Source organism: Onychomys torridus, chromosome 2, assembly GCF_903995425.1.
Source record: "Onychomys torridus chromosome 2, mOncTor1.1, whole genome shotgun sequence".
Taxonomy (NCBI): Eukaryota; Metazoa; Chordata; class Mammalia; order Rodentia; family Cricetidae; genus Onychomys; species Onychomys torridus.
The window spans coordinates 50,449,850-50,521,938 of record NC_050444.1 but is presented as its reverse complement, the minus strand read 5'-3'; positions in this window follow the sequence as shown (position 1 = coordinate 50,521,938).

Below are 72,089 nucleotides of genomic sequence, written 5' to 3'. Positions count from 1 at the left end.
ACAGCCACCTCACCTCACCAGTTCCTCAGCTGATCCTGTTTCCTCAGACTGGAAGCGTCTCAGTCCTCATCCAGAATGAATCTCAGCTGAACTACTGCTCAAAAGCCTAAAAGCTTAACCAGCTGAAAGCTTCTAGTTTCTGGTCTTCATGCCTTATATATCGTTCTGCTTTCTGCCATCACTCCCTGGGATTAAAGGCATGTGTCACCATGCCTGGCTGTTTCCAATGTGAACTTGAACTCACAGAAATCCAGAGAGATTTCTGTCTCTGGAATGCTAGGATTAAAGGTGTGAGTGCCACAATTTTCTAGCCTCTGTATCTAGTGGCTGTTCTGTTCTTTGACCCCAGATAAGTTTATTAGGGTCATGTACAATATTTTGGGGAACACAATACCACCACATTTCCTCTTTTTTGTCTACAATTTTAAAAAGTTTATAACTAATATAAGAAAAACTATCCAATAAGTATATATAACATATACAGTCAAGAATTACATTAAAAATGTCTAGTCCATTAATGGTTTACAGATTCAGACAAAAACTCTGTTCAGTCTAGTAACATTTTATAAACTCAGCAAAAAAAAAAAAAATTCATTACCTATCCTATTTAAAACAGTATTTTTCTTTTTCATAATAGATTCAGTAATCTATCTTTTGTCATTCTTATATTTTCCTCTTTTTCTTTTTAGAGTAGATTCAGTGATCTACCCATTTATCCTATTATTTCTTTATCTTTTTTCTCAGAGTAGAGTCAATGATCTACCTCATATCTATATTCTCTTCATTCTTTTTCCTTTTTTTTAAACAAAACTTATGAATCTAATCTCCATGTTCAGTTTTTTTCCTGACCATTAACAATTAACAACTTGTCACCTATCATTGTAAACAATGACAATATCCAAAAGTCATTAAAGACCAAAAACCTCCCAACCCACCTCTTGGGAATGTGGGCATCATTTTCTTAAAATTACTTGCTGCTTTCTAAGGGTGAAGACATCTTTAGGGGATCCTGAAAAGAAAATTTTTGGGTTAATTGTCAAGTCCTTTATCATTTGTCCAGTTGCTGCATAATGAGAAAGTGCAGGGCTTGTCACAAGTCCATGTTCAAGTAGTCTGTCAGGCTGGATCATCTCAGCTAGCCATCTCAAAATTGTCCTGAGTAGTTTTTAGTCCAGAATCAATCTTTCTGCGGTGTTAATCACCGTAATGGCTTTATCATAGTCCATGTGGAATCATCCTTGTGGGATCCGGACATCTTTTTGAAGATTTCAAGGTCACTGTTAGGCATAATCATGATTCCCTGCAGATTTGATTTTTTTTCTTTTTTGTGGTTTGGAGCAATCACAGTCTGATAAATGTCTGTCTCTCAGAACCATGAATGTTCTTCCCTCGAAGAGAAAATCTTCACAGCAATTTCTCCCTACCATTTGTCTTGCCAAACTTTTCCAAACTGACCTTTGCCAATGCTTTCTTGTAACACAATGGTCCAGGCAATTTTTCTCTGAACAAGCAGTAGTAATCCCTTTGTCCCAGGTAACAGCATCACCACAGTCACTAACATGAAGTAAAGGAGCCAGCAACTCGGAGCAGCAGCTGCTGCCTCCATGGTCCTACTGCAGACTTATGTGGCTAGGCCCTGGCCAAAGCTTCTCCTTAGGAAGCCTCCTAGGCTGGCCTCAAACTTGGGATCCTCCTGCCACTGCCTCCATCAGCAAATCCAACCAGTGTGCTACCACAACCGGCTGAGTGTAGCTCGGGTCTGAGCTGGGGCTTGCAAGGCCACAGGCAATTATCTTTTTCTCAAATTCATACCATGAATGTTGGGTGCCAGATGTAGACAAACAGTGTATTAAATAAGAAACACAGAGCCAAATGTGGAGTTAAAAGCTCAACAGTTCAGAGTAGTAGCTAAGAGCTGATGATAAAAACCTTTTCCTACCCTTCACTGCCACTGCCATCCTTCCCCTCCGTAAGAGACCTACTTCCTGAATATGTCTTTTTTTTTTTTTTCTTTCTGTTCTGCCTTCTCATTGGTTGTAAACCCAACCACATGGCCTCCTTGTCACTGTCTGTCTATACAGACCTCCAGGTCTTCTATGGTTGGTATTGAGATTAAAAGCGTGTATCTCCATGGTGGCTATATCCTTGAACACACGGAGATCTGTCTGTCATATGATCTGGATTAGAGGTGTTCACCACCACCACCACCATCACCACCAAGCTTCTGCTATGGCTTGCTATTAGTTCTGACCCCAAGGCATCTTTATTAACATACAAATAAAATAACATTTCAGTACAAACAAAATATCACCATATTTCCCCTTTTCTATTTTAATAAAAGGAAAAACGGAAAAAAGGTATAACTACTATAAGAAAAACTATATACAAAAGTACAATAATTATATATTAAATATACAAGCAATAAATACCTAAACAATGTCTAGTCCATTTGCATTTGACAAATTCAGAGAAAATAATTCCATTATCTATCCTATTTTGGTAAGTCCAAAATGTACCTGATTCACTTTCTATCGTAACAGAACTATCTTATAACGTCTCTCAAGTTTATATACTTACACTCTTTAGTAAGTTTCTTTTCTGAAATTCTTAACAAGGAAAACTATAAATATAACTATCTAATCTTCAACTAAAACTAACTAATCTTCAACTCCCTCAGAGACCCAAGAAGGGAATAACATTACCTAACAAAATAAAAACAGGAAGCACACGCAAGCAGCTTCCAAAAAATAAATGTGAGTTGACAGAAACAGCCAGCTGCCTGGACACTCACCCGAGGTTTCTCTGCAGTGTTGGGGCATCAACAGTTCAACCTCACATTTGGTGAGAGTTGTCCATCTACCAGAAACACCTGAATTCCACTAGTGTCATGTCATGATTCAGTATTTTAAATTCTGGAAATTGATGATGGTTTTTTTGTTTGTTTGTTTTGTTTTGTTTTTTAATTCAGCTGCCAATTCTTCTTGGCTGTGTGTGTGTGGCTTGATCTTGGCATGCTGTTCTTCTCCACATCCCTCTATTAAATGCCAGTCTACTATTGAGAGGTGTGAGCTTAGTTACTTTTCAAGAATAACTGTTTCAGCTGCTGTCCCACTGCACATCAGAAGTCATCAGCACACTGCCTGTTCAGCTGCCTTCAAAAAAAGGGCACGGTACCTTTTCCAGATTGCAAAGGCCACTTAGGGATGGTGCCATATTGTCCTGGCCTCAGAAGATGCCTTTTGTTAAAGCCACAATCACACTTGTCTTGACAAGAATTGGTAGTCCTTTGTTTTGTATCCTGTTTGTCCATTTCGTCCTGTTTGTCAGCAGTCCATTCAAGGATACTTTGTTGTCCAGTGGCTAACTTTTGCCACAGTGAAAATTAACTCCATATGCAGTTTCTTCAATGCCCATATTTTCTCTGAAGTAGATTGGTACTGCCAGGAAACCGACATGTCTCATAGTCATAACAAAAAAGAAACATTTTCTAAGTTATTAAAACATTTTAAATGCCATATTCTATAGATCTCTGAAGGGTTTGAAGATGACCTGTATATCTAAAATATATCTGCTCAATCTTGAAAACATACCTAATATGACTACAAGTTCAATTGTAGTGTCGAACTGCTAACTTTCATTTCTTTGTATCCTAATAGTTGGTAATAATAACATTCAAGGATCAGGAAATTGCATTACATTGTTAAATGAATGGTATAAGTACAATATCTTGAACAAGATCAGAAATATACGTATAGCATTTTCTAACAATCTTAATCTCAATATATATAATTTGTATACAATATAAAAAATCCATTCCAATGTAAGTATTTAAAAATAGTAAATGTCTTTTTTAAAACAAGAACCTTAAATCTAATCTCTTTTGCTTAGCCCTTTTCCTAACCCTTGTAACCAACCCTCCTAAATGATGAAAATTATTCCAGACCCAAAACCCATTAAAAGACCACCTGCTCCACACCACCTCTTTGGGAATGTGGGCATTGTATATCACCACACATGTCCTCAAACCTGTCTGTTACAGATGTGGTAATAGTGACCCTATGAAGAGAATTTCTAAGAGAAATTACTTTCTCTAAGAAATTACTCTTTTAAGTTTTCACATATGAGTGTCACAATGCAAATGACACACTTCAGTATTGGCATCACATTTCCTCTATCAGGTCACTGGATGATGCATGTGGAAGTTGATTCCATCCTGGTACTTCTGAAAAACATTATAATGACATAAAGATATTTCTTTGACATGACTTCATTTTATTTGTATATGAACCTAGTACTGGGCTTTCAGGATAATATAACCATTCTGTTTTCTCTCAAATGGCTACAGTACTGCTTTATTGAGTGTTGGTACCAACAGTCCCACAAACATTGAATGATTACCTTTCTTCACTCCACCCTCTGTATTCTGACATCCAGCTCTGGCTCTTCTTTCCTAGTGATATTATTGGGAGTCAGCTGAAACCCTGCGCAGGGATTTCCACAGTCATGGCAGGACTTTCTCCACATAGACATGGCAGAAAACCAAGTTTTTGACACTGTGCCAATGAAGATATGATTTCCTAACTATAGCAGAATTCTCAATCAGAAGAACTGTTGGAATATTTCCCTCTGCCATGGAATCCAGTGGATGGTTTGAGTTTTCCCAAAATTACTCAGTTTACCTGGTTGGAAGCTGTACCCACCAACCAATTTCCACTTCACGTTTGTATTTTTTGGATGCTTCCACCAAGAATGTGGTGCAGTTCAGTTATTAGAGCAGCAATATTTGATATGTGTTCTGACAGTTACAAATATGTTTGTCAAACATTTCTGGCTGACAAGTCTCTCCAAATCCACCTCCTTTGTGTGAAGCTTTTATATCTACTGTCTATTTGCCATATCAAAGGAAGCACAGTGTATTTTCTACTTGATTATAACTTTTTTCTTTGCTACATTTCCAGTGATAGATTAAGCAGCTAGTAGTCATTTTTTTTTTCTTGGCTTAGTTTAAATTTTGGTAGCCAATGAGGGATGAAACAGAAAAACATGACATGGAAAATGGAGGCAGTGAGGGAAGCAAGGAAGCTTGCCAGCTCACCTACAGTGTTCATACTGCAGGAGACACCAGTGTTTCCATTAGTTGGGGGTTCTAAACAGCTGTAAATTTCATGGTATGAGTTCTAGTGTTGAAAGAACACTTCATATTGTACTCAACACTTGCATAGAAGAAATTGCAGAGGGCACTATGACATGCAGATAAAACTAGCTGGGTTAATGAAGTCAAGCAAGTTTTCTTGAATAAACTGTTATCTGAGTTTGAAGAGAAATAATAATATAAATAATAAAGGGGAAGATACACAGAGCCTGACATACTGTGGTAATGTAGAGCAAACGGTAAACTTGACTGGTGGTAGGTGGTTTGGGATAAATCATATAACCATTTCAATGTTGATCACATGATGTTCATGTCCTGTTATCTAGTTTTCTAACTTCCTTTTTTTGCTGAAATTTTATCTCCTACAGAAGATGTCTCTTTCTACTATTTGAAAACATTTTTCTGTTGCCTCTTTGATAGTTCTCTGTCTTTAAGTTTTTTGTATGCTTTTTTTCTTATATAATGTCTTATAACCTGTCAGAAAAGAAAAAAAAATGTGTGCAATTAATTATTGTTGGTCCTGATATTTTCTTTGCACTTTGCAATACCAGGTCTAAACACTGAGTGCTTCATTTATCATGACTATGTGGTTCAGGAATTTGAACTAGGTCCCCAGGGATAACTTATCTCTCTCCTGTGTAGTGTTGGCTAAGCTCACTCATTTCAGGCAGTCACTAGGCTAGACGGTCAACACAGCCCCCTTTATTTATCAGGGCCCATAAGACAGGCTGCTGGCTGGGGTCTATCTACTTTCTTGGCCTTTTGCTGTATGGACAACCCAAGTTACTTCATCAAGAGCTTCAGGAAAGCAAGTGAATCAACGCTGCAAGAGCTTTGTCTCTGGCCCATCGTGAAATCATTTCCATCACATTATTTGGTCAGACTAGTTCCAAAGGCCAATCGAGAATGAGAAAAAAATTAATCCACTTTTTAACATGAAGAGCAGCATGTACAAAGAGAAAACAGGAATTTTGCAGCCACCCCCAATGATTCTCTCCAGAATCACAATTTCTCAGTGACATCTTTTAGTTACTTCCCTTTGAGAACATGTCTCATGTAGTACTTTTAATCATATCTATATTGAGATAATATCAAGTAACAAAATTATTTCTCTAATCCTGGGTTTTCCCAGTGACTTTTCTGCTAGTATTATTATTTTTGCATGTAAATTTTTTGTCACAGAATCACAATTATTTAGAAACAATGCACCACATCAAGCTCATCTTCCTATGTCTCCTCCCTCACAATTATTCTTTTTAGAAATGCTCTTACCTCAAAGTTGTAGTATTACCAAGGACTAGAATGAAATTTGGTTTTGTTTTTATAATCCCATTTTGCAGTCAAATGGAAAGAGAACAACATTTGAAAACTGCTTGTAGTGCATTCTGGCTGTAGTGTGGAGTAAATAACTTAAACTTTCTGATATTGCTTAGTCTTCATTTAAAAATAATGTAATGGGCATTCTAGGGAACTTGCATAATTTTGTTATGAAAACACTTCTCAGAAGACCTAAAGACAGTAAACTCCCCCTTGATGCTGTCTTCTAACTTCATAAGTTTTCTGTGCTGTGTGTTTGTGGATATTGTGTATTGTTTATAACATTGGAAAAGTTACATTTATGTATTTGCATGTGTGTGCACGCGTGTGTGCATGGGCCCACACATGCCTCTGTGGAAGTCAGAGGGCAACATGTGGGAACAAGCTCTCTCCTTCCACCATGTAGTTTCCAGGATCCAGTTCAGCTCATGATGCTTGGTAATAACCACTGTTACCCACAGAGAAAGCTCACCAGTTGCCTTTTGGTAGCATTTTATGTAAATGCTGCATTTCAGTAACCATAAAATAACCATGAGGAAGTCTGTCAATTTACATTTTTTTTATTGAATAAACTCCTTTTTCCACTATCCTCATATATACCTTGCTTTTTTTCTTAATTTTTTTCAGTGCTGAATATAAAATCCAATGTTTATGCATGCTTTGCAAACACTATATTTCTGAACTATTCCTAACCCATTCCTAATGGGAATCTTAGAGTTAACAGTATTAACCCATTTGATGTAGTTGTCAACATTAATAGCAAGATTCCTTCCCTTAAGTTTGATCAATCACTTTACTACTTTTGTTGCTGTTGTGGTTGTTAAGGATCATGTTACAATTTACTTAAGAGATATTGTGTATTTATTTATTGACTGCTATTTTGTAAACAATGAAAAATGGAATGTTAAATATTGCACTGATGTTCATAAATAGAGGAATACTGTTAGTCAAGCTATACATACAGTTTTTCATAGTTTTAAACTATGAAATACACTTTTCTCTTCTAATCTATGAAGTCAAACTCAGTTTAAATTCTCTAGTCACTTGACTACAGACTTTTAATATAAAAATATTTGTAACCATCTAGTTATTAATAGATCTTTTTCTGGTATTTTAATTGTCAGCATATTGTATTTTCTAAAATCTGATGAGAGAATATTGCTTCTATCTCTCAGAGACAGAACCAGAATTTTGTGAGCAATATGCAAACTCTCTTTCAAGTACCTTTGAAGGGAAAGGTCACTTAGAGCAAGGGTCATTAATTAAATAACTCATAGTCCTTAAACTCTACAAATGTCAAAGCACAAATTGTAGCACTAGATATTTCCTATACTTCTCATTTTAGTTTCTCAAAAATACTGAGATGAATTCCTTTAATGGAAACCAGAATTTATCTTTGGATCATTACTGAATTATTTTCTGTGTAATCACATTCATCTGTTCATTTAATTTTCTTAAGTCCAACATAATATGAAAATGATAGCTAGCAGATCTATAGGCTAAACTTTTCCCCAATTCCCTGAAATATAAACGCAATCCTGTAAGTAGAAACTTTGAAATGTTATCTCTACTAAGAATTTGAAAGAGTCTGAGATTTTACACTTCTGTGTAAAATTAGCCTTCACCTTTCCAAGGATTTATGTACATTCCAATAACAAATGATATATTCAGTCAGAAACAAAATATTATAGCGTCAATTAAGGCCCACTGAGAAAAGCTTTTTCTGGTCAAAAGTATAGAACATCTGGCTTGGGTAGGAACCTGTTCAAGTTGGGCTGGGTCAATTGCCTGGCGATTGGAATGCAGGCTCAATTTAAGTCATGCTAAAGAGATTATGTTTAATGAGATACTGTACTTTCCCTCGCAGAACCCCCCTCCTCTAGTGCAATAATTTACAGGTCTCAGCCAAGAAGCTAGCTTGTGTGTCTGCCTGCTTTTCAGAATTATTTGGAAAAGTGTAACCTTTCTTTCCTTTGTTCTTTCTATTTCTTTTATGAGCATGCTTTCCCTAACACTGTTGAGTTTCTGACATTTTGGTCTTCTTTACTCTTTCTCTAAGGCCTCCCTTTCCACAATGTGACTATTTGTCCACCTTATGCATGACTTCCAGGCCAGCTTCAATGAAACAGCATTAAATCCTTCTCTCTTTCCTCCTCCTCCTGCTGTATACAGCTTGCCTGCCCTTGTGCGGGTGTCTTTGAGTCTATCAATAAATTATTTTATTAATGAAACTTAGAAAACTAAGAAAGGAACCCTAGTTCCTTTGCCTCAAAGGGGCTTTAAGTCAAAGAATAGGTGATATAGTCAGCAGTCTAATGTCCTATGTGACAGCAATAAATGGTAAAAGTGTGTCATGCTTTTTTCAGAGAAGATAACCAAGCTTGAAAGATTGGACTACCTGTAGTGAATAGCAAACTTTTGCACAAAGGGTAATATTGTATTAAGTAATAACCACTTATTTTAATTTGTAGGGAGAAATTGTTTTACCTTAAATTCTAATTCTACAATCTCACATTATAAATACATACAGAATAATGGCTCTGCTTTTTCTTATTTTTAAAATACTCCAAAGCATCCAAGACTGGGGAATTATCATCTAAATACAGTGGTCCTTTAATTCAACATGGTCTTGAGTTTTTTGGGAAATTTTCTAGAGTATCCCAGTCTGTCAGCCACATGAATTAATATGACTGATAAAAGTTGGAACTAAATCTATTCATTTTTCTCATGCAACATATAACAACAATGACTACCAACAGAAACACAAACATCATCATGAGACTGTCAGTAATATTAACATTAATTCTGCTTCCCAGGGTTCCAGATCCAACCAGCTATACAAATCTCATAAACTATCTTGATCTCCACCAGAACTATGTAAGTTTATATTCTTCCTTGCCTCAAATTTTCCAGAATAGTCAGACAGGTGCATGTGGCCATTTTGGCCCTCATTGAAGAAAGGGGCATTTAGAACTCAACTCAAATATTTTTTCTTCTTAAAGTAGCCATTGCTTGTGAAGTAGGGAATAAAAAGGAATCAGAGCATAACACATTAACTAGCACATTTGAGCATACTCCAATCTGAGTGTTTTTCATTACTTTCAATTAAAACATCCTGTATTAGTGGCAAAATCATCCTTACTGACACTACCTTCTTTGGCTTTGGGTATTACTTGATAGAAGAATGGTAGTCATATTGTATTTGGCTGTGGCACTGGGATTTACTATCCCTGGAAGATCTAGATTTGATAACCTGTGATTATAGTGATTGATGCACTTATCTTAATTTAAGGTAGCACTACTACCAAAAATCATCTATTAAATTCCTACTTAGTTGAGCATAAGGCCTTACAAAATTTTTGTTAAGAATTCATCTGGGTTTTTTCAGTGGTGGTCCACACTATTAATTGATTGTTTCACTAGCATTGCAAAGTTCAACCAGGGCACATAGAGTTCAGACTATAGTGTCTCAGAGGTAGTCCCTAAGGACTACAGATCTCCTCAAAGAGTCAAGGTCTCCTCATAGTAGACAAAACCACAGTGATGGATACTTACTAGGATGTAGGGTTGCAATCTGACAGCAGGATGGGCAAGCATTATGTACCTTACTGCCCCCCTAATTCTGATGCTTTACCTCATCTCTGGACACAGTGTCCAGGAATTTTCCTTTCCTTTGTCTAAGTGCATCTCTGACCAAAAGGTGGTAGAACTTGTTACTAAATCATCAGCCATTTTTTAAAGCAGTAATTGGAATCAGCAGATCTGGAGGTAATCACCATTGCAGGTAGTCCTGTTCCTTCTTTATCAGAAAATTAGCTTCAAAGAGAGTATAATTTGGCCTGTAGGATTTTACTTCCCAAGGCATGGCCAGAAACTTTTCCACTCCATTTATAAGGGAAAAAAATGGAGAACTTTTGTTACCCATTGATCATGAACCAACTCCCTCTACTTCTGTTACTTTGAACTCAAATCTCAGTCCTTCCTAATATTTTCTCCTGCAGAAAAAACCATGCTGCTTTCAGAATCCCATTTGCAGCACCCAAACACTCTAGAAAATGAAATAAGTTTGACTTATACCATAATACCAAGTAACGATACTTCCCTTTCATAAGTGTGCAGAGATGAATAAACAAACAAATAAAGCTTTGGACAGGTAACAAAATACTACTATTGGCAGCAATAGTCATCATCAGACTATCCATGTTAATGCCCATTCTATACAGGCTAATGCTCATTGGATGGTATAAAAAATTTCAGATGATATCTACACATCCAGTTAGTTACATTTTCAGAATAGAAGCATGGACTAGGAAAAAATAAGCCTTTCTTATGGGAAGAAATGACAACTAATGTTCACACATGGAGAGATGTCTTTATATTATATTGGACAGTAAAAGAGAAATCAAACAAACACATGAAACCAAAACAATATTAACAAAATATACCTGCTGACTCCAAATGGAAACAACATCTCTATTTGCTAAGGATACTGGCTAAGCTAGCATCCTTTATCTAATCCAGAGGTGAAGCAGGCAGTAGTTCCTCAGCTCAAAGAGGTGAAGAAATGTGAGCCAACCACAGAGAAATGCCTTTTAGCAGTTCTATCCAAAGTGCCCTCTCATCTAAGTCATTCTCTTTCTCTCCCTCTCCCTCTCCCTCTCCCTCTCCCTCTCCCTCTCTCTCAGAAGAAATGCTAAGGTGTTTTGAAGTGCCTTGCAGGTTTTTTTTTTAGTTTTGTTTTATTTTTATATATACAGTATGAATGCATGTACATGCATGTTTACATGTATGGGCGGCAATGTGTGTCTCATGCAAGTGCATGTGGAAGAGAGAGGCTGATGTCCTGCAAGTAGGTCACCAGGTTAGAGAAAGTCCGTTCCAGGTAACTCAGTTTGTCTGAGCCTCTTTCTAGAACCAAGGCTTTTCTCTCTTTCTTCTAGACAATTTGGGTAGTCTCTGTTTCTTTCAAGTGGTTTGCTGAATCTCTGCTTCTTCCAGGCTGCTGGACTCATCTGAGAGTCTTACAGAATCAAACACTGGTCCTCATGCCTCCATGGTGGCTCACCATTAAATCATCACCAACTTCCCAGTTTTAAGATCGTTCTCTGAGAATAATTTAATGGCTTAATAAAATATTTATTTAGTGTGAACGTTAGAATTTCCTTAATTGTTGAAAGATAAAATGGACTTTCCTTGTAATTACTAATAGGATTTGAAAACAAATCCCTCTTCCCATACTAATAAAATAGATATTAGGAACAACTCTGAGTATTGAATGAGATAAGACTGATGTTGGGCCACATTGAAAGTCACAGAAGTAGAAACATTAGGTGTGCCTAAAACATATCAGGTTGAGTAATTGAGCTGGAATGAAAAAGTTTGTAGAATATTTGGAAAAAAAAGAGAACAAGTTAAGTTAAATTCATAAACGAAAAGAAATCCAGTCATTTCAGGTGATGGAGGAGTTGTAATGAGGAAAGAGTCCTGCTTAACTAAACAAGGTAAGTCTTCTAAGAATATGCTAGACTAATGGATTTTAGAGATTAAAGATGTAAGATGCCCATAAAAGGATGAATTGTAGTAGTTGGTACAGGAAGGATAAAAAAGGATTTCAACAGAATCCTATTCAATGTAGGAAAAATCTGGCAATATTTCAGAGATAATGATGTTGAAAACTTTTTATGGAAGAAGAATTCTCAGGATTTTCAGTCCAGGAATATTTAACTCCAGTGGAAATGAAGACCTCTGGGACAACCTGCTCTTTCACAAGACATAACCATAAGCTGTGGTGGGAGGAAACAGATCAACCCTCATTTCTTTGGTGTGAAGATACATTCTTCACAAGATTAGGAAATGCCTAATAATAGATTAGTCTTCATTGTGCCATAAGTATTCATGACATCATACCACAGAGGAAACAGTGCCAAAAGAGAGAAAGAATTTCAGCACCAATGTGCTCAAGGAGTAATGCCATAGGCAATAAACAAACAAACAGTACACAAAAATCAGAAGGAGAAATTTAATAGACTGACTTTTTAAAAAAATATATTTATTTATTAAGATTTTTTTCATTTTACATACCAACCCCAGTGCCCCTTCTCCCACCTTGCCTCCTCACTTCCCTCCCACTTTACCCCCATCCACTCCTCAGAGTGGGTAAGGCCTCCCATGGTAGTCAACAAAGTCTGGCATACCAAGTTGAGGGAGAACCTTGCCCCTCCCCATTGTATCAAGGCTGAGCAAGCTATCCCACCACAGGGAATGGGCTCCAATAAGAAAGTTCTTGCACCTGGGATAAGTCCTGGTCCTGTTGCCAGGGACCCCACAAACAGATCAAGCCTCACAACTGAATAGACTGACTTTTAATCTGCATTTAAAACTAACATTCATGGCTATCCAAGGCCACCCTTGTAGATGTAACTGTCTTGTTAAATAAGAAACACAGAGCCAGTTTCAGAGTTAAAAACCAAGAGGTCAGAGCAATAGCTGATAGCCTTACCCTTCACTGCTTCTGCTGTCTTTCCTCTCTGCAAGAGACCTACTTCTGTGTGTCCTGTCTTTTTTATAGACTTTCTGTTCTGTTTTCTCATTGGTTGTACACCCAGCCACATGACCTCATCACTGCCTGTCTGTCAGACCTCCAGGTCTTCCATGGTTGGTATTGAGATTAAAGGCGTGTGTCTGCCATGCTGGCTGTGTCCTTGAACACACAGAGATCTACCTAGATCTGCCTCCCAAGTGCTGGGATTACAGGAGTGCACCACCAACGCCCAGCTTCTGTTCTGGCTTGCTCTGACCTCAGGGCAACTTTATTAACATACAAATAAAATCACATTTCAATACAAATAAAATATCATTATACACCCTCACTGAAAGATGAGAAAAGTAAATTATATTAACATGAGAGGGAAATATACTACCAATTCCAAACCCCATTTTTAACAAACTTACTTATGGAAGAAAGATGGTGGTGATGTAAGTATTAGTGTGCAATTATGCTTTACTGTCTGGTTTTGTTCTCACATTGTAAAAATGAGTTCATGCAATGTGGAGAGATATTGATTAAGATCAGTTTAATTATTTTCTCATGAATAAAAGTCTAGGAATACTTTCACACTGGGTTTATACAGCATGGACACTTTTTTTTTTTTTTTTGATGTTGCTGTCTGGTTCTGCTTTGAAACTAAGAACAAAGGGGTCCTATGCAGATATTAACATACTAATACTTGTTCTTTGTTATAATGCATTTCACATCACAAGCACAACCTCACAATGAGGTTCATTTAATTTGGCCCTGATTTCTCAGAAGCCATCTACTGTAGTTGCTTCAAATCTTGCTTCCTGTGCCATACATCTTGTAACACAGCCTTGCTTTGAGTCTTAGTTCTAGCATTAAACATCTCTGTATGGAGGGCATCTGAAGAGTCTTACTACTTACCTTTGCCCATAGCAAAGCAGATCTTCTATTCTGAGTTTTGACTTTTGAGTCTGCTTTCTTAGTAGTTTCTGTAGACTTGAAAAATGGTGGAATTGACTTTGAATGTTAAGAGTGTTGGTCTGGTTTCATTATGTTGGCATTATTGCTAGGGAAATTAATAACAGAAGCTATATTGTGGAGTAAATAGCTGATATTTTGAAGGTTTCTTTTTTTATAAAAAATAAACCAGACAAGATATAAATGTCTGTAAACAACTTACTAAAATTCATTTTGAAATTTGTGTAAAACACAATTCTATCTTTATATATATATAATTTTTCAATTAAAATATAATCATATCACCTTCACCCTTCTGCTCCCTCCAGGCCTCTCAAGTACTCTAGCTATATCCTTTCTCTGTCCTCCCTCTCACTCCTGAATTAAAGGCAACTTTTATTTATTATCGTACCCACACGCAAGCGCACACATTGGCATGTGTAAGTATGTAGAGATTATAAATACAACGTGCTGGGTATCTTTTTGTTGTTTGTGTGTGTGTTCTCTTAGGATGGATCACTTTGTATTGGATAAGGAAGAAATTAGAGGGCTCATCCCTGGGGGAGGCTGATTTTCTCTCTTTCATAAGTCATTGGTTGAGTGTCATTCTTTGTCTAAGGGTGGAGCATCCCTGAGAGTTCCCCTTCTCCATTAAGATGCCTATTGAGATTGTAATTTTCTTGTCTTGTGTCTTGTTTATGTAGTCATTTCAAGATTGTTTCACAGCATTACATTTTTCTACCACCTCTTTAATGCTATTCCATGAACTACTGATGCTATGATGTGGATGTGTACACTGGTGCTGTGTTTCCCCATACATAATGATTTCTGGATTGTGTTAAGCTGTGATTTTTTTCCCCTGAGGATCTCCATTTTGTAAAGATAAACTTCTTTAATGAAGGGTGGTAGTAAGACTGATCTGTGGAAATACGGAAAAGATTTAGAATATAGAAAGGAATTGTGTTGGTCTATCAAAGTGATGGTAGATTTTCTTCCAATATATATGACATCATTAAGTACTTGACATGATTTCCCAACTGTTCTTATCATAAACATGTGAGTACCATTTACTGCACCTCTGCAGATATCCTCTCATATGGCTCAGTGTTGTGGTTCTTACATAGTGCAGTTAGGTAGAACACTTAATTGTTTCCTTCTCTTGTCAGCTTACATATTATTTTCTGAAACTAGGCTAGGCTGCAGGAAGGAGACTATCAGGTTAGGTCCAACTCAAAAAATCTGAGTCCTAGATCCTAAATATGCAGTATCTTCAAAAACAGAGGCTTATCTTTAACCTCTGAGAAGAAACTAAGGAAAAGAGCAATAATCTATGTTTTGAGGAGTCACTTGAACTACCCTGACTCACTTTGTAAAAGGAGGTGTCTCGTGCTTGGTATTGGTTATTTTTTAGTCTGTGGTTCTTGTGGGGGAGCATTGCCAGCCCAAGTGGCATAATATGCATGTATATATATAATTTTAGGTAAGTGAAAATAGTATGATTCCTTGAGCTTTTATCCAAAAATTTTGATTTCTTAGTCTTTTCTCCCTTCCAACTCTCCATTTGGAACCCCTGTTCCAATTTTCCTGTTTATTGCTTCAGATGCATTGTGCTATTTATCTCTTAGCTACCCTTGCCCTGTCTATGATCTCTTTACATTTTTCTGGTCTGTGCAGTTGTTATATGCTGTGTACTCACATCTGAAAATTTAGAGATCAGAACCACAGATGAAAGAGAATGTATTGTGTTTATAATTTTACCTATAAGGTAGGCAATATTAACCTATCATCTCCAGTACATAGATGAGAAACTGCAGTGTAGAAGGTTATGTAACCTTTCTGAACTCATAAACCTATTAGATGGTATTATCAATATTTAGGCTATTTTCTTTCTGACCCTGCAGCCAAGTTCTTCATCAAGATCTGTGCACAACCTTGAGAAACACTTAAAACAAATTCTAAGATTCTCTATAGAAATAAATCTAAAATTGATTAGAAAGTAATATGAGGCATGAAATTTATTTAACTAAATTTGGTAGAGCATATTCATAATAAAAAGTTTACTGTTATATTCCCTCATATTGGAAGTCATTTATCCTGGATGCCCAAATTTCACAGGGAATCCTCAACTTGGAATTTTTCAAGTGAATTCAAGGTGCTGCATTCAACTGGGATCTAACACTGTTGGGTGTGATCCAGTATGAAACCCCTCTGTCTCTGGAACCTTTCTCACTGCTCATTATTATAATCCCAATGGCAGAATTATCTCAGTAATATAGCTTTTTAGCTCACCAATAGTTTAGTTATAAATGTTGAAAAATATTTTTAAATTTTGTAAAAACTAAAAAAAAAAATACAAATACTGAAAGATAAAGCACTATCACAGAACTGGGTTAAATATAGATTCTTAATTTGAAAATGCTATTTAATGAAGAGCAATCACTTAATAATCAGTGCATAAGCAAGTCTTTGAATCTGCAAAGTAGATTTATTATTACTTATTTACTAACTAAAATATTTAAAGACTAGCTATGATCAATGAAGATAACAAATGAGAACTTACAGTATTTGTGGTAAAAAAAATCCCCATTGCTTTACTATGAAACTTAAAATTATTATAGAATAAATTAATCGTTCCAGGTTGGCTATAAATATGTCCTCATATGTTATTTATTTAACAAATATTGCTTATAAGTTGCATCCAGGCATTTTGTTTTTGTTACCCCTGCCTCACCAATTTATCCTACCCATTTACTCTTGATAGTGGGGCTACCCACTGAAGCATTGTTGACCTACCAGGAGCTGTACTCTTTAAGAAGACTTGAGTCTGGGTTTCTCAAAGCTCCTTGTTATGGGTGGGGGTTCATGAACCTCTTCCTCCTCCATGTTACAATGTGACTAATCTGATCATATTCAGACAACCACAGCTTCTGTGAGTTAATGAGAGCAGCTGTCCTGTCATGTTCAGAAGATACAGTCTCACTTCAGTCCTCTTTGCTCTCTAGCTCAGACAATGCTTTCCCCTCTTCTTAGGTGATCGCCCTTGGTCCATGGAGAGGGTGTAATAATAGATATCCAGTCTGTGTCTGAGTTCTCAGCAGTCACTAACTCTGAACTTTGGCCAGTTGTCTCATTGTTAATCACCATCCACTGTACAAAGAAATGTCTCTGATGAGATCCAACATCTACACTAATGTACAGATAGATACATAGGAATTTAGAGGGAAGTTTGATGTTAGGTCTATTGAGCAAAACAATAGAAGTTAACATGTAGGATATATGATATTCTCCACCATGGGTTTTTAGCAATAGATTGTCATTTGTAGAACCAGGCATGGATTTCCTCCTATAGAGAAGTCCTTAAATTCAATCTGAAGGCAGCTGATTATACTTAGAACATTTGCACCATTATTGAACACTTAGGTATAAATTGTACCACCAGTTATCATTGAAGTTCCCAAGATTCACGGCTGGCTAAGACTGCTGACTTCCCCACTGCACTCTCCTTAGCAGCCTTTGTAATATATTCTGGTACTATGAAATAAAGGTAGCAGGGGGAAACCTCCTAGTCAGTTTGCCTTCTCTATATCTTGTGACAGAATAGCATATACCTTAAGCAATATGGTCTCATCCTCAAGTTATTATGGGGAAAGCAAGTGCAATGTCAATAATCTATACTGTTTTAGCGGCCTCAGGGTATCTGGAACATTCATTACCAACAACTTGAGAAGACCCCACACTCAGCAATGGGCTTCTGGAATGAGTTATACATGTATATTATATACATATATACCATAAACACATACATCATATGCATGTACATATACATAGTAGGTGAAAGTTATAAAATAGGTTTATTTATGGCTTTTTGCAATACCACTAGACATAATTATCCTTCTGCTAACCTCTTCCCTAGTCTCCCACCCTTTCCTCTCTTAAACTTTCCTTTCCATTTTAATCTTTCTCCCTTCATATCACCTGCCTTTTACTATCCTTTATCCCACAAAATGACAAAGTGTATATTTTAATAAATGTTATTCATAAGAAAATCAAGTGGCTAGCAAAAATGTTGACCTCTATTTTATGCTTTCAGGCTATGGCATAATGTTTAAAAAGACTACAAGGAACATAAATTTGCATTAAAAACTCTATATCCAGCTAAGCTCTTTGCCAATAGTAAATTATGAAAAATTGAGAATTGATAACAGTTCCTAAAAAATATCATTGAAGCAACTATCAATAGATTATTCCATCCAGATTAAAAAAAATAAATATAATGGAGAATTAGGATATGCAGAAGGTGAGCATTGAAACAAGTACCTATAGTCTTGAAATAAAATAATTGATTACTGTGAAAAACTGAGCATAAAATGTTTAAGTACCAGAAGAGGAAATATTACAACCAATCAAACTGGTAAAACATGTTTCAAACCTGGTATAAAATTGATTTTTTGAAAATAAAACTTACTATATACGAGTGCAGAGTGTATAAAAAATTTATGCTGACTATTGGCAATAAAATGAATTTATAGTATTGTAAAATGCTACCTCTTAAAATAGCACCATGTTCAACTCATTTTGAGGGAAGATTCCACTAAACTTTTAATAAATAGATATTCTAATGTTATTTAATCAGATCCAGATTGTACAAAAGCTAGAACACTTTCACTTTTTATTGAAATCATCATAATATTAATTCCTATACCTCACAAAAGGAAATTACTGATCAGTTTTATATATAACTCAGGGATATAAAGTCTGAATAACTTAATGCTATTCAAGTAAGGATTTTACTCAAAAGACAAAGATCATACCAGAGAAGGATTAATGCCATGTTTCATTCTTGACTATTTATTCCCTAGACTTACTTTTATTATATATTATGTATATAATATATAATTTTTGTATAAAACTTACATAATTTTTCTATTTTTGTAATTGTTTAGGCTTTGTTATCTACATACATTATTTTATGACAATGATTCTCTTTTAAATCATTTTGCACTTTCCACTGGCCAATTGATGAAACATGAACCTAATTAGTCTTATCAATAAAAACAGGAGTTAGATATCGAGATAATAACCTGAAAGATCAGAGAAGCAGAGGAGCAGCCACCAATGACTTCTTACCTCTCTGGATCCTCCAATCGAAAGGGCTGAGATCCTGTCTTGGCCCCACCTTATTACTCCCTCTCTGCTCATCCCAAGCGCTGGGTTTAAAGGAATGACACACCAACACCTGGCCTCATGGCTAAGTAGTGGCTAGCTCTACTGCTATGGGATGGACGTCTTTCTGTATGCTGTGAATATGTGTTGTTCTGATTAGTTGAAAAGTAAAGTTGTTTGGCCTATGGCAATGCAGATTAGAGGCAGGCAGGAAATCCAGTAGAGAGACAGGAAGAAGAAAGGCAGAGGCTCCGGTAGCTCCATCTGGGGCCTGGCCATGGATCTCTGCATCTGCTTCCATCAGTCACTGGATGAGAGTTAACACTTTGCTCAGTCTGGGTGAAGGGAGGAGGGGACTGGACCTGCCTTGACTGAATCTAGGAGTCTGAGCTGAATCCCCAGGGGAGTCCTTGCCCAGAGAAGGTGGGAATGGGGGGTGGATTTGGGGGAGGCAGGGGGGGGGGTTGGGGGAGGGGGGGGTGCAGGAGGAGGGAGGACAGGGGAATCTGTGACTGACAGGGAAATCCGTGGCTGATATGTAAAGTTAAATTAATTATATAATAATAACAATAATAAAGAAGGGCAGAGGCAGGGGAGATACCAGCCCATCATCCAGAGAGCAGCATTTAATGGCGCACATGTAAAGCCACGGAACATGTGGAGACATATAGATTAATAGAAATGAACTTAGTTTATTTATAAGAGCTAGCTAGTAAGATGCTTGAGCCACAGGCCATGGCCTTACAGTTCATAATTGATATAAGCCTCTGTATACTTATATGAGTCTGAGTGGCTGCTCGACCTGGCAGACACAGGAAAACTTCCAGATACTCTCCATCCTCTGATCTCCAGACAAGCTTCATTTGTCAGAACACAAACAAAATATCACACAACAAATTGAAGTAATTCTTTGTATTTTTGGAGGACAATACACACTGAGTTTTGCATCTATGAAAGTTGTCCACAAACAAAATAGTTTTAGAACTCTTAATTTCAAAATTATACACTCACTTTTAGATGTAATTTCATCATTGTAAAAACTCATTCTTTCGAGGTTGGATTATAGATTTTATTCTTTTTATATTGTACTGCATGTCTATTCATAAATTTGTCTTATATCCCATCTTCCAACATTAGAATTTATTTTTTGGTTCTTGAGACACATACTTCACAGAGTACTGCTTGGCCCAATTATTCTATTTTCTGGAATAAGGACATTTTAGTCCTCAGAATAAGCATTAATTCAGGAAAGGTACTTTTAGCATTTGGAAAAAAATTCTCAACAAAATTGTACAATTAACTGAATTAAAACACTAAGTATGGAAAGATGCCATTTCACAACACAATTCTTTACTTTTAGCCCATGTCAACCAAAGTTTACCCATATCAACCAAATTGACCCAATGGGTTATGTGTATGCTTCAAAAATCTCTTCAGGGTTGGGGATTTAGCCCAGTGGTAGAGAGCTTGCCTAGCATGCCTAGCAAGCACAAGGCCCTGGGTTTGGTCCTCCACTCTGACAAAATAAATAAATAAATAAATAAATAAATAAATAAATAAATAAATAAATCTCTCCAACATTTTAAATAATTGTCTTTGGATTATCTGTGTCTAATTTGTATTTTGCAATCTTTCTTGTCATTGAAGAGGAATGTTATATATTGTTATTAGTCATTTGATATTTTTCTTTTCTCTTTCCATGCAAATTTTAATATTTCATCTTTCATTTTAGAGTTCAACATATTTTTGAAAACCGGTCATTATTTTCTAGGTTTATTATTTTATTTGTTTGTTTGTTTGTTTGTTCCTTCTTAGAGCAGTATGGCTTGGCTTAACCTGAATAAAGACTTTCCTACATTTGCTCTCAGAAGTTCACTTACTTTTTTTCAGTATTTTAATCCAGGCAGTTGTTTTATGTATGGGCACATGCAAGTATGAGAACATGAGTATGTTTTTTTTATTTCTCTTTTAAATTATTTGATATTTATCTTTGACATGATTTTGTAAAGTACCAGTTTTACTCATTGATTTCACAATTATGCATATGACTAGTAAGAGTTCTTTAACTCCATTGGTAATAATTATTTCATCCTCCCAACTTAGTTTTGTTGATACATTATTATCATTCTGTGTGTATTCTACAATTACTTTGTTTATAACTTTCTATAATATGATATTTAATTTTTTCAGATGGCTAATTGTCAATATTTTGTCACTCTCTATTTCTAGTGAACATTTGGGAAGTATTGGGTATTTTACAATGTCATAATACTTGAGGGTTTGCCAATAGCTAAAAAAGTAAAGGACAGAGATGTTAACATAATATAATTGAATAATAATTGAATGTATCCAGTCAAACAAAAAATTTGCCAAAACAAAGTGTTATCAATACCTCTGTTCAAGCTCAGTGATGGCAGCACATGCCTTTAATTACAGCACTCAGGAGGCAGAGGCAGGTGGATCTCTGTGAGTTTGAGGCCAGCCTGGTCTACTGAGCAAGTACTAGGACAGCTGTAGCTGGAGTTTTCTCTTTGTAGTTAGAATTTTCCTGCCTGGTTCACAGTCAGAACAAATCTCACTTACCCGCCAGTCCCACATCCGCTCAGACCAAACCAAGTAAACACACAGAGACTTATATTGCTTACAAAATGTATGGCCATGGCAGGCTTCTTGTTATCTAGTTCTTTTATCTTAAATTAACCCAATTCTATTAAGTATAAGTTGCCACGTGGGCTTACTGGTACCTTACATCTTGCTTGTCATGGCAGTGGCTGGCAGCGGCTCTCTGCCTCAGCCTTCCACTTCCCAGAATTCTCTTCTCTGCATGTCCTGCTTATACTTCCTGCCTGGCTACTGGCCAATCAGCATTTTATTTATACAGAGTGATATCCACAGCAGACAGACAGAGATACAAAGAAAAAAAAATATCTAAAGGCTTGCAGGTACCCCTCCTCCCACCCTGACTCATTCCCTGGGGACATGGTGTGAATCAAGGTTTCCTTCTTCTTGTGAACCCTCTTAGTCCTCCTTTTTAGTCTACTCCCATTCCTCTGTTTCAGCCACGATTACTTAGAAACACTTCCTCCTATACACCCTCTGATGGCCACACAAAGCTAAGACTGAAGTCAATGATTCACACTGTCCTCCATCATGATCTCTCCACTCTTCCCCTCATAATAACCCTACAATAACCTCCTACCACCATAACCTCATTCACTGGCGACCCTAATTCTTTGTACAGAACCAGCGCAGTGCTCCCCAGCCTTTTCATCCCTGTCTCTTCAGATTATTCTTTGTCTCATTGCAACCTTCTTGGAGGAGAGTCTCTTCCTACCACACTTCCAACTCCATGGGGACCCTGCCTGTGTGTGTGGGCAAGATACCCTTAACTCTTCCCTGAAACCCCTCACCTAGCCAATGTGTATTCCTCTCTGACACCCATTGACCTTAAGACAGAAACACTCTCTACCAGGAAACCCATAACTACAACACTTTTATAATATCCAGAGAAGGCAACAGAAACCAAGGAATGGAAGATCTACCCAACAAAGACAAAAACAGACACCAACACCTGGAATCACCTCAGCTATCCTTTCTCCATGGACACCACCACAAAACAGATATTAACAGCCAACAGAATACGATGCCAGGCATATCACAATAATATATCACATGAAAAGAGTAACTCTGAAACAGTAGGCCCTGAGAAATATAATATAAAAATGCAAGCAATTAAAAATAACAATTATGAATATGTTTGAGGATGTTAAAGAGGATATGAATGAATCCCTAACTCTGTGGAAACACAGACAACAGTGGAAGAAAATAATGAAAACAGATCAAGACATAGAAAGTAGAAATAGAATCACTAAAGGAAACACAAATGAAAAATTTAGGAAGTCAAACAAACAATAAACTCAGAGGAGAGCATCACCAAACAGCATACAAAAGATGGAAGACAGAATCTTGGGTGTTGGTGAAGATCAGGTAGAAGAATTAGATACCTCAGTCAATAAATATTAATCATATATATATATATATATATATATATATATATATATATATATATACAATGTATTTTATCTAGGAAATCTGAGGCACCATATAAAGACCAAATATACAGATAAAATCACGCTGGGCGGTGGTGGCACACGCCTTTAATCCCAGCACTCTGGAGGCAGAGCCAGGTGGATCTCTGTGAGTTCGAGGCCAGCCTGGGCTATAGAGTGAATTCTAGGAAAGGCAAAAAGCTACACAGAGAAAACCTGTCTTGAAAAACAAAACAAACAAACAAAAAAAGAAGTCACATAAAAATATTTTAAAAATAATTATAAAAGAAAATTTCCCCAGCCTAAGAAGGAGGTGACTGTAAAAGTAATGCAATAAATCAAATGGAACTAGCACATATTCACAGAACATTTCACCAGAACACAAAAGAATATACCCAGTACTCAGAAGCTAATGGAACTTTCTCTAAAATTGACCACATACTTCATTTTGAGGTTACACAAGTCTCAATAGAGCTGATCACCATTTGATTAAGCTGGATATCAACAACAACAGAAACAACAGGAAGTATACAAACCCATGGAAACTGAATAACTCACTACTTAATGAAAAATGGTCCAGGCAGAAATTGAAAACATTTTAGAATTGAATGAAAGTGAAAGCAACATACCCAAACCTATGGGACACAATGAAGGAGGTTCTAAGAGAAAAGTTCATAGCATTAAGTATCTATATTTAAAAAAAAAAAATCATTAGAGCAACCTCATATTAGCAACTTAACTTTACACCTACAAGCTTTAGAACAAAAAGGAGAAATTATATATTAAAACAGTACATTTCAAGAGGTAATCACACTCACAGCAGATAGCAAGAAATAAACTTACAATAGATGGCAAGAAATAATCAAACTTGGTGGTGAAATCAATAAAATAGAAACAAACAAACAAAACAAAACAAAAGCATTCAATGAACTAAAGAGTTGGTTCTTTGAGAAAATTAGTAAGATTGATGAACTCTTTGTCAAATGGAGAGAGAAAATTCAAATTAATAAAGTTAGAGACAGAATTAGAACATCACAATAGACACCCCCCAAAATATTCTGAGACTCATAAGGACATAATTTAAAAAAATCTAGTTGAGACCAAGATTGGAAAAGTACAGGGACAAACAGCCAAACTAATGGAAATACATGAATTATGAACTAAAAGCTGTGGAGCCCCCAACTGGATCAGGCCCTCTGGATAAGTGAGACAACTGAATAGCTTGAACTGTTTGGGAGGCATCCAGGCAGTGGGACCTGGACCTATCCTTAGTTCATGAGCTGGCTGTTTGGAACCTTGGGCTTTCACACGGAGACTTTGCTCAGCCTGGAATGAGGGACTGGACCTGCCTGTGCTGAATCCACCAGGTTGAATTGAATCCCCAGGGGAGTCTTGGCCCTGGAGAAGATGGGAATGGAGAGGAGGGGCTGGAGGGGAGATGGGAAAGGGGAGGACGGGGGAAATCCATGGCTGATGTGTAAAATTAAAAGACAAATATAATAAATAAAAAAAGGAGGAAAAAAATCTAGATACAACCAAACTGGAAAACCTAGTAGAAATTGGTACATTTTGTGATTTACACAACCTACCAATATTAAATAAAGATGAGATCAGAAAATTAATGAAACAGATAACTATTCGTGAAAAAGAAGCAGTAATTATATTCTCTGAACTGAAACAAGCCTAGGACCAGATGGATTCAGTGTAAAATTCTACGAGCATTAATGCCAAGACTTCTCTAATCATTCAGCGGAATAGAAACTGAAGAAATATTGTCTGACAAGGCTATAATTACCCTGATAACTAAACCATACAAAGACCCAACCAAGAAAGAAATTTACAAACTAATACACCTTACAACAATAAGTGAAAAAATTCTCAAAATCAAAACAAAAAAACCCTAAAGCTTGCAAACCAAATAGAAGAACAAATTGAAAAGATTACCCATCATGATTCATCTGAGAGTTGAATGGATATTTCAACATATGCAAACCAATAAGTGTAATCTATCACATAAACTGAAACACAGACCTCCCATGAATATCTTATAAGATACAAAAAAAAAAAAAAAAAGGCCCGTGTCAATTTCCAACAGTAATTCAAGGTAAAAGTGCTAGAGAGACTAGGGGTACAAAGGGTTTACCTCAGCATACTAGAGGCAAAATATAGGTTTCCCAAGTCATCATCAACCTAAATGAAGAGAAACTATAGAAAGAAAATCCACTAAATTAGGAACAAGACAAGGATGTCCACTCTCTCCATAACTATTCAACATCAAACAGGAAGTCCTTCCTAGAGCAATGAGACCATTGAAGGAGATGAAGGGAACCAATAGTAAAGGAAGAAGTCAAAGTATCTTTATGTGTGGATGATAGGTATTATACATAAAAGACCCTAACATCTTCACCAAGTAATTTTATAACTGATGAGCACTTAGCACAGTAGAAGGATTCAAAAATTGAAACACAAATGGATTGTGAAAAAAATAAGGGAAGTGATACCTTTCACAATAGCCATAAAAAACACATCTTTGGATAACTCTAACCAAGCAAATGAAAAATTTGTATAATAAAAACTTTAAGATACTGAAGAAAATACCAGGAGATAGAAAGATCTACTATGCTCATGGATCAGTTTGATTAGCTTAGTGAAAAATGTTCATCCTACCAAAAGCTATCCATAGGTTCAATTCAATCCCCATCAAAATTTGAACACAAATCATCACAAAAATTAAAGACAATTTTCAGTTTCATATGGAAAAACAAAAAAGTCAACTTATCTAAGACAATCCTAAATAGTAAATGAACTGCCAGAGGTATTACCATCACTGATTTCAATTTGTACTTCAGTGCAAAAATAATAAAAACCATATGATATTAAAACAGAAACAGAAATGTTGATCGCTAGAATTGAATTGAAGGCCCAGACATAAGTCCATACTTCTATAGACACCTGTTCTTTTTTTGTTTTATGACAAAGCCAAAATACACACTGGGCAAAAAGACAGAATCTTTAGCAAATGGGGCTTGCCAAACTGTATAGATGCATTTAGAAAAATGCCAATATATCTATATTTATCACCTTGCAAAAAAACTTAAGTTCAAATGTAACAGACATCAACAATAGGCTCTTTGCCCTGAATCTGAGAGAAGAGAAAGTACAAAGTAATCTTGAACTTGACCTTCTGAACAGAACACTGATGGCATGGGTACTAAGATCAACAACTAATCAATGTGACCTTATGAAACTGACACAAGTGGCAGGCTACAGAATGGAAAAAGTTATTTACCATTACACATCTAATAGAGGGTTAGCATCTGAAATATACAAAGAGGTCAAAAACAAAACAACAACAAAAAACCTGGATATCAAGAAAACAAATAACCCAATTAAAATGGGATACAAATTAAACAAAGTGTCCTCATAAGATAAAACACAACTGCCTGGGAAAGGCCTGAAGAAATATTAAATACCCTTAATCACCAGTGAAATTCAAATCAAACTACTTGGATATTCCATTTTATACTAGTAAGAATAGCCTAGATCAACAAAATACATGACGGCTCATACTAGTGAGGATGTGGAGAAAGGTGAACACTCATTTATTGCTAGTGGGAGTGCAAACTTGTACAGCCATTATGGAGATCCGTGTGGTTGTTTCCAAAGAAGCTGGACATAGATCTATCTCAAAATGTAGCTACACTACTCTTGAGCAAATACCCAAAATACCCTATTACATACATACTTGCTCATCCATGTGCATTGCTTCTCTACTCATAATAACCAGAAACTAGAATGGTCTAGATGGCCATACTAGATGAATGAGTAATGAAAATGTGGTACATTTCCAAAATGGAATATTATTCATCTGTTAAAAAATAAATTATAAAATTTAAAGTTAAATGGACAGAGCTAGAAAAAAATCATCCTGACACAAAGAGACAAATCATGTATATATGCTCTTCTATGTGTATGTTAGCTTTTAAGCCTTCAACAAGCATACTTCAATATATAACAACAGCAGTTAGATATAGAATATGGGATTGGGAGATGGGGGAAGATCTCCCAAGAAAGATGGACTAAATATACAGTCATGGGAAACTAGAGCAGGTAGATTAAAAGGGGAGAGGGAAGGAAGATTGGGATAAGGGACAGAAAATAGGAAGGGACAACTAATAGTAAGGACCATTTGAGTGGTTACATGACTAACAATTACTATAGAAGCCCCTTATATATAAGGAGTCTAAATGGAGCCACCAAACAATGGTGGGGCAATGCCTCATTTACACCTCTTTTGCTACTAAATGAAACTTTCAGTGCCAGAAATCGGTTGCATCTAGTTGAGCTGTTGGCTAAAAGGGCCTCCTGAAAACCTGAAAACCTCAGGCCATTGATTGCTCTTGACAAACTGAAGTTAAGAATCTACTGCTGAAGACAACATTTACATATCTCATTAAACACAGAGAAGTCAATCTGGTACCTGCCTAGAGCCTTCACCCTACTGACTAGTGTTCTTACTACTGGAAGGTACTCTTTGTACTACCGGAGTAGATCAGTAACCACCACCCAAGCTGCAAATTCAGTGATCTACAGTATCTACAGCCTATATACGGTAGTGTAAAAGTGGCACAAATGTACTAGGAGTAACCAACCACTATCTGATTGGATTTAAGGCCCATTCCATGAGATGCAATTCTGCTTGACACTGCTCAGGTAGCAAAGGAGCCGAGACTACATATGTCATGGACCTAGTAGAAAACCAAAAACTATTGTTCTACTAAAGCAATATAGCAATAAAATTACTCCAAAATGATATCCTGTTATATATATATATAGATCAGTTGCTCACTTGTCTATTTCAGAGATGCTTCTTCTTGCAGGATATGTAAATTAACAGTCCTACATCTGTACAATGTGCAGGTAATGAGACATTTTGGAAAATCTCATAAAAAAATATGATGTCTTCATTAAACCTCTCTTCTCAGGGCTCAGAGATCGATGTAGAAGAATAAACAGAAATAATTTAGAGCAAATAGTTAAGAAGAAAATAATGTGAAAGAAAACATGTCTTCCAAACTGAAGAGAAATGATATACATATGAAATCACAGAGACTCTGTCAGCATGTACAGAATCTGCACCTGTTCCAAACAGGTTTCCAGTGTTGAAAGGGCAAAGTGGATATTAACTTCTACTCCTGCCCAGAAGCTATCTCCAACTGACATTCACTGAAAAATAAAAACTTAATTTTGTCCAGTGGAGTCTCACTGGGTATATTTTCCATATTGAAGGGTTGACTCCATGCCTAGCAGTAGATAGCCAATGACAACAACAACCACAAAACCAAGAAAATAAACAAATAACCAAAACAACAACAACAACAAAAAAAAACCACAAAACAAAACAAGAACTCAGTGGAGTATTTGGACACTTTTTGTCTCATACCACATTGCTTGGGCAGTTTGTTTGTTTGTTTTATATTACTACTTCTTTGCTCATATACTATGGTTTGCGATTTTGTATTTTTATAGGTCTTATTTGTATGTGTGTTTCTGTGTGTGTGTTTCTTGTCCTTTTTCTATGTTTTTATTTTATTTTATTATTTTGTTTGTTTTCCAAAGTAAGGGAAACAAAATCAGCTTGGTTGAGTGGGGAAGTAATTAGGATCTATGAGAAGCTGGGGGAGGCAAAGCCATGATCAGAATATATTGCCAAAAATCTTATTTTCAATAAACATATTTTAAGAAAAATTTAAAACAAAGCAATAACAAAGCACAGAATTAAAGAGAAAAAATTTAAAGCACAGTATTAAATTTTGAGGGTTTGAGTTGAAATTGTCTACACTTAATTGGTTTAGTTGGTTGAGAAATAACCACTAAATAAGGAACATATGGAATATTCCACCTAAGGAAACAACACCTCAGGTAACTTATTTTTCAATGATATATATTTTCTATATCTTACATTTCATATGTTCTTGTCAGATGAATTCAAAAGACTCTCAAAAGTGTGCTGTCACTGTGGTTGGAGTTTGCACTAGGAGCTCCTCTACAGATTCTATTATGTATATTTCATGAGGTACCACAGTGGTTAAAGTTTGAATATACAAACAGGCAGGACATTTTTTGTCTTTTCTTGATTTCTACTCAATCATTTTGAAGTATAAATTTTAAATTTTTGCTTATTTCCATTATCTTGACATTTTTAGATGGACAATGATATTTTATGTGAGAGTAATTTTCCCATAGTTTTCACATCCGTGGTATGTAGTACTTTGCAAATTACATTACCTAGCAACACTGGCAGCCACAATAATGCATTCTTATCTTGTTTCTCATGCAACAAAAGTGCTTCTGATACTTCATCATCAAGTATATTACTTGCTCTGATGCTATTAAATGTGCTTAGCCAAATTTATTCACAACAAATTAACCACTTTCAATAAAGACTTCTATCTGAAAACAAGTGTAGGAGCTCTGAGGAAAGCATCTTGCAATTATGATGATATAGCTTGTTTAGTATGGGAAGTGGGGGAAACTTAATTGAACCCAATCCAGTAACAATAGCACAAATGTACCACCTTGCCCTCTTTTAATTTAGTTAATTACTTTTTTATTTTATAGTCCAATGAGTCCAATTAGTACTTCCCATATGTTCAAGATTGTGAGGCCATCCACAGGGACATGGAAACCCTACCAGTGGCTATAGCATTAAAGAAAACACAGGTTTTCACTATACAGCTTAGTTGGGTTCCAAACTCACTATCAACTCATATTGACTTCAAAGTTATCATTATCTCCCACTGATATTTATAAGGTCTTGTACTATAGATGTGTATTATTATACATGGAGCAGTTCCCTTGTTTTTTGGTGTTTTTTAAATTTTTGTTATTGTTTTCTATTGTTTGGCTTTTTGGCTTGGGAATTTTAATGGCTTTTAAGCTGTTGTTACCTCAACATGACTACAGAGTTCACTAACATTTAGAAAGTAGATACTGTGGCTGATGTTGTTCCAGCTGTTTTATTATTCAGATCTCATTTATCACTGCATGGTTACATAAAAGCAGTAAGTAAAGCTAAGGTTTTGTGGATTATTAGTTGAAGATATGTTACATTCTTTTATGCTCTGGAATATTTGTTCAGTGATGCAAAGATGTATTCTTACAAAGTAAGAAAGGTACTGGTGGTGGTGGCACACGCCTTTAATTCCAGCACTTGGGAGGCAGAGGCAGGTGGATCTCTGTGAGTTCAAGGCCAGCCTAGTCAACAAAGTGAGTTCCAGGACAGCCTCCAAAGCTACAGAGAAACTCTATATTGAACAAACACACACACACATACACACACACACACATACACACACACACACACACACTCAAAGTAAGAAAGGCATATAGAATAGAGAGGGGTAAAAGCTCAGAGGTGCAGTTGGAAGTTTTTCAGTGTCCTGTCTGGTACACATCCACTCAGACCCCAATACACACAAAGAGGCTTATATTGTTACAAACTGCATGGCCATTAAGCTCAGGCTCATCACTGAATAGCTCTTACACTTAAATTAACCCATAATTCATATTTATGTTTAGCCATGTGGCTTGGTACCTTTTCTCAGTTCTGCCTTGTCATCTTGCTTCCTCTGTGTCTGGCTGGCAACTTCTGACTCAGCTTTCCTCTTCCTGGAATTCTCCTGGTTTGCTTACTCTGCCTATACTTCCTGCCTGGCTACTGGCCAATCAGCATTTTATTTATTAACCAAATCAGAGCAATACATATTCACAGCATACAGAGTGATATCCCACAGCACAGAGACAAAAGGGTGATGGGATAATTTAATTTAGAAAAGATGTCTAGGAACAAGCCAAGCTAAGGTCTCATAAAATACATGTCTACTTATTTAGGAACTGGGAGGCAGACCCCCAAAGAGTAAAGATTAAAAACAAAAACAAAAAAGCTGAAAAACTACACTAAGGAATATTATAAAGGTGTTTGTTTTATTCTCTGTCTTGAAAAATACTTGATAATATGTCTCTTAAAACACTCCTTCTTTGAATCCTCTCACTGACACAGATGAACCTTGGTTTCTTTTCTTTTTAACTTGCATTTCCTCTCATACTTACCAGTGATGTGTTTTTGGAAGTGTGTCACTTAGATCCAAATGTCAATTTTCTGCTGTGTGCACCAGCAGCACTCTCTAGTGATGGAGCTGTGCAAGAGGATTTGCCTTGATAGAGCCTGCAGGGTTCACAGGAAATGTTGCCTCCACATGGCATTGGCTGCAAAGTCTACTCCAAATCTGTTGTGTCTCTGCCCATTTTCCTACAAATACTCTATCTTGACAGCTAATTCTGTGAGGTACTCAATATTGCTTCCATATATTTATTTCCACCTTATTATCTAGTGTTGCACTGGCAGTTCATCTCCAGGATGTTTAATTGGGAAAAAAAATGTTACTATAGAATATGGTCCATCTAACACCTGTAAGGGAATGTGGAGACCACCACTGCTTTATTTGGCATAGTGGCACAGAAACTAGTCAAAATCTTCCATAGATGCCCAAACTGTAACTTAGCAGCAGTACAGAAGCTAATCAAATCATTGCCTGTGGTCACCTGGCATCAAGTGACTCTTTGTAGGCATGGTTTTTTGGAGACTGAGTTGCTCCTATAAGAGAACAATATGATTTAAATGAGGAATTTATGGGGTTAGAAAAAGTGCAACTGTTCTAAACATCAATGGGAAGCCTAAAGAAAGAGAATGACAAGCTAAAATCCTTGAATTCTAGGCTCATAACACTGACTAAAATCCAGAGAGATTTTAGGATCAAGATAAAAGGGTTTCTTATCTTTAGATGCTTCAGGGACTGAGCTGGTTAAAAAAAAAAAAAAAGCAAAATGTGTTCTTTGGGACAGGCAGATGAATTCAGTGCTTCTTTATGTCTCATACAGAAATTAGAGAACGTGTTGGGAAACAGATTTTGGCAGTATAAACTAATTCCCACTGATAGTTCATTGGTGCTGAGGAACAAATTGAAAATCTTCCTTATCCATCTTCCCAAAGGCCACTGTAGTCACTTATCATAGAGGGATCTTTTGGAAAAAGAAAGGGGAACATTTTATGGAGATGCTTAGATATAGACATGAAGCACACATTGACCTACTTTACTTATTGGGTATTGTGATCCTCTAAGATTTATTGGATCTCTTGTGGAACTCATGGAGAAAACTAATGTTGTAGTTAGAGTTTTCCTGCCTGCCCCACAGTCAGGACAAATCTCTCACTCGCCAGGCCCATAGACTCTCAGACCCTACCAAGTAAACACACAGAAACTTATATTGTTTACAGACTGTATGGCCGTGGCAGGCTTCTTGTTATCTACTTCTTCTATCTTAAATTAACCCATTTCTCTTAATCTATAAATTGCCATGTGGCTCGTGGCTTACCTGTACCTTATATCTTTCTTTCATGGTGGTGGCTGGCAGCATCTCTCCATCCCAGCCTTCACTTCCCACCTTCTCCTCTTCCTTGTCCTGCCTCCCCTATCCTTCCTGCCTGGCTACTGGCTGCTGTGGATATCACTCTGTGTAAATAAAGTTCTGATTGGCCAGTGGCCAGGCAGGAAGTATAAGGCGGGACAAGAGAGAAGAGAATTCTGGGAAGTAGAAGGCTGGGGGAGACACTGCCAGCTGCCGCCATGAGAAGCAACATGTAAAGACACTGGTAAGCCACAAGCCATGTGGCAAAGTATAGACTAACAGAAATGGGTTAATTTAAGATAGAAGAAGTAGATAACAAGAAGCCTGCCATGGCCATACAGTTTCTAAACAATGTAAGTTTCTGTGTGCTTTCTTGATTGGGTCTGAGCAACTGTGAGACTGGCGGGTAAGAGAGATTTGTCCTGACTGCAGGCCAGGCAGGAAAACTCTAACTACAACTGGCCAATCAGCACTTTATTTTAACCAATCAGATCAACTCATTTGACATACAGAACATCCCACAGCATAATGTCACAGATTTTTCTAGTGGCAAAGTTGACAGTAGTTTCACACTGCCTTAAAATAATAATCTTCTAAAATAGGGTGAGTCAAAGCCAGCATGCTTAGGTAATAAAGGAACTAAAAAAAAAGATAGAAAAGAAAACTAAACTGAGTAATTATTAAGTAGATATTCATGGGCTTGGGATGTAAGGAATATCCATTTTTTCCAGGCTTGATGTTTCCAGAATATCAGCCTCACAGTAGTTAGGTGGACAACACAGCCTACTCTCCATCCTTGTTGCAGAATATTGTTTAAACCATGTGAAGATGTGTCACTGTGATTAGTTTAATGAGCTGAATGGACAATAGCTAGGCAGGAGAGAATAGGCAGGACTTATGGACAAAGAGAGGAACTCAGGATGAATCTAGTTGCAAAAGAGATGCTAGTGAGACACTGAAGAAGTTGGACATAAGGTACAGAGGATAGGTAACCAAACCCTGTAGTATAGTAGAATGCAGATTGACAGAGATAGGTTAATTTAAATTGTTAAAGCTAGTTGGTAAAAGCCTAAGCTAAGGACAAGCTTTCATAACTAATGAGTCTCCATGTCCTTATTTGTGAGTGGGCAGCCCAAAGGAAAGGTCAGCTACACATCCTTCTTCCAAAGAAATCTATGAATCTATTTCATGAGTCAAATATGCTCCTCATGAAAAAGATAGAGGTCATCTATCAGTACAGACACACAGGATTCTCCTTGCCAGTGAGTCAAGAGGATTTTCTTTAAATGCTAAGTTTGAACTTTTGATGTTATATGTTTCATGTCAGTTGATGACATTCTAAACTATGGTTGTTTTGCTTTATGGATAAGTGTGCAAAGTTTATTGCCTCAGACAACATTGTTGTGTTGATTGCCTCAAACAACATTGTTGCTTATTCCAATGAATGCCTTATTTAAGGTGATAGCATTTCTCATCCGTTTCTTTCCTTCCCTAAATAAAGGAGTGCAGTTACCAATAATGAATAAAGGCAGCAGTATAATACCCCTTGGCTACTTTAGACTTTTATATGATATTGGAGGGTAAACTATGGTACTAAATCACATGATATCCCTTGTGCTTTTGTATCTTAGTCAAAATACAATGCTATTTCTATTTCTTTCAAACTTGAATCTGAAAACTGAAACATAGAAGTAGAACTTTTCTTTCTCCCATTTAAACCTAATCATTCTTTGTTCCCACCTCTATAAGTATAGAAGCCACTTTTTGGAACTAGAATATTGATGGGGACTAGTCATCAGTTATATTTTTCTATCAATACTGAGTGTAAAATAATTAAAAACAATGTGAATATCATCCAAGTTCTCTGATCTAAGAAACAGTTGCAGTCACTGAGGAGACTTATGACTATCTTCTAGGACACTGGTGAGTTAAATGTAAATTTTCATTATGAAAGGAAGTCACATTGTATTGGGGTAGGGGTTGTTTTAGTCAGGTAAAATATTTTATATGAATTCTTAGTTAGTAAAGGGTAGATTTCTGATAAGTATGTTTTGGGTCAATGATACAAACACTTGCCTTGCTTGAAATTAAATTCTAGCAGACAGATTCTACATCAGGATGCCAAAGCCATGAACTCTTTTTTTCTGTGTCCTGGGACCTAACCACTGACCTGAGTTTTGCCTGGGTAGTACCATTTTGAATTTTGAGGAAATGATTCAAACAAGAAAGGACTGTTTACATTTGCAAGGTTATAGTGCTGTTTATGGTGGCCATATTTAATGACAGCAAGTCTAGTATACTGACATCCAGGGATATCAGGTTGGTTGGCCACCTTCCTATTACTATAATTAGGCTTAATGCTAATTCTTGATGCTCAATTCTTCTTTCTTTCTAAAATTTGATTCTTAGCCTCTTGAATTAATGGCAGTTAGTATTTTCTCAGCATTTGCTACTGACTCCAGTGTTGTTTGTATCATTTTATGATTTAATTCCTTTCTCTATATTCCCTGCAGTGGCATAGTCCCTCTAAGTCTACATTGCTAATGTAAATGTCACCCTTTAAAAAAAAATTATTGACAGGGTTTTTATGAATTCTTTGAGAGTTCATATAAGTAAATAATATATTCAACCATACCTACCTCACTTCCTTGCCTGATTCCTCTCAAATCCACCTCCATCATTCATGCCCTTCCAAGTTTATGACATCCTTTTACAATTTTTTTGGCGACTACTCCATTGAGTCCAATGTATGCTGCCACTATACTCTATTTTTGTGGGGGGGGGGGGGTCAAGACAGGGTTTCTCTGTGTAGCTTTGGAGCCTATCCTGGCATCCCCTCTGTAGACCAGGCTGGCCTCGAACTCATAGAGATCCACTTGCCTCTGCCTCCCAAGTTCTGGGATTAAAGGTATGTGCGACCACTGAACAACTATACTCTTGATGGTGGAGCTATCCCTTGATCTGCCTACCAGGAACTAAACTCTTAAATAGAACTAACTTCCTTCCACAGAAGCATTGTCCATAACTTCTCAACTAGGGGTAGGGATTCCTTAGCCCCATCCCATATATTTCATGACAGTTTCAAAGCTTCATGTTGTCATTTATATTAAATACATCTCCACTTACATTATAATTGCCTCCTTTTCTTGTTAACTCTATATCAGAAATAGAATTAAAGTTAAGACAGTCTAACTACAGAGTTCATCAGAGAATAGAAATAATATAACTATGTATATAATCAATGAGTAGAGGTTGAATTTTTAGTCATTACCTTACAACAATAATTAAATTTTTGCTGCTCAGATTAAATTGTTTCTTCTAAACAGTTTTCTGTAAGTTTCCTATGTAGATGCAGAAAGTTTGTGTCTGTTCTCTTGTTGGTTTTGAACAATAGAAAACACTAGAGGAAGCTGTAAGAAGGACGATGGAAGAAGAAATTTATTTTATCCTGTTTGTTTGATGTTGAATTCTCATTTACTTCCTGTGGACTCTTTGCCCTGGCTCTCACAGTTGTCTTTAGTAGAGTGTATGAGTGTACAGTCTTTCAATATATGGAGAAACAGTCCCATCTTGCTTCAGCCAGATGCCCCATGGCTTAGCATCACTCTTTAGAGGTCAGGATCGTGCTCTCATATTGTAACATATTCTAGCTTAGATGCAATACTGCAGCTCTCTGAGGTCTGAGTCCCCTCCTTTGAGCTTCTACACATGTGGCTCAGACCTGCTAAGGCGGCTATAGTCTGTACAGCCCTTTCACACCAACATAACTTCCCCTTTTGATATTGTAATTCTTTAATAATCCTTTAAATAAAGATTTGTGTAATCTATCTACATAGATCATTTTGGTTAAAATAATGTCTTTGGTTTTGTTCTTTTGCTGGACCCTGACTGATGCATACCCATTCTCAGGTTAGGATATGTAAAAGCATGTTTGACGATACAGTACACCCATGACAGACTGAAACCACAGCCGGGAGGGAGAAGAAGTGCATTCTTCTGCTTGTGTTTTGGCATTTGCTACACTGACTCAGAGGCAAGGAAAGTCTACATGCTTGAGCCGATTTCAACTGCATTTTCAGTTTTTACAACCAAAAATTAAATCAGTGTTGCTCCTATTTCGTCATTTGGGGGCGGGGGGATTGTTTGAGTGGTTTACAGGAAGAATCATGTCACTTGAGGCCTGTGTAAAAACCTATATTCAGCTTGGATAATTAGATATTAATAAAAGGATTTCTATGAAAACTAGAGTTGGGTACATATCAAAAGATATAATGAAATAGGTGGGGCTAGCTTCAAAATAGCAACTGACTATCACCTTAGATCTAAAAGGATTAAACTCTATTGAAAGATGTGTGTGACAAGAATCACCTGTCAGGAATTGTGACCTTCAGCAGAAGTTCACAATTAACCTCAAAAAAGGAGCCAGGGAAACAAATTCTTCTCTAGCCCTCTGATCTCCTATGAAGGCTCCCCATTAGCTGAGCTCAACTGGAAACCAGAGGTCACAGGAAGCCCTTTGTGTATGTTATACCGGCCAGGTTCCTAGAGTTCTGAAATGCTACATGGGTTGGGAGGACACATAGCCTGCAATAATGAATGGAGGGCACTGTATTCAGAAGGGTTACTTACAAGCAACACCAAAACGCATTTAAAAATAGAAACATTGTAAAGGATCCTTTAGAATAAATGAGGAAAATACACTGATGTCTGAAAGCGATAGTTTAGAAGAACCTGTTCATAGAGCATCTCAGGAACACAGAAGCTAAATATCTAAGAGAAGTACGCTGTCATCTGAAAACACCAGAGAATTATAATATAAACATTCAAAGTACCATTTTTACTTTTAATAATATACACAGATTCTTAACAAACTGATCTTGACTCTGGAAAGCAGTTTAATGCTAAGTAACATAAAGAAACCCTGAAATAGCCTGACAAATTCCCACACATATATAAATGCATATATATGTATGCTTTAACATTTCAATATATAATATGTGATGAGTTTCAGAGCATTTAGAATTAATTAAGTTGTTTCACAGCCCTCTGAAAGAATTTTTTTTCCAGGAAGTCTGACTACACAATGCTTTGCATGGTTTATTTATAGACTACTAATGAAGACGTAGCTAATCATCATAATTAATTGGTATTTTTGTGCTTTGGGACCTAATCACAAGTCTTTCATATGCTGGCTCAAAGCAAAATAGGCAATGGGAAGACAGTTAAGGAAATCCTGTTTAATGTTTTTAATATGCAGTTCAGATACTAGATTTTTCAACATTTTCAGATATGGCCATGCAAGGCCAAAACCAGTATCTCATTTGGCCAAGCCAATTCTTTTTTTTTTTTTTTAAGACTTTTTGAAAACTGAAAAGGAAAAAATAAAAATAAAAGATGAAAGAAGAATTATATGTACATGGTAGATGAAACTTTAGGGATATGCATTATTTATTGCATTGTATTACTGCTACATCCCCACATTTTATAAGAATTTTGATTATAATGAAGCCCAAACAGGATTTTTCTCTTTAGACTTACTTGTTAATTTTCCTTTATCTTTTATTTATATGAATAGTAATTTTAACTCATTGTTATGAGACAGATGATGATTGTTTTGCTTGTATTATTATAGCTACGGGTAATTTCTGAGAAGAGTCTCAGAGTGCTAGCTTTCATTTTTGGATATTTAAATAGTAAGGATCTGCACCAAGACACAATGAATGAATAACAAACATCTCTTTAATTGTGGGCAGATGCTTGGCTGATAGATGCAGCAACAACAGCCAGGCTGGTCCAGACCTTCTGGTCATAGGCAGCAACACATGCAGGATAGTCTTGGAGGACAAGATAGAACTGATACTCTTTAGGCAGTTTACCTCGTTATGGAGGAGGAGAAGGACAGAGTGAAGTCAACTATGCCTAGCTACTTCTTCACTTTCATATTTATAAATTCCCTAAATCACTCCTCCACTTGACAAGTAAAGAGGAGTGACGTCAGTTGATCTCATTTCAAAGAGATTGTTGATAAAAGATTTGATTTGTTAAAATGAAAGGAAACAATTAGCTTGTATTTTTCAGTGTTAAGTTATCAGTTGAATAAAATGCTACTAAGTGGCCTCTGGGTTCTCACTTCATGAGATTTTGGCATTCATTGACTCTAGATGGTGATCTTTACAAAGAAGTGAGTGATGTACAGGAGAAAGGAAGAAGGCAGATCTTTCTATAGTAAGAACTGTTAATCTCTTGATGCATAGCAGGGTTGTTACTTCCAAAAGATGAGATAAGTACTAAGGTGCCTTCTATGTGCTCCTCATCCAAGATCTGTGTGAAATAAAGATATTCATGTAACAGAGACTGTGACTGAAGGCCACATGCCCTTCCACAATAGGAATATGTTTGTCTTCTGGAAGATTACAAAGTAGTCATGTGGTGACCTTCAGGGGCTGCATGACTGGTTGTACAAATGACACACAAAATGGTCAGAGACATTCCAATGATGTCAGTAGGCCCAGTTCGTTGTGATACTTCTCAGGATGTCGTGACAGGAAATACCATTTGAGGGATAATAGCAAGGAGTGTCAGTGAAGATCCATGTGAAAAGTGTGCCAGATGCTGGCCAGAACATGGGGTACAGCCAGCTGATTTCCTGAGAAACAAACTCTTCTAAGATGTATTTCATCTCAAAAGAGCAACTTTGCTTGTCCTACAACAGATTCCACATTGTAACATGATTATGTAGGGAATGTGAGGCTTCTTTAAGTTCAATGAAAGTCATTCCTTTTGCCTTGGTTATGGTTTACTCAGGAGTTAGGGTGCTGGATGTTCATAGACACACAAAATGTGCACTGAGTAAGTGACCTCTGGGTTCTCATTTCATTAATTTGAAAAATTCATGGATTATGGATGGCGAAGTTTAGAAAGATGTGTGTGACACACAAGAGGAAAGAAAAAGGCTGATCTCTGGTTAGCAGAAACAAAGGTACCAATGGGCTGCTACTCCACCACTTTTTAAAGAACTAAAGTCAAAACCTGGGATGAGGCATATGGAGGTCGTCATTTTAGCTGACCCACCCAAAAAGATGTCCATGTGTTCCCCTAACTTTGGGCAAGTCTTCATTTTCAGTTTCTACACAAATATAAGAGATAATAAGCAATTAGGAAACAAAGCCTTCTTCTGGTATTCTGGCCTACAGTAAGGACATTTTTAAACTGATGCTTTGGATTTTCTGCCCTAAACAACCAGTTTTCATTACATGTTCTCATCAAATGGCTAAAATGCTGGATCATTTCGTCAAAGACAAAATATTCGTATGGAAACTTTGGGTCTGAACTTATTAGCACCATAATGTTATGTGTGTGGCTAGGGGGAATGAACCCCTGAGGTGAAAATGAGAACGTGGTTCAGCCCCATTTAGTTGCTCTGGATCAAACTTTTTGAGAGTCTGATGCCAGGTGGTTTATTATAAGCACATTTAAACACAGTGAAATTAGGAAAAAGATATTTCCAGGCAACAATCATTCCAACTTCAGTTGCACAATAGAGCTTAAAGAGTGGCTGCATAGAAATCTTTTTCAAAGTACATGTGGTCATGAAGATGTGTTCTAAAGCTGAAGGGCCAAGGATCTAGAGATCAGCAACCTATAAAGTACATGTGACACCTCCCCCATGGAGGGATTCTATTAACTGGGAGCTAAAGATAAACGTGTAGGGAGGAAGAGTCTGGAATAAACTTATTGAGGATTTGAATAAGGCCTGGCTCTATAGATAGCACGGGTTACTGGATTACTAATAATATCCAGTTCCAGCTGTCTGGGTAGAAAGCAGGTATTTTATTTCCTCCATTGAGGAGACACCCCTGTGTCTTTAACATTCCTGGTTTCCATAATGCTTACCTGTGAACACGAGGACCTTGTTACCTCTGCACAGGCTAAGCTGAATGCTTCTTCCTCTCAGTCTGGGTTTCAGGTCCTTCCTGCCAGGGATGTAAATCTCTTCTTCACCTTATTGTATCAGAGAACTAAGATTTTTATAGATGTCCACTGTATTGTGGATATGTTCTTCTCACAGTGAGGCAATAATTCAGTGTTATTTTAAGAAATGCATCAGCTCTTTTTTATTTTTATTTTTTTTTGAGCTGGGGATCTAACCTTGTGATTGTTAGGCAAACACTCTACCACTGAGCTAAATCCCCAACTCAGATTGGAAAAAGGTCTTCACCAACCCCACATCTGACAGAGGGCAGATATCCAGAATATATAAAGAACTCAAGAAATTAGACATCAAAATGCCCAACAGTCCAATTAAGAAATGGGCTATAGAACTAAACAGAGAATTCTCAACAGAGGAAGCTCAAATGGCTGAAAGACATTTAAGGAATTGCTCAACATCCCTAATTATCCGGGAAATGCAAATCAAAACGACTCTGAGATACCAACATACACCTGTCAGAATGGCTAAGATCAAAAACACTGAAGACACCTTATGCTGGAGAGGATGTGGAACAAGGGGAACTCTCGTCCACTCTTGGTGGGAATGCAAGCATGTACAGCTACTTTGGAAATCAATATGGCACTTCCTTAGAAAATTAGGTATCCATCTCTTCTAAGACCCAGCTATACTACTCTTGGGCATATACCCAAGGAATGTTAAATCATACCACAAGGGCATTTGCTTAGCTATGTTCATATCAGCATTGTTTGTAATAAGCAGAACCTGGAAACAACCTAAATGCCCTTCAACTGAAGAATGGATAAAGTAAATATGGTACATATACACAATGGAGTACTACTCAGCAGAGAAAAACAATGACATCATGAGGTTTGCAGGCAAATGGATAGACCTAGAAAGAATCATCTTGAGTGAGGTAACCCACACTCAGAAGGACAAACATGGTATGTACTCACTCATCGGAGGATACTAGTTGTAAAAAAAAGATGACTAGACTGCTACTCACAACTCCAGGGAGGCTACCTGGAAAACAGGACCCTAAGAAAGACACAGGGATCACCCAATGACAGAAAAATGGATGAGATCTACATGAACAATGTGGACATGACTGGGGATAATGAAGGGCAAGGTTCAAGGGAAAGAAAGCTTAGGGGAGCAGGAGATCCCAGCTAGATCAAGAACAGAAAGGGAGAACAAGGAATAACAGACCATGATAAATAAAGACCACATGAGAACAGGAAGAAGCAAAATATTAGAGAGGCCCACAAAAATCCACAATGATACCTCCACTATAGAGTACTGGCAATGGTCGAGGGAAAGCCTGATCTGACCTAGTCTGGTAATCAGATGGCCAAACACCCTATTGGCCGTGCTGGAACTCTTATCCAATAACTGATGGAAGTGGATCCTCAGCCAGGCCCTAGGTGAAGCTCCAGGAGTCCAATTGGTGAGAAAGAAGAGGGATTGTATGAGCGAGAATTATTGAGACCAAGATTGGAAAAAGCACAGGGACAAATAGACAAACTAATGGAAACACATGAATTATGAATCAAAAGCTGTGGAGCCCCTAACTGGATCAGGCCTTCTGGATAAGTGAGATAATTGAATAGCTTGAACTGTTTGGGAGACACCCAGGCAGTGAGACTGGGACCTGTTCTCAGTGCATAGCTGGCTGTTTGGAACCAGGGGCTTATGTGGGGACACTTTGCTCAGCCTGGAAGGAGGGGACGGGAGCTACCTGGACTGAATCTACCAGGTTGTGCTGAATCCCCAGGGAAGTCTTTGCCCTGGAGGAGATGGGAATGGAGGGGAGTGACTGGGGGGAAGGCATGGGTAGGGGCGGGAGTGGGGAGGACAGGGGAACCCATGGCTGATATGTAAAATTGAAACACAAATATCTGTATAAAAAATAAAATTTGAAATAAAAAAATTTAAATCTCATAAAAAGGAAATGTATGAAAAGAAATGTGAATCTTGCAAGGTATTTTTAGTTTTTAATTTAGTAATCAGGTAGAATTTTAAATATTATATGATTTTAAACTAAGGATACCACAAGAGTTTCTGCAAAGGCTGTTCTAACTTGTAGAACTCAATTTCTGAATTTTCTAGAATTAAAATAACTTTCCTAATCAAATTAGTAAATAAACTAAGCTTACTTTTCATGATTCTTCTGAGCATTTACATTTCATTTAAATTACCTGTTTGCTTAATGCTATTTACTTGCTTCTCTAGAAATTGTAAGAATTAAATCATTAATTATGAAGTCCTCCTAAAACCCACCAGGAAAACTAGAAAATGAATATTCCATTAAAAAGCAAGAAGCAAACAAAATGAGAGACAAATTAACATAATTGGCATGAATTAGCCTAATGAAATTGATTTAGAATTCAAAAATAAATAAAATTTGGAGCAAATAACTCTTATTTCTGAATTAGTTCATTTGTGAAGAGGTGATTGTGTAGCTGTAAGTTAGGGTTACTGGCTTAACCATGGGTCAGCTTGGGCTACTGTAGCAAAATTTCAAGTACCAAGTGGCTTGACCATAAGCACTAATTTCTCACAGCTCTAGTGACTGGGAACTCCATAAATAAGCTGGCAACTGGTATACCTGAAGAAAGCTCTCTTTTTAAATTAAAGACAGCTATTTGATTACTGAAGTCGTGGGGTTTTCTTTTCTTTTATTTTTTCCATTTTTCTCTCTTTTTATTTATTTTAAGAAAAAGTTTTTTTTTTATGGCTGTGAAGAGATACCATGACCACTACAGCAACTCTTATAAAGAAAATGCTTAGTTGGAGTAGCTCGCTTACTGTTTCATGATGGGAGGGAGCTTGGCAGCATGCAGGCAGATGTGGTGCTGGAGCTGAGAATGCTACATCTTGCAGGCAATAGGAAGTCAACTGAAAGTCACACTGAGGGAAGTTGAGCAGAAGAGACCTCAAGGCCCACCCCCACAGTGACACACTTCATCCAACAAAGCCACACCTCCTAAGAGTGCCACTTCCCTTGGGGGTCATTTTCTTTTAAAGTACCCCACCCAATAACACTGTCTATTGCACTGCTAAGGGAAGAGAGAGTCTTTCTTGCCACCACCACCCCATCCTCACCATTATCATTCACCTGTGGATGACTCCACACCTATCCAATACTACTTTGTGTGTGTGTGTGTGTGTGTGTGTGTGTGTGTGTGTGTGTGTGTGTGTTTATAAAAAAAAGACATGAAATTGAAATTGGGAAGGTGGGAAGGTGTTGAGAGTAGGAATTCAGTGTGGGTAGGATGGTAGATATGCTCAAAATACATTGTTTACATACATAAAAATTACAAAGAATACATTATATATATATTAAAGGATAGCCATCTTCTCCTGGTATTCTAACTTGGTTGAGAGGCAGAAACGTCTCTTTATTCCTCTTCTTATACAGCAACCAGCCTTACCCTGAACTCTGCATTTTTGTGAATTCATCCATCTTTAGTATTTCACAAAGGTCCCCAATTCAAACCCCACTCTCTTATGAGTTAAGTCTTTAACGTGTAAATGCTGAGAGGACACACTATGCTCCAAAGCACCCTTCTTACTCTTGTTTTAAATTGAATAGAAACAGTCTTCCAGTTTCCAAGTACCTGCATTGTTATGAGAGCACTGAATGTAAACTAAACAGTCGGGGCATGAATTCCATTTGTAGCCAAATTCTGCCAAGCATAGGATAGGTTACCCCCCTTACCATTACCTTGGTGCTCTGGTTTGAGTGTCATGTACAATGGAGATTATATTAAATAATAATAGAAATATAGGTAGTATAAATAATAGGACAGAAAAAATCTGATCACTTTGGGAGTGACATGATCAAAGAAGTATATTTTTAAAGCAGTTATAAGAGTAATGTTCATCAGATGACTCAACAACATCAGGACAAAGGCTCTATGTATAAGGAGCTTACTTGGGAGTCCTATTAAAATCCATTTATGACTGCTTGTTTTAGTAACTTTCCTAGACTGCTTGTTGAATATTGTTCTTTCTCAGAAAGTTCGATTTTCACTTTAAAAAAAAAATGCAGCTCATGAACTGTGACCTATACATTCACACTCAATTGGTTGAGCTAGATAAAGATAGCTGACTATTCACCAGTGCAGGGCTGCTGAATGCAGCAGAGATTTGCTGGAGAAATTGAACAAGAGGAGGAAAGCCACGGTGTGAGATCAGGAAGACAGACTTGTGTGACACTCCTGGAACCACAGTGTTAGAGCTTTGTTAATTATTACTCCCTAGGGTTAATGGTAAGTAGTGGCTCCCATTAGTGAGGGAAAGAAGCACAAACAAACCTGATAATGATTTATCTTCCAAGTGTGGGAAATAGGACCTCCTAGGAATATCTGACTTTATTTATGGATTGGAAGATAACCTTTAGGGACTGAATGTGTTAAAACTGCATTAGAAACTGAATCCTGTGGCAAAGAAAGCCCAGATTAGATCAAAGGATCAGCAGATATTTCTGAGTGAGCACCAAGATTATTAAATTTAAGCACATGCTTTCTCCTCACCACTACTTTCCTGAGTTCACTAGGCAGTAGCCTTCCACTTTAAAAAGCTGCAGAAGACACAAAAGTCCTTTCTAGTATGAACTATGCAAAGGGGACAGAGCTGTTGTGCTTGCTAGAGAAATCTGCTGTGTTTTATAATCATGCTCACTTATCCCAACTATAGAAGGAGAAATGACACCCAAGTAGCATAATGAATAATGATGGTGGTTGAAAAAATTATTATGACTAATCAAGTTAAACCTACTTGGGTAAACTAATTGAAAATCAAGATATAATCCCCCTCTAGATTGATCTGATATTTTATTACATTTGTAAAAATCGTAAAGTAGTTATGTCATCTTCAATTCTCAAAAATAATTGCATTGCTTTAGTAACTGTCAGAATGTATTTTCTGTGTTACATACACAGGGAACCAGTCTGATATGATAGTCCAATATTTCCTGTTTGGCCATTACAATGCTCTTGCCTTTGTGTGGGAAATTATGTCCTAGTTGCATCCTGTAACATGTTGGCCTATGTTGCGTAATGAGAAAATATGTCAAATATTAAAAACTCGGGTGTTTTAAAAGCTTAACTTCACCTCTAAGACTGCTTTTGTGTCAACTCTTACAACTGAATTTTTTCCCTCCTAACGAAGATGGAAGGAGTAATTTGAGTCTATTTTGAGAATTATAAATTTGGAGGTCATTATTCTCTCTCTCTCTCTCTCTCTCTCTCTCTCTCTCTCTCTCTCTCTCTCTGCCAAGTTTGTAATTAATGGAGTTTACACAGAAGTTCAGTCTGGCGGATAAATTGATTTAGGATTTTGACTTAATTGCTTGATTGGTTTTGAAATCATCAAATCACTTTGCTTTCACTTCTATTCCTAGCCATTGGGTTTTTGACGTTTGCTTATCTGCTTACTCTGTGGGACTGGTTTTCTCTAGTGTGATATCTCTCCTAAAGCTCATCTAAATATATGCATTCTAATAAAGTTCATGTTCAACAGACTGGATATTAAAGTACTTCTTCTCTTTGAGTTTGTGTTAATCACTATGATGAGTTATGTACCCAAAGGTGAGTACAGGCCTAGGAGGGGTGTAAGCTCCAATGCAAAGCATAGACACTGTCCTGTTGTCAGGGAAGATGCTTCCACAGGCAGCAGCATCTGAGTCTTAAGGACACCGAGAAGCAGGCAGCTGGGCGAAGGCCTATGTGCATCCCACACAGCTGCTGCTTCGCTCTCTGTCAGAATAGGGCTATGCTGATTAAGCCCAGAGCATTTAAATTTTTTTTCTTTTCATCTTTCTTCTCTAGCCATCTGTAAATCATAAAACAGAAGTAGGTGGGTTTCCTTTTTTGGCACCAATTCAAATATTCCTCTTCAACAGATGAACAGAACAAACCAGACAAGTTTTCAAACCTTCATTAACTCTAGAATTGTATTGTGTTGATTTTCCTTAATATGCATTTATCACCAAAGGGCATCATCAGCCAATTATTCATTGAATCAATTCCTTATCAGTTAATTTATTCCATTGAACTTATGAACATATCAAATGTTTTGCCTATTCAAAGTCCACCATTATAGTCTGTGTCACCTATAGGAGCTTGATAACTTACAATAAGGCATTTACTATTTAAAGCATGTTTTGCTGTTTGTTATGCATTGTTTTGTTTTTGAGATTCATTTTTGCTGTTTCACAGGCTAACTTCAGGTAATGTTTAGCCTAAGTCCTACAAGTAGCTGAACTACTTCTATAATAATTGTAAAGTTATGCCCTTATTTTTTTAAATTTCTTCTTGCAAAAGTAATATCTTTTTTCTGTGCCTGTTGGATTCATGCTCCTTTCAATCCCTTTCCTTGCTGTCCCCCTTTCTGTGTCTTATTCCTCTTCATCGAAAAGGCAACCAATCCTGTGAGCATCCATGCAAACCTTGGAGAGTCCCACAGAGTGAGAGTGAGGAGCTGGGATTGGCCAACACCATTTAGAAATTAATCCTCCTCCTTGAACCCTGAGATGAGTGCAGCTCCAGCTAACAATTTGGCTAACATTTCAGGAGTGTTAAGATATGGCAACCTAGTTGTAGTGTGCTTCCAGGATTCCTAATCTTCCAAAACCTATGACTATTAAAAGTTTTTCTATGACTAAACCTGTGGTGTATGATTTTAGGCACTGTGGAACTAAAATACTTGTGTAGCTTTCCTTTTTCTTTACTAAATCATAAAGGTTTGAAAACCAAGGTCCTTGCTATTGATGTTCTAATTTTAGTTAAGGTAATACACACCTACAAGTTTAACTAATAAAACTTCAAGCGTATTCTAGTAGAACAAACAAACAAACAATAAAAAAAGGTCATTTGGTCTCCAATATGAGTAAGAGACAAAATAAAATTCAAATGCAGAAATAAGGCATTTTCTCTGGCTAGTAGGAGCTTTTGTGCTCAAGCAATCCTGAGACTCCTGCCTTGGCCTCCAAGAAACCAAAACTATAGGCATATCCCACCCTTCCCAGTTGCAAAAGCAGTTTTTGAGAAGTGTATGAGTGGACAAAAAAGAGATCCATCCACAAGAAGGCAGAAGAGTATGAGAGAACCTGTGAAAGTACATGCCGTCATACTGTGTAATGTAGTCATCAGTGCTCAGTTTAACAAGCCATTGGGGAAAAGAAAAATGTCTGTCATCCAGTCATTCAAAGCAATTTCCCTGATCTGATGATAAGTCTTTCTGATAAGTAACAAGTACTACAGTAATTGTGGAAAAGAATGATTTTTGATAAAGATAGTAGGAAATAGTAGTCATATGGCCATTTTCATTGTGATTCTTGGTAAATAATGTATAAGAGATGGAGATACAAGTACATGAGCTGCTATGTGCTACTGAATGATCTGTAAGATGCTAGCTAGCATCATCCTTACACTGTCTAGTGGCAATGATAAAGTCCATCCAGTGCAATGTAAGCTGAGATCCATAAGGAAGGGTGGGATGTGTTAAAGTCTTAAATCCAGACTGTGACAGATGATACTTTGAGCACACAGTTTTAATCCAGGGGAGCTGATTTGGTGAGAATTAAAATGACTTGGAAATTAGAAGTAGTTTTACTTTTGCAGGTACATTGTGATATGATACAAATTCTCACATGTTTCTGATTCATAGCTTTCATCTTTGGATAAAGAACTTTAGTAATGTGACAAATTCTTTTAGTGTAAGATATAAAGTTTGATTTCTAAATGTTGAGGATTATATGTATCCTTTTACCTATATTTTATTAATTTATACTAAATAACATAATATTATTAAATAAAATTAATTTAAATATGCTAAACATCTGCTTCTTTTCTATGCTCTATTAGTAAGCATGACTAGCTAATTTTTTTATCCCTTTTTAAAATTCAGGTATAATTTTATTTAAATCATCCTAAATTTTCAGTTAGTGATTCCATTGCAAAGGCTAATTGAGTTGCTGAGGTCTTGGTCCATTTTAATTTTGAAATTAAATTGTCAACTGTTTCATTATGTGATTAAGAGAGCTTAAAATTTTGTTTTGGGTAATGATTAAGTCATTTTTGAAATATGTATTTAGCAAATACCACTAATTTCTAGAACTCCCTGGTTTAAAACCAGTATGCCTCTGTTTCTTTCTTTACACATACACACAATTGGCACAACACAAACAAAACACACACACACACACATACATACATACAAATGGGCACTCTTCACACACACAAGTGTACATACACAAATATACACCACATAAACACACAAAATGGGCACTCCTCACACACACATACATGTATATACATACAAACATACATACACACAAACACACATACACAATGATCACTCTTCACACAAGATACATGCACACACACACACAGAGATGTATTTTTTAAAAATATTTGGTAGTGCTATGTTCAATTTACTCTATTTTTTATTATGTTCCAGCTTAGTTTGTTCTATTCCCTCCTCTTATTTTGATTAAATAAGTGCTAGCTGCACATCAACAAGCTGCTTCAAAATCTCATTAATGTGTTACTGTAAAAGAGAGAGAAACTAAGAAACGTGGACTTACCTACTCATTGTATTTCTGTTCTCTGGCCAGTAGGTATGTGTAGTTCGGTCTTTCAAATTTTCAACATCATATAGCTGATTTTTTTCTATTGTCCTATTTTAGCTACCAATGAAGGTGACATTAAACCACGCCTTACTAGTATGATTTGATTTGCCAAACAACAAATAGATTGTATTTATTCATGAAATTATGTAACCAACAATATGTCTTTAAAGCAAAGACATCAAAATTTCAGGGGGCATGGTTTCTCCAGTGGGTAATAAGTGGAAAGTTTGGAGCATATTCAAACAAAGACATCAATCAGATATAGAACAAATGAAAACTCTGTTAAAAATTACAAATGCAAGGGAAGGCATGTTATAAATTAGTATGTTGTTTTTCATCATATCCTATCCTAGACTTTGGGCATTCCATGTTAGTTAATGGCATCCCCATTATTCTATGTACTCTCTTCAGTTGAGTAAAGCAAGATTGTTGTTGAAGCCTTGTCTTCTTCACTTATTTTCTGCCATTATGCTTTGGAATATAATGAGGGAGTTGGAAGCCAAGCTGGTGTCAGACTTCTATGTGCATAAGGCAGTGAGATTTGTCTGAAATTCAGATTCAGAGCATCGAATCTGTGTGCCATGTGAGGACTAATTGTACTAATGTCAGTCTTCTGGGGTTTCATTAAATTATGATACTTAATTAACATCAGCATCAGTGAAAGAAAAAGAATATCCAAGGCTTCTCTAAAAGCAGTTCACATTCAAATAATAGCTATTGATTGATAGCAGCCTATTGTTTCCTAGTGCCTAGTAATGTTCTTCACTGCATATATTACTAGGAGACTTCCCTAAATCTAAGATATTTGATATTTGGAATGCTTATAAAAATATCTTTCTATTTCCATATGGAAAGTGCAATTTTATGAACAGAACTAGTGGCTCTATTTCTCCACCTATTGAGCATGCATATACAGCTTGATTGATTACAATACATTCTTTACCAACCATTTATTGGTTATAGAATTCCATGATTTAAATTATGAATCTATTTGGTGTTTGCCATATCAATACAAGCTAGCAAGATATGGTATCAGCCTGTAAAGTATCATTTTACCTTTATTCTGAGGTAATATTGGATAACATTTTTAAAAAGTCAACTGTGGTGTTTAACATTTGATTGGATTTATTCCATATATTTGAAGTAACTTTTAAAGTTCTTAGCAAGTGATTCCTCCTAAGAAGCATGGTTATGATGGACATAGGATAATATTTCACATATGGAAAAGGAATATAATCTTACCTTTTTTGAACCATATCACCAAGTTCTCTGATGCTTGCAAATGAAAGAATGATTCTTAATCCTTTTCATTCAGAATTGGAGGAACATGAATGTATACAGAAAAAACAAAACAAAACAAACAAACAAACAAAAAAACAGTGTGGCGTTTCTGTAGGATGTCTCTGGCCAATTCAGTGTATGTTTGATTTTAGCAGATCCTACTCATCCTCTAGATGTACTAGGTCACAGAGTAAAGGTTGAGATAAGTTAAATGAGAACTTGAGCCATTCACTGGGAAACACAAACTTGCTTGCATGCTTTTTACTTATCATATATATATTTTTATTAAAAGCTTTAGCTTATGAACTTAAAACATTATTTCTTTCCATATCCTCCTAATTGTCTTTAAAGCAAACACAGGAATAATGCCCTAGAGACCAAGATACAGGAGGTGGAGACCATCCCAAATAAGAACCTACAAAACAAATCTAAGCCACAATGAGAGAAAAAGTACGAGACCAGATTCAATATTATTATTCAATATTATATTACAGTTGTAATCTAATATTAACCTCTAAACAGAGTATAATTAAGAATACAGGAAAGACATAGCTGCATAAATAGTTGCCCACAATTATATATGATTGTCATGCCATTGTTTCCCATAAAAAAGAATTAATGAGATTTAAAAAGAAAACAAATGTCTCATAGAAATGAGCTCCTAATTAAGCCTTCAGCTGAATGAAGAAAGCATCTCTCTTACATATTTTCTTTATGTATTGTATGTAGTCTGCTAAAAATGCTTGGCATAATTATAGTCAAAATAGAGGTGTTTTTGCCTGTTCTGAACAACATAAAATTTGTCAGTGATTTAAGAATCCCAACACAGCTAAATCACTGAATCTTTAAATTGCTCATAGAAGCAATAAAAACATATGGCCTTGTAAGCTGAAAAAATAATTATACAGTTGTGATCATCCCTTCTGTACAACATAGATTTCACAACTTCCTGCCTCATCAGAACATATCTTATTGTTACCCATAAGCAGGAATTTTATCTACTGAATAGTATTATAAGTCCCTCATATATGTTGCACTTATTAATGCCTTTAAGGAATTTATTAAATTCCTCATCATTTTTTGTGTTACTTCGCTCTAAGTTGGTCACATTTCCTTGATCTTGTATAGTCTGGCTTCTATTTATATTTTTGAAATTTCTGATTTCAATTCTTACAAGGTCTTATTTTTGATGTTGAAAAACACATAATGGCAGGGTTGTGGTTTTAGCTCAGTGGTAGAGTGCTATGCTAGCAAGCACAAGGCCCTGGGTTCTATCCTCAGCTCCAGAAAAAAAAGAAAAAGAAAAAGAAAAAGAAAAAGAAAAACACATAATGGCATGAAAATCCTGTGATTGATTTATTGTGTACCCTAATAAACTTATCTGGGGGTCAGAGAACAGAAGAGCTACTAGATAAGACATAGAGGCCAGAAAATGTTGGCATATACCTTTAATCCTATCACTTGGGAGGCAGAGATCCATGTGGATCTCTGTGAGTTCAAGCCCACAATGGAAATAGCCAGGCATGGTGACATATACCTTTAATGACAGCACTTGAGGTCTCATGTCTTGCTTGGGAAAGACACACACCTTTAATCCCAGGAAGTGATGGCAGGAAGCAGAAAGGTATGTAAGGCGTGAGGACCAGGAACTAGAGGCTTTTAAGCTTTTAGCAGCTGTTCAGCTGAGATCTATTAGGGTAATGACACAGAGGCTTTCAGTCTGAAGAAACAAAACCAGCTGAGGAGTTGGTGAAGTGAGGTTGGTTGTGACTTGTTCTGTCTCTCTGATCTTCCAGCATTCACCCCAATACCTGCATCTGGGTTTGTTTTTAATAATAAAACCTTTTAAGATTCATGTTACAAAAGCCTCTTCCCAGTAAGTCTTACATTTAAATTCAGTGTCCATTGCAGGCACCAACAATTTTGCAACGTAGAAAGGATTGCTGTAGTTAATTGCTTCAAGTTAATTTCCAATGAGCATAATGGTTGAATGTCTCACCTGGGACAATGATTAACTGAGCATCATACTACAATCTAAGTCTTTATTCATTTGGCAAACTTTCTTTTACATTCTTTTGAGAACTATAAAAAGAAATAAAATACTATACTTGAAAAGTTTATAACTTATAATTGTTAAAAGTCAGACTTTTATTTAGACTTTTATTAGAGTGTTATTAAAAGGTATGACCTATCTACATTAACTAATATAATTTGGATTTCTGTTTCTACTCATGGTGAAGTAGCTGATTTTACACTTATAATAGGAACCTTATATATGTATTACAAACAAATATAAATACTGAAATAATGTAAAAATTGCCTTTTTCATGTAGTAGAGGGCATCTGGTGAAAAAATGTAAAATCTGTTCAGGAAAGATGATCTTATGGTAAATAGTTGAGTGTGACAGCTATATAAAAAACATATTTCAATGTCTAGTTTCCACTTTTACATGTATGCACCATGTTCAGTTTATTGTATAAATATGCTGTGCTGTTAGTAATAAAGATGGAACTGTTGTGAATGTCACAGGATATGAATATCCATCATGAACAAATATTAAATTGCTGTGCGTGTACTAAGAGCATTATGTGTTTTTGATTTTTATCATTCTTATTATATTTCAATAATCTAGTAAGTATATTTTGTACATTAATAACTATTTGTATGTCAGTGTATTCTTTTTGCTTGAATAACCTCTGGCACTCTGAGCCAGATCTCCCAGGAGATAGTTTCATATTATGTTACTGGCATAAAAAAAGGATGTATGAATAAAGAAAAGAGAAAATGGAATCAATCAGTGTGGACTTGCAGTCAATAGCCATTGTAGGATGAACTGGTGAATGTACTTGAAAACTATCAACGTTTTTTGACCAAATGATATCTACTCCTAGGTTCAGTCCTCAGTCCGTGGGCACTCCTTATCTTTTGTGGACTCTGCTTCTCTAATTCTTTAAAATTTTTACAAATCATCTGTAAGATTTATACTTCTAAAATTATCACTTACTTAAAGTAGCTGATTTTTCTACTATAAACGAAACTTTTTTTCTAAAAGGGGAGCTATTAATTAAGGGGAGAATTAAAAGCCGGAATGAGTATGTAGGTTAATAGAGTGCTTACCTAGTAGAAGCACAGGCCTGAATTGAATATCCAGAAGAGAGGAGAGAGAAATGAGGGCGGTGGGGAAGAAAAGCGGGAAGGAGAGAAAACATTGCTAATAAAATAAAAATGACTCAAAATAAGAGGAGCAAACACTTTGAAATGGTCAGATGAGAATTCTTTCTCAGTCTTTCTCAGCTTTCTTTTTGCTCTGCGAAACATTCACAGCTTCTAATCTGATAGGATATTACTTCTCATTGCCTCAGCAAAACTATTTTTGAATCTACAAAGCCTTTGCCATCATCTTATTCAGGGAAATCTATCACAGTTTTGCAAATCACTCAAATTTTGCAGGAAATTATAATGCTGAAAATGATCACATGGGGCTCCATTTTCGCTTTGGTCTAGTTCTGTTCTTAGCTATTGGAATATATTGCAGGTGTTTAAACCTAAAAGGACTGGAAAAATTTGGCTCCTATTGTCACTGTCATTTCCCTTCAAAAGTAATCAAACTTGTGCCCATCATAGGATTTCATTTTGTATACATTTTGCAGTTATAATGTATTAAAATAGTTATATTTTCAGTTATTTTAAACGTTAACCTTTGCTATCCATTGGCATTATTATAATAGTAATTCATTCCATTATGAGTCCATTCTAATTCCAAGCCCATCTGCTTCGAGATTTAAAAGTATCATTATGATTCGCTAGAGGATAAAGAGATAGTTTGAAAGTAAAGAAAAAATTATTGAGTGGGGTTAGACATTGATGTACAAAGGATTGATGAACTTGGGAGATAAAATACATTTTTGGTGCCAAACAGCTTCTCTGGTTTCTGCAGCTTTGAATGTAATTTGGAAGTTACACTAGAAGATAAGAGAGTTCATTTTTGTTGGTGTTGTTTATTTTTGTGATTATAATTTAATTATTTTCCTCCCTTCCCTTTTCTCCCTCCAAACTCTCCCATGTATCCCTTCCCACTCTTTATTTTCATCAGTTGTCATTGTATGCACATATGTACTTGTATATGACTACATATTTCTAAATATAACCTGTGGAGTTCATATAGTGTTTCTTGTGTGTATCTTTTCAGGTCTATTCAGCACTGGACAACCAACTTGTGTGCTCTTCCCTGGGGAGGATCACCTCTCCTGCTTCCAGTTTTCCTCAGTTGCATGAGGGGCAAGATGGAGAAGCAGACAGTGTTTGTCTCCTGTAAGAGAGAACTCAAGGTAGTAAAGGAGGGACTAGAGACCATTGAGAGAAACTGAGGCAAGACTCTGAGAACCAATAGATAGATTATGAAAATTAAGCATTGTGGAAAACAGAAAGCAACTTAGAAAAAGCTCTTAAGCAATCTTAACATCTTCCCCCTTACATGGAGGAGATCCAGACTCAGCAAGCAAGCACAAGTGAGAGACCTTGACTGTAATCAACCATAATACCTGCTTGTCTAGTCCCAGGCAAAATCCAGGGTTTATACAAAATAACTATTCATCTTTCTTACTCATGGAGATTATAATATATGAAGAAATAAGAGAGGGAAAAGAGACAAATGGGGTGGGTGGGGAGAATGAATAGAAAGTGAAGGAGCAAACTAAAATTCTGATTGCAGCTCAGAGACTTGGTCAAAGACAGATTCCCTCCCAACAAGCTATCTATAGAGAAAATATTCTATCATCTAGGAAACCGACATTGTTGCAGCCACCTGTGATCCTGACATGAGGAAATGCACTTCTTTTAGAAGCAGAAAACAAGATGTGGTCACACAGGACCACCTGTGGCCAGCACCGCATTGACTGTGGAGATGGCTGTAAAAGACAGAGGGGTGGGAGCTTGCATTGACAAAGATATGGGCATTACTGCTGGGCATGCTGACCAAGGGCTCATATACTCAACTGACGCACACCTACAGGTCAGTTGAGAGGAATTAGTGCTTTTTGTTATTAATTTTCTACCTAGCCTATCTTTTTTGCTTTATTATGATTTTTCTCATTTTTAATTTTACTTTAATAAAACATTTACTCCTTTACTACTGTCTCATTGTCCACCTACTTTTTTTCAGTATGAAGTTTCTCATAGGCTTTTGCATGCCTGGCCATTGTTTTTTCTCTTTCTGTGAATTATTTTTCCTTTATTAATATTTAATTTTAAAATTTATTCTGCAACAAATTTGTTCAACCTCTTTTTGTTATTGGTATATGTTTGCCTTTACTTTTCCTCTCTTCTGTTTTAGAGAGCATGTCATTATGAAGTCCTGGATAGATGCATCCTTACCTTAACCTGTACAGGTTACAGATGTGTGACAGCATGCCTGCTTGTCATTGTTGATTGAGAGCTGTTATATTTCTAAATCTGGTTTGTTTGCATGTTATGATGTTACCATTGTTGCTTACTTTCTTCCATGTCAGTAGAGTTGGGGTCAAGTAAGACATAATTAGACATGAGAGATGGGTATATTATTGTAAACTTACACAGGCCAACTGGGAAAAATTACACTTCACTACAGCTGTGATGTAGGCCTGTTTGTATTTTTGGAAAACCTTATAGAACAGTGGAGACAAGTCAAAGGCTGCCAATATACAACAGAGAGATAGGTGGCCCAGAGCCCAGATCATGGATATCTACACGTACAAGTGGCCATGACAAATGTGAATCCCATATTCTTTCAGAGTATGTATTGCTGACAAGTCTGGAGGGGTAACTGCCAAGGGTGACATCAAATATACACTATTGTCTATAATATTCCTGCCCAAACTATTGAAGGAACCCCACTCTAACAAGTACAGAGAGAAGGCACCCCTCTGGCTCTGACTATACACTCACTATACTGAAGCCCACCAGCCATAACCTAAGAACCATCAGACAAACATTACTACTAAGCCTATTTAGAAATAAATTAAACTCTGTAAAACAAACTGACATCTCAAGGTATAGAGGCATAAAAGATATAACATAAATGGTTTAACTAAAATTAAATCCTCTATGTTATTTTATCACATCCTAATCAGAATACCTAACTAAGAAAAAAAGTTACTATGGATGCTAATATGCTGGTGAGGATGTGGCTTAGGGGGACACATACCTACTGGTGCTGGCAGTATAAAGTGGTGCTGCCACTATTTGTTCAGCATGGAGGCTCCTCAAAAAGCTGAAAGTAGATCTACCTCACTATTCACATCCATAACCCTTAGGTATATACCCAAAGGATTTCGTATCCTACTCTGGGATACCTCTCCTACATGGCTATTGCTGATCTTCTCACAACAACAAAGGAAAACAGGAGTTGAAAACAAATCTCATCCTTAGTATTTTTTTATTTGCATTCCCCCAATGACTAAGGATTTTTACAACATGTTATTAAACATTTTTGTATTCCTTATATATTTTAGACACTAAACCTCTGTCAGACAGAAAGCTACCAGTGATTTTTCTTTCATTCTAAAGGCTGCCTCTTCACTAAACTGTAAGGTTTCCTTTGCAGTACAGAATCTTTATTTTTAATTTAATGAGATCCCTTATCTTGACTAGATTTTTTAAATTTATCCATTTATTAATGACACCCAAGCTGAGTTGATGCCTCGCTTATTAATAATTGTATAACATAAGGGTATGAAGACATCTCTATTGTTTGCTACTTTTAATTGGAGGGTGTATACCTAGGCATACTATGCCTAAACCACATGGTAATACTACTTTAGTTTTTAAAATAAGCCTCCCCACTAATATCTATAAAAGCAGCAGTAATCAATATTCCCTGAAATAAATGTTAATTTCTGTACGTCTGTATCAACACTGGTTATGTTTTGTTTTGTTGATGACAGCCACTCTGAATATTGAGAGATGGAATTTCAAGGCAGTTCTAATTGGTGTTTCCCTGGTGCTAAATCTATTCACCATTTTCTCATGTATTTATTATCCATTTGCATTTCTTCATTTGAAAATTATTTGTTCAGTTCATGTGTGCATTCTTTATTGTATCATTTGTTCTTTGGTGGTTAACTTTTTTAAATATTTATTTATTTATTATGTATACAGTGTTCTGTTTTGCATGTATCACTGCAGGCCAGAAGAGGCCACCGCACCAGATCTCATCGATGTTTCTGAGCCACCATGTGGTTGCTGGGAATTGAACTCAGAACCTCTGGAAGAGAAGTCAGTACTCTTAACCTCTCCAGCCCGGTGTTTAACTTTTTGAGTTTTGATGTATTCATCAGCTTGATCCATCACAGGAATGGATGGCAAAGATCATACCATTGTGCAAATTGCCTCTTTGCTTGAAGCTTTTAAAAAATCTTTTTGCTATGTACTTTTTATTTTGTTGATCAGAAATTACGGTTGCTTTTTTTTTTCTTAACCTAACAATATTAAACCAGTCTTTTTGCTTAAAAATCAATAAAGTCCATGAAAATACAAACAATTGAATGAATGAAACAAAGCAATCCATAGTAAAAACATCAAAAAAGGGACAGTTTGAAGATGAACAGGGTAGTATTGGAAATCAAAATCTCAATAAGCTAAAAATAAAACTTATTTGAAAATCTCACCAAAAAATGACTTGAAGTATAAGAGAAATTTAAGAGTTTGAAAACAAGGAAGGTAAAACATCCTATACAGATAGTAACAAAAAATAATAAATATGAAAAAGGGTTCGTACTTGTGAAACATCATTAAAAGACTACAATGGATTGAAGAGGGGCTCAGCAGTTAAGAACCCTGGTTGCTCTATCAGGGGACCCCAGTTTCCCAAAATCACCCAAGACAGTCTACAATCACCTGTAACTCCTGCTCCAAGTAATTCAGTGTCATCTGGCTTCTGAGTGCACCTGTACACAAAGACACCATATATACACTATACATAAAAATGAATTTCATTTTAAAAGATAAAGCTTAAGGGTTTTTTTTTTTTTTGACAAGAACAAAGAAGTGGAGGTACTTTTGAAACAAATAGAAATAAATCTTTTAACAAATCAATAGCAGAAAATTTCCCAACTCTTAGGAGAGATATGGCTACTTAGGTACACCAAATATTTAGAGACCAAGTTGTATGACCAGGAAAGAACCTGACTATATCATGTATAATAATAACTACTTGAGAATATTTTAATATCTGAGAGAAATAACTTAAAATGGTATACTCATGAAAAAAATATCATCTTCCCTCTCAGAACAACAAAAGACATGGTTTGGCTTACTTCCGTGAAAACAAACTGCTAAACAAAATTGCTATATTTAGCAAAGTCATCCTTTCATAGTCAAATAGTCAAAATAAGCATAATACGAAAAAGTTCATAACTAGTCAGTCTGTGTTACAGATGACACTATAGGAGCCCTGTACACAGAAAAAGAAAAAAAAGGGCAGACAATAATGAGAGCACAGAAAATAATCTAATACAAGTGTAAATAAATCAAAATTACTATATAAAATTCCCATGGAATTAATTCAATAAACCATGAAATTCTGTAACAAACGAGGAAGAAAAGAGAGGACATAGGTTATCCAAAACAAGAAGATGAGAAAACTCCCACAGTAATAGGCATCAGGCATACTCTTCAATAATGACACTAAACTAAATGATATTAATTCTTTGATTTGAAGATGCAGACAGCCTGGCTTCATTTAATTAAACAGGAACCACCTATTTACTTTGATGTAACTTATCTCCCTGGTAGAAATATGTATAATCTGATATTGAAAACATAAAATAGAATATTTAAGCAGAAGTATCTATAGTCACATCTGACAAGACAAAAGGCAAGCCAAAATAAGAGAATAATGTCAACACATGCTGCTAAAAATAATAATTAATTAAGAGTGCTTAGCAATTGTGTACTCATATGCAAGGAACACAAATGTACATAATTGTATTAATTATTATGACTGTACATAGAGAGAGAGGTCTTTTTGAAAGCACCATGAGTAACTTCAATATCTAACTCCAAGAGATCCTACATACAGAAAAATTAACAAAAATATCAGAAATGGATAGATGTGGCACCACACACACTTGATTCCAACACTCCATTTGCTATAAAGGGAAGCATCTTGATGACTTGGGAGCTAAGTAATTCTAGAGTACAGTCAGGAATCAAACACCAATGTTCTAAATGTCCTTTCAAACACTCCCTTCAAGGGGCTCAATGAGTCCACTAACAAAAGTATCAAATGTTGCTTCATTGTGGGTGTGAATTTACTTTTCATGCGTTACTGCTCCCACTCTGGTCTTTAATTCACCCTTCTGTCAATGCCATGACTGATATATTCAGAAGTAGCTACCTGACACATAGGTCTTAGTGAAAACACAGTGTATCAACAATGCAAAGGTAAAATGTACTTTTTCTTACACTGGGTGCACATAGAATAACCAGAGATGAAAACCTCTGCAGAAGAGGATGCTGGCTTCTCAGTTTAGACTCTATGAATAGCTCTAACTTCACTGAGGAGCAATTCTCCATTTCCCATTGGTCTGTTGTGTGTAATGTCACATGTATATTAAATATCCCTCTGCATAAGTGAGACAGTTGTGTAGCTTGATCTGCTTAAGGGGCCCCTGGCAGTGGGATCAGGATCCATGGTGCACGAGCTGGCTTTTTGGTAGCCTAGTACCTGTGGTGGGACACCTTGCACAACTTTAAAGCAGGGGGAGGAGCTTGGATCTGCCTCAACTGAATGTACCAGGCTATGCTGACTTCCCATAGGAGGCCTTACCTCTTCGGGGGAGAGAATGGGGGATGAATGGGGGGGGCAGACAGAGGGAAGAGAGGGGGATCTGTGATTGGTGTAAAATGGATAACATTTTTTAATTTAAATAAATAAATAAAAATATCAACATCAGACCTGTTTAATTGTAAAAACATAAATACATCAATTACATTTGCTCCAGTGACTGGGGTGAATACACTGATGTCAAAGCAAAGAAAAGCTAGTCAGTTGCTCAGAAGGAAAGAAAACCTGATGACTGGGTCTTGGTTTCAGTCTCTTAATCATCACTTCATCTCTTTGTCTGCAGTCTGGCAGAAGAGTACGACTGAATGAATTGAAGGACTAGTCTACTTTGGTACCCTCATTCCAATGCACGTACTATCTTGAGTGGGAATTTAGATCCCATGTATAAATAGCAAAATGACAGCTATTAGTGAATTGCTGTATGTTTATTGCTTATGAGTTTGTGTTACATAACGGGATGTTTAAAAAGACTATTGTAGGTTGTTTGGAAGGCGGGAGCATATAGTGAGAAAATGTTCTCATCAATATTCTTTTAGAGGACATGTTGAGCAGAAAAACTGGCCAAAACGTCAAATTATTTTGTAAACTCAAATACTTCCAAGATTACTTGTAAATTGAGTCAGTTTATAACTAATTTTGAATTTGGAAAGTAAAAACAATTGCATCTTCATTCCACAAGCTGGGACGTTTTACAATAAATGATGGAAACATTGTTTCTCTATTTTCTATGTGTCTTGGGCACCTTTCTCCAAAAGAGTACTTCCTGGATATGTCAGTTTGCCACTGTTATAAAAGAAGTGTAGCAAGCTTTCTTGTCAGACTATCTTTGGATCACCAGGCAAAATAATCATGCACATAAAATTAAAATAAATAAATCTTAATAATAATATAAAATATTTCATTCCTTTGCTAATGTACTTGAGTATTAATGATTATCATGGCATGTGTGCCATTATTATAATTCCACATTATTTCTTTTTACAAATTTGATTCAATCACCAAATGAGTCATAAATAAAAGTGGTGGTTTGAGTTCACTGATTCTTGGGGAAAGTACGGTAGAAGAAATGGTTATAATAAGTTACATTATCATTACTTTAAAAATGTGGTAATAAATCCAATTAAAAGCTTTATTAAATGTGTTCTTAAGATACCACATTTATAAGAGTATTTTACTTTAAAAAGTAAGAGTGTTTTCAACTGTTTTTCCTAGAAAACTCTGAAACTCTGAAAATACTTTGTACAATGAACTAAAACGTTCATGTAAACTGGTGACATGTATGACTCATAGCTAAAGCTTATTATGCATGGAAAAATAATTCTTTCATCATCCTCTATTAGCACTTTAGAATTTGAAGATGTTCTTACAACTGTTACAACTGGCCTCCATATTTTGATTGATGAAGCGTGATTGGCGGTATTTTCTGAAGGACACATTCAAGCTTTAATGAGGAATGTGAGTAGATTTAAGTGTGTGAACTAGAGTAAGCAACCAATACAGATAAGCAGCTATGTCAACTCAAATCAAAATATATTGAATTATATAGAGAGCTACAATGTTATCTTTACACATTATGTCAAATATAGCAAAATGTAGTGTAGTGGCATTGCAGTGCAGTCTTGCCATCCTCTCACTCCTTGACTTGACTTCTCTCCTTCATGCCCATCATTTATCTCAATCTACGTTCTGTCTCTAGTCAACACTTTATTAACATCTACACACACGAGTTTAAAATACGACTTTTCAGTGCATGGTCCACATATATCTAAATTCTCTGCCTGAGTTTGCGGTTGTGATTTGATCTCTAAAGATTGAACAAGTTGAGTCATTGTTGTGAATTCTAGCTTCTTTTTTGTTTGTTTGTTTGCTTCTGGAGACAGGGTTTCTCTGTGTAATTTTGGTTCCTGTTCTGGTTGTTGCTCTGTAGACCAGGCTGGCCTTGGACTCACAGAAATCCCACCTGGCTCTGCCTTCTGAGTGCTGGGATTAAAGGCATGTGCCACTGCCTTCCAGCTGCTGCTTCTTCTTTTTTAAAAAATTCTTTTCTTTTCTTTGCACTTAATGAAAACATTTCTCCCTTCCCTTTCCTGCCTCCAAACCCTACCCTAAAACTGGCCCTATTTTCCGTTAAAGTCATGACCTCCTTTTTTATTAATTGCACACATTTTTGTATATATACATACATTCCTAAATACAACTGTTCTGTGTAGTTAAGAGTTTTCCTGCCTGACCCACAGTCAGGACAAATCTCTCTTACCCGCCAGGCCCACAGTCGCTCAGACCCAACAAAATAAGCACACAGAGACTTATATTGTTTGCAAATTTTATGGCCCTGGTAGGCTTCTTGTTATCTGCTTCTTCTATCTTAAATTAACCCATTTCTGTTAGTTTATAAGTTACCACGTGGCTCATGGCTTACCACTACCTTACATCTTGTCATGGTGGTGGCTGGCAGTGTCTCTCCACCCCAGCCTTTACTTCCCAGAATTCTCTTCTCTCTTGTCCCGCCTATACTTCCTGCCTGGCCACTGGCCAAACAGCATTTTATTTATACAGAGCCATATCCACAGCAGTTCTGTCCATAAAATGCTACCTATATGTATGTTATCATGGCTGATCATTTGGCATTCAACAACCAATTGGTGTGCTTTTCCCTAGAGAAGGTCATCTCTTCTGCTTCTAGTTTTCCTAAATTGCCTATAGGTCTTTGTGTAAGATTTAGGCTCATGAGCTTTTCTTTTTGGGATTGGAGAAAGAAATGTCTCCACCATGAGCCATGACTAAAAGGTGTGAAAGCTTATGAAAGAGACTGAATTTTTTTTTTTTGCACTCCACTGGAATGTCATGGCTATCTGTAGAAGACTTGTTTTTCATGCACAGAAGGCAAAACGCAGTCATTGGAAGGCATTTATCTGCTTATGCCCTACTACATGTTTAGAGTGTATAATGTTTTTAGTAGTTGAAAAAATGTTAATACCAAAGATAATGCTTAATATACTCACAATATTTGAAAGCACATATGACTGTTCTTGCATGAGTGCCATAGTTCTACTCTGATCATGCCTCAGCCCAGTATCAGTGTCTTTAGCAAAATGTCAGTATCTACTCTGTTTTAACTCTTGAAATTCTTAGATCATTTTGAGTGAAGTCTCTAATTTCTTCTTTTGTTGAAAAAACCTGGCCAGACTTTTCCTTAAGAATGGCCCAAGAAGTACCCTTGTAAACCATAACCTATTAATTGTCCTTCAGTCTTGGAAGGAGTCTGTAAATTAGAAGAGTTTCATGACCTGTGAAATAAAACTCATTTTTTAATGTTCTCAAGACAATTTTAAAGATTTTCTTATTTTTTATTAAGTTTGTGATTAATAGCTAACATTTGTATACATTGAACAAATAATCTGTCCTTATATCTATCTATTAGCTATGTATTACAATGGTATTTGTTGGAGTGTTATCAATTCAGGGTAATTAGCATGTCTTTCATCTTGAACTTATATCACTTTTTATGATTCCTACTTTTTAAAAATACTTTCAATTCTATTGTGTATTTAAAAATTAAATTTATTGTATTGTGCCATATAATACAAGATCTAATTTTAACTATCAAATAAAGATATTTAAATATATTTAACTTCTATCTCTCTTTTCTCCCTCATTGTCTTAAGACACTATTGTTTTATACAAACAATTTGAACCTTTTCTGGGAATTTGTCATAGACGATTCATTAAGGAATAAATCTGAATTTCTTAGACCCCAGAGAAAGAAAATTAGCAAAGTATTTCATGAAATGTATTTCCATTGTTCTCTACTATACTTTTGACTTCTTAGTAAATTATATTTTAACTACTGTGATAGTTATAAAATTTAATTTTTCAACATTAATAATTCATATTCCATTTTAGAAACTTTTATATTCTGATGTTTGTGCCACTAATAATGTAGTATCCTCACTTTACCTTCAGGAATTGCATCTGATAAAATGATTTCAGTTACATTTCATGGAAAATTTGACCAAATCTAGCTCCAACCATCAAATAGTGTGTTGGCTCAAAGAAACATCCAAACATAGAATAATTTTCAGGAACCATTTATTTCAATATTATCTTAGGTAGAGTGAATATTACCATGATAAAACACTATGACTAAAAGACACTTGGGGAGGAAAGAGTTTATTTGCATTATACTTCTAGATCACCGTTCATCCTCTAATGAAGTCAGGACAGGAACTCAAGCAGATTAGGAACTAGGAAATGGGAGCTGATGCCCAGACCATGGAGGAGTGTTGCTTACTGGCTTGCTCCCCTTGGCTTGTTGAGCTTGCTTTTTTAGAGAATCCAGGACCACTATCCCAGAAATGTGTGACCAATAGTAGGCTTGCCCCACCCCCATCAATTACTAATTAAGAAAATGCCCTACAAACTTGCTTACAGCCAGATCTTTTGGAGGCATTTTCTCACTTGAAGCTACCTCTTCTCTGATGCTTGTGTCAAGATGAAATGAAACTAGCCAGTACAATTATGATATGTCCATTTATTATTACTTCTCAATATCTTAACTGTGAAGTTTGAATGAAACCAAGAACAGCATTTCTCAGCGTGTTCCTCACTTTCACACTGGCAGAGTGTAGTATGCAGAGCATGAATTCTTTCAAGATTACGACACCTCCTGCTTTCCCTCTACAGATTTTAAGATTCATTGTAATTGGAACACTCAGGTCATGTGTCCTCTGTGATGCTGGAAAAGAAAATACTTTTTAATTTAAGCCCCAAACTCATTTAGCGTCTGAGGCTGTACTTACACCTACAACTGGACTATATTAAAACTTGGAAATCACAACTCAATTGGTTATGTGTTAGTGTCGGAAAGCTAGTACTTAGGCAATTAGCCTGCTCTTGACAAGATTCTACTTTTGAAACATAGCTCTTGTCCAGTGTTCTTTATTTTTTATGATTAAAGGAAATTTCATTTCAATTGTGCAAATGACAGAGATAGTCTGTTAATGTTGGAATTCTTTTCTTTATAAATCATATAAGTACATATTTAATTAAACATTGCAATTCTACTTAAACCTGGGTTAATTATTCCAAGGATGATCTATTCAATGATTAAGGACAACAGTCCTTTCAAAAAGATTATATGTGAAATTCATCCACAGTGGTGGCATTTCCAATCACTTCAATCAGAATGTAGCATCATACACTTGTTAAAATTATGTTAATATTAATATTTCATAGCTACTCTTCAAATATCCTGTTCTTTCTATTCCAAGAAAGAGCAGTATAGGCTGAAATGATGGATATCAAATCTGATGTTCCTATAGAAACTATATTATTACATTGTGTTCCATACACAAGGCCTAATGCATGTTTTTGTTTTGGCTTGTTTTATAAATGTCAACAATAAAGTATTTTATCAACTTTTAAATCACATGTAAAATATATTTGTAAAACAATAGTTGGTGTTTTTAGTGTGTTTATTGAATTGGGCCACATGGTATTGAAAATAATAAAGTTTTGTGAATTCTGGCGTAGAATTGTACTAGATTTTTTTTCTTTCTAAGAATTTAAAGGTATAAAGAAAATATCAAATGTGAACATACAATTTAAATTATTTCTCTGGAGTACATTTTTTATAGGAAGTTTTTAAATACTTTTAGGGATCCCAGAAATTGCTGCTAAACTTCATTTGAATATTTGTTTCTCCAATTGTTCACCTCTGTGTTGGGAGTTGATTCACTAATGTTTGTGTCTTGATTGCATTATTCTCTATAGCAAAAGTATGCTTGCATTTCTCAATACCTTTCTTATGTCTTTTTTACAATGACTGTAAAATGTCATTGTTAATTCTGTTTGGGTAAAGTGATATATTAAAGTACAGTGTTGTAATTATTAGTTTCAATAATCTGAATTATTTTCAGTTTTATAAGGTTTATGAATTTATTAGTGTATTGGGAAACAAAACATTGCCATGCATATTTAGGGAACTCTAAGATCTTCCTGACAAACAGTGCCTTCACTATGAATATTTCTGCTCACCTCTGTTCACATGATAGATACCCAGATCAAGCTTGCTAAAGCCAATGATAGAATTTTCAATTCATAAAACTGAAAATATCAAGCGTTTAAATATAGAGACAAAAGGAGACACCAAGAGACAATATATTAGTTCCCTGGATGTTTATGTAATTCTTCTCCCACCTATCAATCTTATTCATCTACCATGAATATAATGGTAAATCAGATTGGTATAAGTTTTAATATTTAATCTGATTATCTTAATTTAATTATCTTCAAAGTTGCAGGGCAAGTGATTATTTCTTTCTATATCTGTCTATAAACCTTTATCTGCAGAAGCCCAACTTGGTAAGACATAGGTCATCTGACAATACTGAACTGTAAATTCTTACCTATAAACCAATAAAACAAGTTATATACACAATTCTGGGTTGGTGGAAGTACATAATTGTGAATGGATACCCCATGAGGCATATTTGTGATGAGTAAGAAGTATTTTATGAACTAGAAATCCTTTGGCAAATATATCAGACAAAAGGTCATTTTCTAGAATATATTGACAACAAAAACAGAAACATAACAACAACAAAAACTTCCCACCAATGAATAAATAAATGACCTGAAAAAACAATTCTCAAAAGAAATGCAAATGGACTGGAGAGATGGTTCAAAGGATAAGAAGAGCACGTGATCTTCCAAGGACCTGGGCTCTGTGGAGACTCATAATCATCTGAAACTTTACTTCTAGGAGGTCTAATAATCTTCTGTGGCATGTTGTATACAAGCAAGTCAAACATTCATTCACATAAAAAATAAAATAAGATAATCTTTAAGAAGAAAGTAATACATGTGGCTAGTAGTATTTTTCAAAGGCCTGTCTATAGTAATCACAGAAATACAAGGAATTTGAGATTCCATCTCATTCTATTAAAAATGGCTGTCGTCAAAGAAACAAATGCAGCTGAGTTTTTGAGGAAAGAGTAACACTTAGCCACAGTCTGCAGTACAGGGTTATAAAGTAGTACAGTGACTACGGAAATCAGTGGGGAGCTATTGTCAAAAACTAAATTTAGAACTTCAGTATCGCCCACTTGGAGCACTCTCGGACATATGCCTAAGGGGATCTATGTCCTGCTACTACACAGATACCAGCACATGATCACAGACACATTAGTAAAGATATGGAATCAGCCTCACACCCATCAGCAGATGAATGGAAATGAAAGTGTGTGCATGTTTAATGCAATCCCCTGTCTAAGGAAAAATGAAACTATGAAATTTGCAAGGAACTCATGGAATTAACTCTTTCTGATGTGGTCAGAAAGACAAATGTCACATGTTCTTCTCCCAAGCAGATCCTAGTCATGTGTGTGTCCAGGAGAGAGAAAAGACAAACGAACTAGGAAGACAATGAGAAGACTTGGTGAGGGGTTGGTAAGGAAGGGAGGTGGTAACTATCATAAAGTAGAAGAGAGTACTGGGATCAAGAGATTAAAGCAGGGAACATTTGGGAGAAGGAAGAAGAGGGAGGGAAGCTCGGGGTTGACAAAACTGAAACACCTATGAAAATCCTACATAGAAATCTGTTATTTGAAAGGTAATTTAAACAATAAAAATAAAATAATTAAAAACCTTCTTCCCCCAAAATGACTAGAGAGATATAGCCATTAGTCAAGGTATGCCAGTGGATGCCAGCCACTGAAAGAGACAAGATGTTGGTATTTTACCCCTTTGTAATCATTATTATTGATGAGTCAGATTTGAAGATCTCAGTAATCAAAAGTTTGTTAATCTGCTTTTCTTTTCTTTCCTTTCTTGTGGAAGATTTTAAAATAACTCAAACTTTGGTTCTCTGGTCTCTTTCTTTCTTCCAGGTTTCCTCACATCCACTCAGAGAGATGAGAAATAGAAAGATCATGAGTATTTTTAATTTTGATGAAGAGATTCAAGACCTGGTATGGTGGCTTATGTTTTTAATCCCAGCAATCTGGAGGCAGAGGCTGGTGCATCTCTTTGAGGCCAAGGACATTTTAGTCTATTACATAGGGAGTTCCAGGCCAGCACATACACATACACACATACACACACACACACACACACACACACACACACACACACACACACATCCCTATTCCCACAAAGGTTCAATGCTAGCTTCTAACTTTTCTTTTTTCTATTTTCATATGTTGGTATATATAGATTAAACACTCAGAAATAAAAGGTGGAATGTTGTAAATACTAAATGTTTCTTCTTTCAATCTTCTTTGCCTTCTTGCCCTCATCTTGTCAGCATATCTATTCCTTCACTGCATTGGTGCCTACTTCTTCAATATTTCAGCATATACAGAAGATCAGTTGAGACATTTAGCCTCATGGAACTGAGGAATAACTAGATTCTTCTACAGCTAGCTATTGTTGGATTAGTTGAACTGCAGCCTGTAAGTTATTCCAATAAATTCCTTTTATATAGAGAGGTGCATTTCATAAATTTTTCTACTTTACTCTCCATGTACATGTAGGGGTATTCTTTGTGGTTTCTGGTCCAACTCAAAATATTTTACCTATATATGTGTAAAATATCTGCGAAAAATACAGCATGTTTGCACTAACTATAACAAGATTGAAACTTCCTTCTCTTTATCCGGAATATACACATACAAAATCCTATCTTCTAAAAACTATTTGAAATGATCATGGAAGAATGCAATGGAAATGCGTCAAACCAGTCACTCTTCTTTTAACTTATCATTTAATTTGTTTACTAATCGAATTCTCTAGAGTCATAGAATTTATGAAATGTACCTCTCTATATAAAAGGAATTTATTGGAATAACTTACAGGCTGCAGTTCAACTAATCCAACAATAGCTAGCTGTAGAAGAATCTAGTTATTCCTCAGTTCCCTGAGGCTGAATATCTAAACTGATCTTCTGTATATGCTGAAATATTGAAGAAGTAGGCACCAATGCAGTGAAGGAATAGATATGCTGACAAGATGAGGGCAAGAAGGCAAAGAAGAGGCCTTACCCCCTCTGAGGAGTAGATGGGGAGTGGAGGGGGAGGCAGGAGTGAGCAGGAAGAAAGGAGGGAGGGGAAACTGTGGTTGGTAGGTAAAATGTAAAACTTTTAAATAAAAGAAGAACCATTTTTTCCTCCATTGCCCTTACATAGGCTTTGAGCTGAAAGTGCAACCCAGATTAAAGATGTGTCTTCTCATCTGAAGGTGTGCATTAAAGGGTGTGTTATCACACCTCAAGGTCTAGATCAAAAGCCTGGGTCTAGATCAAGATCAGATGCATGCTGCTTTTCTGACTCAATATCCAGATCTCAAACGTGCTTTCCATTTCTGGGTTGTAGGTCCTTCTGGATATAGTGAAGTTGACAACCAAGAACAGCCATCACAAGTTGAATGCAAATCTGTAAAGATGACAGGTGTACTGAAGTTCATCATTACCATTGCAACCTTTTTTCCTACAAGGAACCACTCATTTGAAATTGTTATACTTCAGTCTGATGTGTGTTTGGGTAGTTTGATTGGTATGTGCTCTTTAATAAACTAGTGCTGTGATTTATTATGGCCTAAAATTAAAAAAGGGGAAAAAAGGCATGGTATATAAACTGTTTTATAATTTCTTCTTTTTTTACATGTATCAATTAAGGTAAGTTTGTTCATTTTCATTATTCTTTCTAATTCTATTATTTGTTGAAAGTATTCATTCAAACCACTTAGTTATGAATTTCCCTATCCAGAAAAATCTGGATGTGTTTCCCACTTTTGCCATTACATTAACTATGACATTTTGAGGCTTTTTTTTGCAGTGTTCACTTATGAATTGACAGTTGTAAATTAATAAATATGGGATGTGTGAATTTAAAATTTTCTCAAGTGTTATCTGATTGTTTTATGAATTTATTGTATTCCACAGCTAGAGCTGTGGAAACCAGGGAGAGTCCAGCCTCAAAGTTAGAACATTGTTTTCTAACATATTAACTTTCTCTGATCATTTAATATTAGTGGTATCTTATAACATTAGCATGTACTTTTTGATTTTTAGTAAAATTGAACATGTCATAGATTTTATAATTGCTCTGGAAGTTGTTTTTTCACACTGTTTTAAATAAAGTGTTTAATTTACTTTTGATTGGAAGTGGGATATTATTACCTTCACTTAACAGATCTATAGAAACTTCACATTTTCTAAATTTTAAATGTATTTTAATTATGTCTGTTACAGAGTTTTGTTTATGTTTACCATTTTTACTTTCATTGATATTATTATTGACTCTTTATGAATATAATATTATAAATATCAATTTGTTTTAATTCAGCTATTATATTTGATTATGAAAAATTGTTTCCTGTACTATAACACCTTTACATTTACATTTTAAAATGCTTCAAATGCAAAATTATTATTGTGTTAGGATCCAACTTTTATTTAGTCCTATAGAATAACCCAACATGATCAGGTATAAGAATTTTATAAAATTCAATGAGTTTTATTACAATTAGATCTTATGTTTTATTTGTTCTTACTTTAGAGTTATTTTTCTAATTTAATATCTTAATTGAATACAATAATATATTCAAATTATCTAATGAAAGAGAAATTGAAAAAAAAGTTAATAATTCTATTTATGAAGCAACTGTTACCATGACAGTAAAAACACACAGAGACCCAATAAAAAAGAAAATTACAGGCCAATATCTCTTATGAACATAGATGTAAAAATTCTAAATAAAATACTTGGAAAATTAATCTAAGAAAACATAACAAAGATTATTCATCATGACTGAGTTGGTTTCAACCAAGAGTTTCAGAAATGGTGCAAAATATGTCAATCAATAAATGTAACCAACTGTAGCTGAGTCTTCCTGGTCCTGCATGTTTCCCATGGCCCTGTGGCCACTTGGACCCAAGTAAACACACAGAGGCTTATATTAATTAAAACTGCTTGGCTATTAGCTCAGGGTAACTATTGACTAGCTCTTACACTTAAATTAACCCATAATTCTTATTTATGTTTAGCCATGTGGCTTGGTAGCTATTCTCAGTTCTACCTTCACATCTTGCTTCCTCTGTGTCTGGCTGGTGACTTCTAACTCATCCTTCCTGTTTCCAGAAGTCTTCTTTCTGCTTGTCCCACCTATACTTCCTACCTGGCTACTGGCCAATCAACATTTTATTTATTAATCAATCAGAGAAACACATTCACAGCACACAGAGCAATATCTACAGTAATCAACCACATAAATAGGCTTAAAAACCAAAATTGTGTGATAATCCCATTAGACTCAGATAATGCCTTTGATGAAACCCAACATCCCTTCATGATAACAGTTCTGGAGAGATTAGAGATACAAGGATATAACTCAATGAAAATTAGGCAATTACAGAAGAACATATTCAACATCATCCTTAGTTGAGATAAATTCAATTCACTCCACTGAAGATAGAAACAAAAAAAAAAAAAAAAGAAGTCTACTCTCTTTGTATTTAATATAGTATTGGAAGTCTTAGCTAGAGCAATTAGACAATTGGAAGAGATCAAGGGAATAAAAATTTGAAAGAAAGAAGTCAACATCTAATTATTAGTGGATATGATTTTATACATAAACACCTAAGACTTCACCAGGAAAAGTCTACAACTAATAAAGACCTTCATCCAAGTAGCAGAATACAAAATTAGCACACAAAACACTAACCCTTCCTATATCCCACTACTGGGAAAGAAATCAGGGAAATATACCTTTTATAAT